General features: G+C 42.6%; 1 long non-coding RNA gene across 2 annotated transcripts; it reads left to right on the top strand.

Moving 5' to 3' along the window:
* Window positions 1–16,702: 16,702 nt before the first annotated feature.
* On the top strand, window positions 16,703–69,006 carry LOC116599331. 2 transcript variants are annotated; one of them, XR_004289311.1, is made up of 5 exons: window positions 16,709–20,390; window positions 20,498–20,622; window positions 63,346–63,433; window positions 63,875–63,960; window positions 66,708–69,006. It is a non-coding gene; the product is annotated as an uncharacterized LOC116599331 (long non-coding RNA). The 2 variants fall into 2 exon arrangements; XR_004289310.1 differs by having other exon boundaries at window positions 16,703–20,622.
* Window positions 69,007–72,089: the final 3,083 nt, after the last annotated feature.

The raw sequence follows: 72,089 nt of genomic DNA, 5'->3' as shown, positions 1-72,089 counted from the left end.
TGTACATCTTACCAAGTTATAAAGATCACAAGAAAAATGAAACAACTTGGAGTTTGTCATATGTGAGCAGAGTTCCTATATGTGAGCAGGGTCAATCCAGTTTGAGTAATAAGTACTAAAACTGGATGAAACCCACAAAATGCTCCTTCCCTCCAGGACAGGGAGACAAAAAAAGGAGAATGAGGTAAATTAAACCAATGTCTTTGTTATATAAATCTCAGGGTAAATTTGGGTAAATGAGCAATCTCTGTGGCAAATGTAACTGATCTTTCTGGAGAGTTATTTGATTTAATTGGTTGATTTAATTTCCTAGCAAATGAAATCTGAAAATACTATCCTTGAGAATACTTGCTTGCTACAAATCCCTTCTCTTATCTAAACCTCATTTATTTCAATTAATTTCCCATCATTCCTTCTCTCTGTCTACAGTGTAATTTGGGTATCTCCCAGTTTTCTTTCAAGGTGACGGTTCAAAGATCAAACATAAAAAGCTGAAGACTTGCCATTCTACCATCTAAGGCAATTTCAAAATCAGTGGTTGCCCTCATGGGTTGTGGGTGGGAATGTAAAACAGAACAGCCACTTTGGAAAACAGTGTGGTAGTTTCTTAACATGTTATATGAAAACTTAGTATATGACTTTAATCAATTTCATGCCTAGGAATTTACCCAAGAGAAATGTATATCCATGTCCACATAAGGACTTATGCATGAATGTTCACAGCAGCATTATTCACAATAGCCAAAAAGTGGAAACCACCCAAAGGCCCATGAACTGGTGAATGGGTAGACAAAATGGGGGTGTATCCGTACAATCAGATACTACTCAACAACACAGAGAAATGGAATATTGGTATATGCTATAACACAGAACCTCAGGAACATGCTAAGTGGAAGAAGACAGACATGAAAGTACTCATATTGTATGATTCCATTTATATGAAACGTATGAGAAGGTAGATTTATAGATATTAGGCAGAATAGCAGTTGCCTGGGTTTGGGGGTGGGGAGGAGCCAACAATGAATACAGACAGGCTTGAGGGAATTTTGGGAAGTGAGTGAAATGTTTTAGGACTGGATTGGAGTGAGAGTTGCCCAATTCTATACATTTACAGATCACCATTGAATTTTAGTTATAATGAGTGAGTGCCATTTCATGTAAATTATACCTCAACAGACCTATAAAAATGGTTGACATTGGCATCCTGTAATCTTCCTACTTTTATTTTAGTGATATTACAGTTTAAAAAATCTTTCCCACATAGTGTTTTTTTAAAAAAGTGTTTAATCACAGAATCTAGATTTTAAGTTGGTTTCTTTCCTCTTCTACAACCCCCTGAGACCCTTCACCTTTATACCAACAGAGATATATTCAGACTATAAAAACTTTTTCTCCTTCAAACTAATTAAGCTCTGGTGACATCAGCTGTATTTGGAGTGCACCTGATTAAGGCCATGATGCTAATTAAATTCCTGAATGATTAGAAATGCAAATTACCAGACTTGGTTCTACAACAGGCATTGCTTGTAGGCTCCAGAACAGTAGAGGAAGTAGCCCACCTCATGTCAGGTAATGGAATGCTTTTGAGTCGAATCTGAGTCTAATGGGAAAATAATATAAACTATGATAATATAAACTATAATAATATAAACTATGGGGCAGTATGTCATTGATAGAGGCTGCATGTTTCTAGGTGGCTCATAACCATGTGAGCTCACTGAGAAGTACTATAGTGGGATAGAAGGACCCCCCCCACCAAGTTTTGGAGTTATATGGAACAGAGCTCAAATCCTTTCTCTGACACTGCCAGTGGTGTGGTCTTTGGCTAATTATCTAACTTCTCTGAGCCTGTGTATCTTCATCTATAATAAGGGATTCAGTTATCTATCTCAGAGGATTTGAGGGCTAATTCAATAAGATCACTTACATCTCTGGGCCTAGCATACAGGAGGCATGTGATAAGTGGAATATATTCATGGAATAAAACTGACTCTTCATTTATTTGACAAATAACTGAGTGCCAACCATAACATTTACTCCTTCCATGCAGCAAATATTTACCACATTCAACTTACTGTATTTCTGGTAATACTTTTAGTGTGCAGGATACATCAGTGAATTTAAAAAGACAAAAATCCATACCATAGCAAAGCCAACTTAGATAATATCTGTACACATAATAAATAACTAGATTTTATGATCGACTACAAAGAGGAATATCCTATGGAAAAAACCAAGGTGGGGGCAACGAGGATCTAGAAAGATGGAGGTGGGGGAGAGGATAGGTTGAAATTTAAGGCAGTGAGGGAGGGGGTCACTGAGTAGGTAAAGAATGAGCAGAGCCTTAGAGGAGATGTAGGGAGCCTGTACTGAGCAGCAGATATCTGGGGAAGAGCCTAGGAGGCCCGGTAAACAGCGTGTACAAAGGTCCCCAGGAAGAACAAACCAGATACCTTCAAGAAGTACCAAGGGGGCCTGTTACCATGGCAGACACTAGTTGTACAGTGATAAATGGAGCAGTCAGAACCAAGTTCAAGTTCTGCCTCTGCCACTTACCAACTCTGTGATCTTTAGGTAATTATTTAACGTCCCTGAGCTTATAGCTCTCCATTTATAAAATGAGATTGGAATATCTAAAATCTATTTCAAACGATTATCTGTCCCCAAATATTGAAACATTTACTGTAAATCATTTCTGAAGCTAGAATCTGCAGATTTTGCTCTAGCAGAACAGGAACTTCTGTTTGATTTCTGTCTGGTTCTGATCCATTTCATTGCATAGGGCCATCCTCTTGTCCTGAGCCTATTCCAGAACTCCAGCATGGTTGGTGGGGTATTGAGGAGGTGGGACTGGCAGGGATAGAAGTCCTGTTTGGAGACATAAAAAGGGATGAGAGAGATAAGCCTTAATTTATTCACTCAGCCAATAGATACTGAGTTTCTGCTCTGTGATAGGCATGGAGAAGAACCATGTGGAATGTGTTAAGGTGTTAGAAATACCAGCCCGGCTATAGGTTTTATACATATGTAAATATGTGTCTGCATTTGCATGTATGCATGTAGTTTATCAACTGTGCACCAAAGGTGATTCAGATGTTTCTGAAATGTTCATCAGAGACTTCAGGTGAATAATGTATTGGAGGTCAAGATAACAGAGAAGGGAGATGGTGACTCCTTCAGTGTTGGTCCTCTTGAACTTGTCTCTCGTTGTCTTTAGCTGGCTATGAATGGTGTCACGGAAAGAATTCTGGATTCAGAGTTGGAAGACATTGCTTAGATAGCCATTCCTTTACTTTTTAGCTGTTTTTGTCTTGGGCTTGTCATTTTTTAACTCCCCTGAGCTTTATTTTTTTCATTTACATAATGGAAATAAAACTTATGCATCATGTGCCTCCTAAAATGTCAAAGGTCCAATGAGGAAATGGATTTGAAATCATCTGATAAACTGTAGAATGACAAGGTAAGGCAAGGTATAGGCCTTCACTAAAGAGAGAGGCTGATGGGTTACTAAATGTGGGAAAGAGCAGTTTTGGCATTTCTCCACAGAATAGACATTTGGTGCTAATTTATGCACATTAGTGAATTTTGTGCTGCAGGGGGCCCCACTCCCTGGTGGGTGTGCCATCCGTGACAAAAATCAAGAAAACCACGTACCTTAATACTGTGATCCTTCCAGGCAGGGATGAGCCTGAAGGAGACAGGCTCTTGAGGGCCACCTACTTGGCTGACAGTTCTGCTTGAGAACACCCTACGGAAGCCTAGAAAGTTAGATGAATAGAAAAAAACCTTACCCCCCCCCCCACCAATAGTTAAGTTCATTTTTCACCCCAGCTTTCTAGTCCTCCGGGTTCTATATCTTGGGCATGTTGGAATATTGTCACTCCACGGTGAGTGGTGGTGTTGGGCCCTTCTTCCCCGCCATCTGGGGTGGCTGAGAGTGAGAAGGGGAGAGTGGCATACTTTCAGTGGGAGAGAAACACTTTCACGAGTCAAACCTAAGGCACGTTCTTGGAGAAAAGAGAATGATTCAGGAGAAAGGCAGCCAGATGCTCTGTAGAAGCACATGTCTGATCGTAGCATACGTTGAGGGCGGGCAGGAAAGAATCACCAAATCTGAAGAATTACGGAACCCTCGTTGTGGATAGGACTCAAGTAAACCGTAGATTCCTGTGCACCTCTGGTCCCACCCTCCGGATTGCAAGCCATTCCTCAGGAGGGGCAAGGATTTTGCATTTTGCTCTGTCTCCGACATTTAACCCTGGGGCTTGGTCTCCACAGTGTCTCCAGATATGTTCTTGAATGGAATGGTGACACTGGCCCTTTCCACACACCAAGGTTGGCCAGGGAAGGAGGGGAGTCCTGAGTCTTCTGTGGGTAATTTACCTCAGTGTTCCATAGTTCTTGACATTTGGGGAAGATTTTCATTTAATTAAGAGATAAAAATATTCCTCTTCTTTGGTACCCATTAATTTTGAGTGTGCTTGTTGCATCAATAGTGGGCTAGAAGTAGACCAGAAGGCAGAGCTTTTCAGGGCTCTGTGACAGGCCTGGGGTGCCTAGAGTAATTTACAAGGTGTTTTCTGAGATATGGATGGTTATAACTTTCTTGTCATGGTAAAATATGAGAAAACAATTTTGATAACTTTTAGACATTTTCAGTTCTATTTGAGCTTCAGTGTATGGCTTCATCTATAATCTTCTTGACTTTGGTAAGGAGTTTTTGAGTCCTGAAAGTCTTTGAATGGTCTCCATCACCAGAGTGTTCAGGGACAGCTACAAACAATCCACTTCCCCCTATTTACCTGTGAATATGTGCTGGTGTCTTAAAAACAAAAACAAAAAAGGGTCCTGGTCTTAGTTCATTTATGTTTTGGTCATGATTTGTCATAAGTGGTGCTCTTTGGCCTACAGTGTAAAACGTTAGGGATTTCTTTTTTCTGATTTAATTTGTTCTTGTATTTTATATTTTTTCTAATAACGTAAGAAGCATATGTGATTTTAATCTTTACATCTTAAAAATCAGGTATCAGGTATTCCTAAATAGAAAATGATTTATTTTACTGGAAGAAGTTTTAGAAAATCCATGTTTTTTGTCTTCCATAACATTTTATCACTATAAAAGTAATGAATAAAATTTAATTATTTGTATGCCTAAGTCTCAAATAGAATCTCCCAAATTCTTCCTAACTTACCCCAGTTACACAGTTATAATTTACTGTGTGTGTCATGACGTGAAAAAGGTAGACAACACAAATGTAAATGATCGTTTTTAGCAATTTTTCGCCCACTCTTTTGGACTGGATAGAAGGGGGAAGAAAGCTAATCTTGGAGGAAAGGATTTGGTAGAAGACTCCGAGATGTTATGTTCACTTTTAAAGTTCCATTTGCTACAATAGTGAAATAAAGAGGGTAAGTTAAATATCAGGATGTTTCACAATGGTGGACGCAGTCTGATGAGATTGCATGTGTTTTTGCAGATTCCTGTCTTGCCAGCTGGATCTCCCTTGCTTCCTCCAGGAGAGAGGGGGTTGAAAGAGCCAGCAGGAACTGAGAAGGTAAATGTCACTGCTTCTAGACTGCCGTATTTTGAAGTTAAACACGGATTTAACAGATTTCAATGTGGCATAGTCATACAATTCCTACAATTCATTAAGCCACGTTTAAACGAAAAGTAAGTGACAACCCTCCCATTTAAAAATAATTGAGCAAGTGTTTTTATATTGAATTGAAACACTCCATCTATTGAATAATACACCCAGTATGGGAGTAAAAGCACAACATGGATCTGAAACTGACCTTAGATTACTCTTCCAGCTTGTTAGAAGTGTGGGCAAGGGATGCCCCCTTTTCTTCTTGGAGGGCTGGGGAGAGAGGTCAGGGCTGAGAAGGTGCACCTGCAGCTTTGAATGGCCCTCTTGGGGCGGGGTGGGGGCGGGGTCAGGGACAAGGCGTGAAGTCTGTGCTCCCAGGGGTCAGGTTGCCATATTGAGTATATAAAAATACAACCCATTCAATGTTGGGGCTATACTTCCAGTAAAAAAAAAAAAAAAAAAAAAAAAGTTCTGTTGTTTACCTAAAATTCTAATTTAAGCGGGCATTCTGTCTTTAACTGGCAACTCTGTGTGGGAAGGAGTTGCACGGAGAGGGATCTGGCAAGAATATCAAGAAAAGAGGGAGTCTACAGAGTGATGGGTAAATATTAGGATAGGGGGTGGAGATAGTATTATTTCTAGGTCATGTACGTAGAACGAGATTTGTACAGAATTTCTAAGAAAGCACAGGAGCAAGGTCCTGGTCAGGGAGGCCTTCAGATGATATCAGTACTGATGCTTGAAGAACAGAAATTACTCACAGAAGGAAAATGCTGGGGGTTGAGGAAGGGTTTTCCAGGCGGAACAAAGCATGCGCAAAGGCACAGAGAGATAAAACAACACCAGTATCCACCTCTGGGAAGTCCTTCTTGTCCCACTTGGCGGGGGAGGGGTGGCAGTCGTCCTTCCTTGCTTTGTGCTCTCCTAGCCCTTTATTGGAGACTGAACCCCCTTTTGCTTTCTGCTGTTCAGATGTCTATGATGAGGGTCTCATGGAGTTGGAGGGGGGAGGTTATGGGACAGACCCCAGACCCATCCTGGGCCGTGCAGCCAACAGTGAACCTTAGTTGAGCAGACCTCACTTTTTGCAGAAAATTTGAGAACGAGCACATGAAATGTTCCAACAATTTTCCAACCAGTGCCGGATTTGGGTGTATGTATATGTACTTAAGCAAACATAGAGAATTGATTTATAGGACATCATAGCTGAAGTTCCTAGGAGTGTTTCCCCACCAGAGAAGTAAAAATATGAAAACAAGCCAATTGGAAATGGAAATCAAATTGGTTATATTCTCTAGGCTTTATCCGCAAGCCTACCCACACTGCCTAAGTGAACGAAGTGATTTCTCTCTTGCACCACTCAGCAGGTAACTGCCTTTGAATGTTATTTTTCAGAGAAGAGGTTGTCCTGCATCTTGCGTGTGATGCTTTTATCCCTGTGCTTAGAAGCCTCACCTGCTTAAAGTTCTTCAGCTTAGGGTGCTGAGTACTCAGATAAATAGGACCGTGCTTTCTGCCCTTGGGGGCACAGAGGCTGAGGAGTTCCGGTGTGTGTGGAAAGGAAAACTTGCTGGCCGCCCTCTTCCCACGTGTGGGTGTGATTCAGAGGCGAGCTCACCCAGAGATAAGAACATCAAAAAGGTGGTTTCCCCTAATAGCTTTGAGATGTAAATAAATTTATTTTTATTTAAAAATGCTGTTTTCCAGGGGTACCTGGGTGGCTTTGTCGGTTAAGTATCTGCCTCATAATTTCAGCTCAGATCATGATCTCAGGGTTGTGGAATCAAGCCCCAAGTTGGACTCCATGCTCAGTGCGGTCCACTTGAAGATTCTCTCTCCCTCTCCCTCTGCTTCCTCCACCAACCTCACCCCCCCTTTTTCTCTCTTAAATACATTAAAAAAAAAAATTTTTTTTTTTAAAAATCCCATTTTCCAGAGCTGTTCGAGACAGAATAAGTGGTTTTTGTTGTTGCTTTCATTTTGTTGGTGGTGAGGAAGGCTATGTGGGGAATTTTACTTCACCAGCAGCTAAGGGTTCTGAGTGGTGGGAGTCTTTCAAGTCTAGGAGGGTTTATCTTGCCTCTGCACATTCTTTTTCTCTTTCCTTCTCTTTGTGCATTTCCTCCAAGTGCTGGCCATCCAAGAATTGGACTCAGACTTCTGAGGACCTACCTTGGCTTTTCCTTATTTGTGAAAGAGCCCGTATCTGGCTCTACGCTCCATCTGGGAGCATAGAGAGCCTTGCAGAGAGCCTGGTCTCCTTTGCCTTTCCTGGCCCTAATGCCTCCCTTCCGGGAGGAGTGAAAACCATGCTTGCTTTCTCGGGGCCCACTGAGGGTTGGTTTCTGCTCTCCTGCGCCACCTGCTGTAACCAGCTCCAAACGCAGCCTTCCTGGTCCCAGCCCCAGGCCCCCAGCAGGAGCCAGAGCCAAAATTTCAGACCAAGCAGATGTTACTGAGACTGCCAGCTTTCTGTCCTGGTCTTATCTGGGCTCCCTCCACTGGCTCTCTAGATCAGAATCCCAAATGTCCCCAGATGACTTGCCTCAAGTCACGCAGACCCTGAGCTCCTTGGCCAGAAGGAGGGAGCCTGCCAGTTTGGGGGTTGGTGACCAGCAGCTCCTGCCAGGTTCCTGAATATGTGGTCAGGAGAGGCCAGCCTCTGCCCGGCAGTGAAAATGCAAATGAATTTTTTGCACAATGTCAATATACACATGGCACTTGTCCTTGAATGGGCTCTCCAAAACGTCTCCAACATGTTCCCTGATTGGGCCACTAGTTTTTTCACAATTTGCTCAGGAATTAGAAACTTTGCTTTGTTTTTTAAGCACCCTGGACTTTTCTGTGTTCTCAAAACTTGGTGATTCTAACCAAGGGACCAAAAAAAAAGTAGGGTGCTGCTTTTTATTAGCTAAACTGAGTACCCTTCCCCTTATTTCCTGTTCTAGGTTGAAAAGCTCTTGATATGGGACTTAAGCATTTGTTTATTGACCGTCATTACAGAGTCTGGAACACAGTAGGTTTTCACGACAGCTTTTTGGAAGTCCTTTTCTATTTGTCTATTAAGTGTAAGACCTGACAGGCCTGAGACTCAGATAGTTCATTCCTGATTTAAGCCTGAAAAAGTAAAGCTGGCTTGGTAGAAAGAAATGATGAGGGATAGTAGTGATTTCTACTATTACTCTGATAAGAACAAGGATATAAGCAGCTGCTGTCTCCTGAAGTTAGAAAAAGTAGCAAGGTATGTGTGCAGGAGACAGTCAGGTTAGATCTGAGATAGAACTTCCTGAGAAGTTACAGTACACTCTTATAAAAATACAAAGGAGAGTTTATTCCAGCAACTAGTCTAGAGATAGATACATACCTGTTTAGTTCAGTAAACTCTTACTGAATTCCTAATTATGCCAGCACCATACTGGAAGCTGGAGTTAGAAAGATTATAATAAAGTCCAGTCCCTGACCAGTGGGGAGAATGAGACAAATAGATAGCTTCAATGTCATTTCTTCAATCCTAGGGAAGACGCGTACCTGGGCTGCTGTGGGTGCATGATGAAGGGGCACTAATTCAAGCTATGTAGTCAGGGAAGGCTTCCTGGAAGAGGTAATATTTATACCAAGTTTTACCATCGGGTGAGAGATATCTAGATGAATAAATGCAGTCAGTGCATTCTAGGAAAGGTGGGTAGCTAGATTAATAGATGTAGAAACATCTTTAGATCATAGAAAATCCTTTCAGTTGTTCCGAGTTGAGTCATCTGGGAAATGCTGTTGTCCCATAAGAAATGTCTTATAATCCTGATGGCAAAAGGGGGGCTTGGTTTTCTGTTCCATGTTTGACTTGTCACCTTATTGGGACAGCATTTCATGGATTTAGGAGGTTGGAAAAGGTAAAGGAGGGAATCTTATTTTCCTCTGGCTCCAAGGGTCGTGATTCTTCAAGCAGCCTCTCTGTTCCAGGGCACATTCAGAGCTGATATGTCCATGATTCTTCAGATCCGATGTGTTTGGGGGCTGCCTGCAAAAACATGGGATCCAGGAGGCCACACGGAGGAAGGCTAGGGCTGAGGCCTGTCTGCAGGGTCAGAGAAAAGAAACAAATTGCGACCTAGAAACTCTCTCAGCACCTACTTTCTGAATCACCAGGCCCCATTGTACAGATCGGAAAACTGAGGCCGACGTCCCCTGGAGCTGCCTCCCAGGTCCTAGGGAATTAGAGGCAGCTCCTGTGTATTCATTTAGCTTCTTGTTTCTTACTAATGTGCCGCAGCAAATATCTCCGGGTGGGAACCTGTGAGAGGCCTTTTTCCCAGAAAGAAGTGCTTTTGAAATGGCAGGCCAGTCAGTACTGGCCTGTTTCCAGTGGATACCCTGCGTATTGGGCCGGCATCGTGGGGTGGGGGTTCCCAGCCTCCTCCAGGGAGGTCATTCAATCCCAGCCATGGCAGCTGGTGTCCTCCATGCCCTGGACCACCATCAGAGAAAGGAATTCGAGGGAACACAAAGAGTGCTGCCCGTGGCTGCAGACCTGAGCCCTCCACGCCCACTTGCCCGAGGCGGGCCCCAGTGGGGCTGGTGCCAGGCGCTGTGCCACTTCCCGCCCCTTCCTGGGCCCCTCGGCTCATCTGCTGGCTTTCAGAACTGCAGCTCTCCTGAATGGGTCTTTGTGTGCGCCCCAGGAGCTGGCTCCGAAGAGCCCTGATCGAAATGCTGGACAGAGATGTCTCCTCTGGATCCAGGCGTAGCTCGGCGCAGTGCCCGTCTTGTGGGAGGCAGGCCTTTCTTATGCCGCCGTGTTGCTCCAGATCGGGACTAAGCCGGGACCCTGACAAGGAGGGGAAATGTTCTGCACCCCTGTACAGAGAGGTCATCGGCAGGGCCACAGGGATGCCAGGGGATGCCAGCGCCTTGGTTGGCTCCCCCGAGCTCTTTCCCATTCGCTCTCTTTGCTCTGTCGCCCCCAGAGATGACTCTGGTGATAGGAGTTCCAAGAGCCTCCATTAAGTGAACCCTCTTTATGTGCCAGTCATTGTGCAGAGGGTTTTATCCCATTGAATCAACCCTTCCCTGCAATCCTGTGACATACATCATCTTACTACCCCATTTTACAGGTGAGGAAACCAAGCTTGGAGACATGAACCTACACTGGAAATTCTTTTTTTTTTTTTTTTTTTTTTTTTTTTAAGATTTTATTTATTTATTTGAGAGAGAGAGAGCATGAGTCAGGGTTGGGGGGAACAGAGAGGGAGGGAGAAGCAGACTCCCTGCTGAGCAGGAAGCTGGACACAGGGCTCCATCCTAGGACTCAGAGAACGTGACCTGAGCCGAAGGTGGAGGCTTAACCATCTGAGTCACCCAGGCGGCCCTGCACTGGAAATTCTGAACACAGATTGGGTGGGCCTCTCCCGAGGAGGATAGCTCACTCCTTTGAGCCCTCAAGGTATTTCCTCCAGTCGGGAGTCCCTAAGGCCTCTCCTTGCTTGGCTACCTGAGAAGGCACCCTTCTTCAGGGCACTGGCAGACTCAGGAGACCCTCAGGAAAGCAGATTCTGGTTCTGGCAAAATGCAGACAGCCTCCTGGCCTTCCAGAAGGCGCACTGTGTTTACACTGTCAATCCTTTGTGCTTTTTTTTTTTTTTTTTAAAACCAAGAATAACATTATGTTTTATAAGATAAGAGAAGCTGGAAAAACTTGGGGGTACAGTTACATCCAGAAAATTTTGCTGAAGGTCCCTACCCTCCCGCCCAGGAGATAACATGGTGCATGGGGGCCAGAGCATGGAATTCCTTTCAGGAGCTGGTGCTTCCAGCTGGTCTACCAACTGCACTGCTCTGGTCTTGCGTCCTGCGGTGGTGATGGAGATAAGAATTAACTCCAGGTGTTGGGCTCTGTGGCATTCTGGTCAGGTGGAAATGTAGGCACAAGTTTTGGTTTTATTTTTTTCTCTGGAGATAGTTATGATGCTAATGATAACCTTTAAATTGACCTACCTCACCTCTCATACATCTGTGGCAGGGCTGACTACCCTGAGAGGTGTGATCTATACCTTTCTTATGGAGCCAAATTCCATGACCCTTTTGAGGGATGGAGATGTTAACCATGGTTTTAAGAACCGCTCTGTTACCTAAGCCAAATGACCAAGTGGGAAGGGCTGTGTTATTCCATTTGCATAGAAGCTATGACAATCGATAGTAAAACAAACACACAAAAACAGCAGGAGAAGCACAGGTTAGGTCTTAAGAAGAAATTCCCAACTGCGCAATGTGTTGAGATAATCAGGCAAGATTATAAAATGGCCTCTAGAGTTTGTGGGTTTTGTTTTGTTTTGCTTTGCTTTCTAGGCTAGAATGATTGTAGTCTATACAACTTCCGGGGACTGGGGAAAGAGTCTCATAGGCCTTACGTAAAGAGAGCCCCCTTTGGGTTGATCTTCCCCACATGACAAGAAACTCTAGAACTGGGATCCTCAGAATTGTGTGTGATATGCTGTGTTCCACCCCTCCCTGTGAAGAGTTAATTAAGTCCGCGGCCAGCCACTAGTGCACCAGCCCCAGAAAGGGCCATGTTGTAAGGATGGACAATGTGACGGATTCACTGTTCCATGCATTGTTCTCCAAGTTGCTTTTTTTGACCCTTTATGCATTGCTCTGATATCCACTCTATTTCCTTGAACATGTTCCTCCATTAAACCATTGCTATCATCATGGATTATTATTAGAGTCTAATGGTGGTGATATATGATAAATACTTATGGTTCAAGTAACTGATCTGTAAGGGCAGCAGAGGAATACCCATCACAGTCAAGATAATAGTCTGTAGATGATGAAGTCCCTAAGATGTAGGGTGTTGCACACGCGAGTCATAAACGTCCCTTTGTATGTCACCGTTCTTTGGTGTTTTCCTTGGGAGCCCCTTGTTTCTTCTTGACTTTGTTAATCTCATTTCTGAGAGTGGAACTCACTATTTAAACAACAGTTAGAGGTAGCAGATTCAAGAGCCTGAGAGATAACTTGGGGGAGATGTCGGAAAGGACTCCCTCGTTGTGACAAGGAACATATATAGGAAAGAAACCCATGTGGGTAGCACAGGTACAGTCCACCTCAGGTGCATGGGCTCCATGAAGGGGAGGAGTTTTCTGGATCTTGGTCCTTTATTCACAGGGTAACATGGGAGTGACTAGACAACTTAATCTTTATGAACAAAGCTGGCCATTCATTTGCTGGACTTTGGTCAGTAGGCAGTGCAGAGTCACTGTGTTTGGACTCTGACCAGTGGGCAACAGATCTTCACCAAGAGTGTTTGAACAGAAGAGTGACAGGATCAGGGGCATTCATTGGGAAGGCTAAACTCTAAGTCGCACGTAAAATGGATTACGGTGGTTAGATACAATTACTGGGAAACCAGTGGCAAGAGATAGCAAAAGCCCAGCAGAGAAAATATGAGAACTTCACCAAGGACAATTGCAGCAGGAATAAAAGAAAGGGATTAATGCAAGAAGACGTGGAGGAAGAGTGGTCAGAGCTTGGCAACTCAGCAGCCACAAAGGAGGGCTCAGCCAAGGGAAGAATGAACTCTGCCACGGTCACTAGCCGTGTCCCCAGGGAGCCACTGGGCGCTTGTCCAATGGTGGGGGGTGGAGGGAATAATTGGAAATTCTGTGGGGGTTTTTTGCTGAGAAAAAAGGAGGGATCAGCAGTGGCCTGTTAGCAGTGCATACTTACCCCCATAACCTATTATAATGGGTGGAATGGGTCCTTGATAAAGGGTGAGTCAAGATCAGAAATAGCGTGTTGGACACAGGTTTGCATTTGCACGATGGGCAAAGCCATTGTGTGGATCCCATTGCTGCTGCTATGCCCCCCCCCACCTTAATGGGGATGATATCTAATACTTCACTTGCTTTTTGTTAGTGGGGATCTCTGCACACAGAAGTGGAGAGAATTCCACAAAGAACTGAGAGGAAAACATTTAACAGATAATGCCATGGCAACATCCCGCACGAGCAACAATATCAGGTGACTTGCAGTGTTTTAAATTCCTCCCCCTTTCACTTTTCTCGTCACCATTTCCCGACTCATAAATCCAGGGTTCTGATGCCAGATTTCCTTGGCTTTAACAGTGAAGTGAGGAATGACTTGCAATTAAGTTCTGTGTTCACTTCTGTTCTGCCACCTGAAGACAGAAGGCCTTGGGAGGTGGAGTGAATGTGGCATCTTACTGGGCTCCACAGTTAGAGATTGTAGCATGGGAACAGTGGGCATGTCCCCAGGGCCTCTCAGATAACCTGGCGGCACATTCTTTTATGCTAACTTCAGGACAAGAAAGAATATTCTTTGGATAGACAAAACCCAGATGACTAAAGCTCTTTCTTTAAAAGAAAATCCTTTAAAGGGGAGGGGAGGTTGCTCTTTCTATGACCCAGATTGATTTCTGGCCAGGGACCTATGAAATCCCCTGAAAATGAACAGCTTGTGAGGGTCTAGCTATCTTTTTCTTTTTCTTTTTTTTTAATTTAATTTTATTTTTTCAGTATTCCAAGATTCATTGTTTAGCTGTCTTCTTAATTAAAGACAAGAGATCTGATACTTCTCATACCCCGTTTGGTTTTCCATCTTGAAAGCTGCCTTTAGCCCAAGATGGTCTTTCTTTCCTTGGTTGAAAAAGCTCAGATCTATAGTTCAATAACTGATACAGGAAAACTAAGCATCCCTATAGTTAAGTCAGGCGAAGTTCAGTCTGTGAAAGTTCCTACAAAGCACAGGATTGTGGTTACTTCCCATTGCCAGTCCCCAGGGGGCCTGGAGCTTCTGGATGAAACAGAGCTGGGCTCCCAGGGAAGCCCACTCCTATCAGGGGAGCCAGCATTAACCCTCTTGCTCATAATGCCAGGCTCTTGAATAAGGGCGCTGAAGTCAGCTCAGGGTCCTCCAACGTATTTACCCATCTGAGAGTGAGCTTTGCCCTGATTCTTTGTCTTCTAAATTAAAAATGGCGGGTTTGATCTCAGAACCCTTTTGTTTGGGTAAGAAGGTTCAGTACTGGGTGCCTACTCTAGGTATCTCTGGACATGTGCAAGTCATCTTGGCAGTTCAGATTTTCCTTTCCAAGAGACTCTGTTTCTCCAGTTTGAGAATACCTTCGGACCCAGAGCGTGAACCTACAGTGCTCTTGCCTTCATTAACTGTGAATTGATGCCAAGAATTGAGGATGCACTTCTGTAATCATTCTGTTGTTGTTCCTGTTGTTGGAAGGCTGCTTGGCTGATCTTGCAGGCACCTCTCAGAAGCAGTCAGTTCTCAATGATCTGCACATGGATTACATGCTTTGTGAATTATTCATGGATAATTTTAAATTCCAAACGGGCTGTGGCACTGCTTGACATGCTTCCATTAAGAGATTCCTCCATGTCCTCCTTTGAGCTAGAGATACCTAGGGAATGTGATGCGTTCTGATATTAGCATAATACAAAATAAACCAGGACCTAAACTTATTGAAAAAGCCATCCTATAAAAATTTGCAAATCAGAAAAAAAAAAAAAAAGCTACTTTGGAGCAATCCCCTTGTGGAACTGGATTACTTCTGCCTAAACACATCCCTCCATGATTACATATGGCCCGTCATTTCGATACTGACTCCGTCTTCCTTCCCAAACCAGAACTTACAAAAATGTAATTGTAATGTTATGAGAGGGTATTGACACATATAAATTCTTCTGCCAACTCTAGATCCCATGAGGCTTGCACTAAAAGCTTCCCTAGCCCTTTCTCAAAACAGTCTTCAAGGGAGCTGACTCTGAGCCATCTTGTCCATCTTTGATAGCATGAAACCCAATCAAGCAATGTAAATCCAAAGTGAAAATTGTTCGTGCCTCCTCCCCTCTTTGGTAAAAGCATCCCATGCTTACTCCACCTTAAAAGTGGAACGTGCCCTTTTTGTGTGCAGAGACTGCCCAAAGTGGGCCCCCTGATCTTTCCAGGGAGGGAATGTAAGCAGATCCCTGAAGAAACCACTCGGCTCAGCAATTTTAGGCCTTGTTGTAATTGGCCTGGCCTAAAAGAACTCAGCAAACTGCATGTGTGCCAAGGAAAATGCAAATGCTTCCCTGAAACAGGCGTTTAGGGTGGGTGAGAGAAGGCTCATCTGTGAACCCATGAGAAAAGCAAGACAGACAGAAAATTCAGGAAATCAGAGAGGCTCCTTAGGGACCATTTCTTTGACTTAGCCATGGGTGGTGGCCACACCAACAGAACTGGTCAGACCAGGCAGGGCGAGAGGGGTCGAGTGGGGAAGATCTTGAGTAGGAGGCGCTCTTCTTCCATCATGAGTCTCGCTTGTTTCCCTCAAGAGGTGGAGCTAGTCTTCTTGCCCAGTCTGGCTCCCCATGGGTTGCCTCCATGGTCCCTTGCTGGGCTCAGCATCCACCACCATCCTCTGGAGCCTGGGAAGTTAATGGGGGTACTGCTTACTCCTGATTCTCTCTGGCTTTTCATGTCTCTTTTCTGTAAAAACTAGAAACCCAGTTTTGTATGTCTGCTATTTTTCTCCACAGCGCCCTGGAATTCTCTCCAGTTTCTTTCATGCTTGGCTGCCCTCTCCTCATTCCTCTTTATTTGTGACCTCCATGAGAGCGGGCCCCCGTCGTCCCAACTGCATTCCTAGTGCTTACCATGGCCGTTGACCCATAGTAGTTACTAGGCAAATGACTGTTAATTGACTAACAGTAATACAGATTACTATGGGATATTTGACAACGTGATTTCTTAGTAGTGTTTTGTTTCTATTTCTGTGACGTAGCTGAACATATGGGAGGTGTTTAGTCAACACTGGACGGATTCAGATTTTTCTGATGAATGAACAGTCTTCCACAGCCAAAAAGGTACTCTTGACTCCTCTCCTCTGAAAAATGAGCTAGTCAGGGTCAGCTGGGTGGCTTAGTTGGTTAAGCATCTGATTCTTGATTTCAGCTCAGGTCCTGTTCTCCCGGGGTCATGGGATCAAGCCCCCAGTCGGGCTCTACTCTCATTCTCCCGCTCCCTCTGCCCTTCCCCCTGCTTGCTCGCTCTCTCAAATAAATAAATAAAATAAATATTATTTAATAAAAGGAAAATGAGCTAGTCAGAGAAATGGAGAAACCAAGTCCTGTGATGAGTCCAGCTTCCTTGCTGCCTCATGCACTCACATCTTTTCTGGGCCTAGGTCTCCCTTCCCCTCATCATGCAGCCTTATCCCCACCTCTCACCATCTCTTGAGATCCAACATGGTCTTGGAAGCAGCTCTCAGACCTCCCTGGAAGCTCTCTCTTCACTTCAAATTTCCTTTAAATTTAAATTTTAATTTTAATTTACCTTTAAATTTCCCTTACCGATCTCCTGTTTCTCTTTCCCCCTCCATCCCTAACCTCCATGTCCTTTCCTCAGCCATTTCATACCCTCTGTCCCCTCTACTCAAACACAGGTGCATTCTTGAACGCACTGTTTTTCTCATCTGCCACCCTCACCAGCTTTCCACTTGAATTTACAGCCCTGTCCTGGGTCCCCACATGCAGGCTGTTCCAGACACAGGCTGCCTGCCAGGACCTCAGAGCTCATGGTACTTCTTCCTCACCCACAGTTTTTACCTTGTTTAGTTATCTTGCCTCTAGTCTTCCGTCTCCCACCATGCACTGGAAGGCTTGCACACACATGCAAAAGACAGTATAACACACAACAATTTCACCTGCGCTTTTACCAGTAATGTGTAGAATTAGAGGTGATATTTTAACTAGAGATGATATTTTTAAAATTTACTCTAATTCTGACTTTTAAAAATCCTGATTCACTTAGGTTCTGTATTTGTACTAATGGTACCATTTTTCTTTTTCTGTGTTTCCTTTACTTGTTGGTGCATTCGGAATGTGTACCTTTTGCTTACTCCACATTAGAATGGCCTGTGGTGAAATTAGCTTTGGAGGTGGCTTTCAAACTGAGATCAGGTGGTATTCAGTTGGGGAAGATATGGAATGAATTCAAACAGGAGGGGTGCGGGCGTCCAACAAGAAGACTTCTAAATCTCTTTTTTAAAACCTGAGATTCTCCTTAAACTGAACAGAACGTAGGAGTTTTACTTTTTCCTTTGTGTTGTTCCCTCTACAGAAGGGCATTTGCCCCACCTAGGAGGTGCTTAAATACTGGAATTAGCTGAGACAGTGAAAATAAATAGTGCTGTTCGAGGGAGAAAGAGGACAAGGCAGCAAGGCTACTCTGGATGGAGGTGATCTTATTAGGTTGTGAGATCCCTCTGTAGGAGTCGAATGCTTTGTGTGCAGATCGCACACAATCGTGTTTCTTTTGTCCAGCTTTTCCTTTCAGGCCTCAGGTTGATCATAGAAACAGAGGGATCCCCACGGGTGGTTGCAGTCCCATAGGTCTGTGTGCATGGCCCCCTCTCCTTGACCAAAAAACTTGCTCTTCTAGCCTTCTCCAGACAGAAAGTGATCTTTCCAGTCTAGGGTTGAGCTAGCAGAATGTTTTCCTTCTAGTGAGTCAGATAGCATCCTCTTAGAAATTTCTCCCCATTGGCTGCAGTCTATTCCCTGATGCTCAGCAGAGCAAAATCCCATCCCTTTTCTGAGAGCCCTTTGGACAGTGGAGGACAGCCATTATTTCTGATCGGGAGTTTTACCTTCATCTGCCGGAACACTTACAGTGTTCCCAGTTCCTCATCAAGTGATTTCCGGTCTTTTCTATGCTCTGGTTCCTCTCCTTTCAGTGGACTCCATTTTGTCTAGCACAGGGTTGGAATGGGGTGCTCTGGCCAGCTTTCTCACCCCATCTGTCCTCCTGTTTGTTCTCTGGCCCCTGACATGGTGCCCGTCACGTGCCCGACCTCGTGGTACATTCTCCTTGAACAGAATCTCCGGGCTTCTACTCCATCCTTCACACCATTCCTATCCCCCAAAGCCCTCAGTTCTAGATCCATCTTCATGAAAGGGGGTTTTGTTTGTTTGTTTTTGCAGCTTTCCTTGAATTCTCCAAATCCTCATTGCTGTTTTATACTTGACTTGAGTTGATAACGAAGTTTAAGTGTCTCCGGGGCTGGTTGCTTTTTTTCCTATTTAGCCCAGAGCCCAATATAGGTCTGAGAAACAGATCTTGAGTCTGTGATCAGGAACCATATCACGAATCAACTGATCATCCTCCTCCTTTTGGTGGCACATAACTCCTGTTGTCTCGGGTGTTTGTTTTGTCTTTATGCCTTCAGTGTCTGCATTGCTTATGGAAAAAGAGCCCGTGAGGAAGGTTTTTAATACATGGAGTTTTATGGTTTTATTCCAAGCTCAGTCTTCCCACGTGATTCAGTATAGAGCTGCCACCAACATCAAGGAGTGAGTGGAATTTAGTAGGGATCAGTGGGAAGCAGCTTGAGATTGGTTTGCTGAAACTAATATGGGATGCTTTCGGTTGACCCCCTGGCCAGAGTTCCCTTGCCAGGACAGCTAGAAGAGTCGATGAGGCAATGTGATATGGTGAGAAGAGCTCTCGGCTTAAACAGATTTAGGCTTGATCCCTATCTCTGCCACTTATTTCATGGCCTGTTAACCACTGTGACCTCAGTTTCTCCGTCCATAAAATGGAGTTAACCTAACGTCACAACCAAGGTCTTAGAACTGGCATGATGGTGTAATGATGTCACAGGTCACAACCCACATGGCGAGCTCTGGCCAGGGCACTGCTGTCCTTCTGCACAGTGTCTTTATTCCATCCCCACTGCCAGCCCTGGTTCTGGGAAAATAAGGAGCCCAGTAACAACCCCAATAGGCCATTGGTTGTTTTGACATTTTACACGATGACGAATTCTCTCCTGCAGGCTGTCTGGGACTTTCTATCTATGTCATACGCAGCACACCGTCCTCATGGCTGGGGAGTCCGTCAGTGCTCCTAATCGTGCCGCTCATGGCCCTGCACTGGGGAAGGGCAGTGAGCATCATTTCCTGTTCTCTCCAGAGACAGAGCATATAGTCTAGACACACTGGGCAGGGGGAAGGCAGGAAAGCTAAGCCCTTAGCTCCACTGACAGTTTTCCTAGTGCCTTGGACACCTTACTTGGCTATGTGAGCCTCTGGTTCTGTTTGCAGAAAAGAGTAATTAATATATTTGATTTCCTACCTGACTGCCAGGGTAGGAGAGAATGAATGAGACTGTATCTCTCTGGAGAAAGTTACTGTTTGGACATACATTGTTTCCATCAAGGTGGGGAGCGGTAAATTGCCAGGTTCCAAAAGGCGGTGCACCTACACTGGGGAGAGTCCTGGAGGCTGGACCTTAACTCTGCTCAGAGGACGGAGACCACGCCTATCTCTGCAGAACAGCCCCGTGTGAATGTCTGACTTTATGATGCATTTGTGCGGGTGAGGGAATTGGGCATGAGGCGGAGGCAAATGGTTGCCAATCACGGCTTCCCATACAGAGCCTATGTGCAAGCCCATGACTCACGCCGCACTCACCTGGGCTCAGAGACCTCCAGGCACGGAGAGCTCTGTCTCCCCCAGAATATTCCCCTGATGAATGACGGAGGGTTTCAGCTCTGTGTCACACAGAGACACAGAGGCGCTTCTTCCTGGTGGAGCCTGACTCCCCCCCCACCCCCCCACCCCCAGGCGTGCACTCTGCTCTTGGCCCTCCTCCCTCCAAGGCTCCGGCCCAGCTGTGTCCTTCCTTGCCATGCCCCGCATCTCCCACAAGGGGGAGCCCCCGGAGGGCAGTGGAATTTTGGAAGCTGAAGTTTTCTCCTCCTGTCCTCTGATTTTCGCGCTTGACCCAACTGTGAGATTTCTTTGTTGCAATGTTGGGGTCTGAAATAACACTTCTGGAGGCTGCAGCCGAGCACCACAGCTGATGCCATCTTGTATTGTTTGTTATTAATTACCTAGCATGATCCACAAAGAAGGAAAAGTAACAAAGAGCTTGAAGACTTTACTGGCTCCCAGGCCCTGGATGGAGGCAGGCGGCCTCAGACAGGCAGAACCAAGGAGGTGCCCGTGACTGCACAGCCCAGGTAGGTGCCCGGGAGAGGACGATGGAGGGGCTCACGGGAGTTGGGGGGCGGGGGTGTCGAAAGGCACAGAGTTCCCTGATGGTGGGAGGGTGGGTGGAGTAGACCAGGGAGAGTCAGGAGAGATTAAGGGGGGAAAGGCAGTGCAGAGAGACTGAGGGAAAGCAGAGGGAGGTGCCCCCAAAAGGAGTGCAAAAGAACAAAAATGTTCCTAGGATGTGATGTGGAAGGCTGACTGCGGAGCCGGAGCGGAGAGGGAGGGTGTGTGAACTGACTCAGAGACTTAAACTAGCTTGAAGTTGGCTCCAACTCTGCCGCCCAGAAACTTCAGAGGACAGGAGAGGCCGAGTCTGAGAGCGGGTGCTCAGCTGCCCAAGAAGATTCAGAGCGAGTCGGTATATGCCTGAAAGTCTGTCTAAGCCTGGGCCTTGTATGTCATGTAGCCACACCCACTCCGGACTCTGGACTTTCTAAACTGGAAGGAATTCTGGTCTGATGGCCTTTTCAGGTTCTCTCTGCTCCCAGCTACTGTCTCAGATGGTCCCCTTCTTCCCTCCAGGCTCCCGCAGTCGCTCTGGGTAATGGACCAGGAGTCAGAAGTGCTCACTCTGCTACTTAGCCAGATTAGCTTAAGCAAGGAGACGTCGGAATCCCCTTTTTCTTTGTCTATAAAAGGGAGATAATAATACATTACTGATGAGCCTTATAGGATTTTTCTGAGGATTGAATAAGTAAGATAATGTGAATAAATGCTCCTAATAGATTATAATTGCTAGCTAAATAAAAGATGGCATTAATAATAATTAATCAGTTAATATACCCTTACGCTTCTCAGTGGGGTATTTTTCTACTGAGCTTTGGAGGAACATGCGTGTACTATTTGTGGGAAAATTTAAGTACATGATCTCTAATTGTCACATCCCTTTTTAGAGCAACCTCTTTGGCAGTTAAGTGGGAAACTTTGTGTTCTTTCCCTTTTAGCCACCTTCATACATTCTCTTTCCCTAGTCTGAGCTCCAATTTCCTAGTTCACAAACATGCAGATGATGATTGATGGTGTCTGCTTGGCTATCTGGACGAGGGATTTGTCTGTGTCCTCGACACTGTGCTGCTGGCATACATGTCACAATGTGTCTCAGGCACCTGATCAGACTTGACTTGGAAGAAGCAAATAAGAGGCTGTGTTTATAATCCCATTGCCATATTCCTTGCCTGGAATGTTCTTTCCGGACTACTTGTTACTTACTCATTAAAATATCTCAGATGGGGTTTATGCTCAGGATCAGACTCTTTCAGTCAACCCACGAAGGATGGAGTTGGCTTTGGTACCTGTGGACACATTCACCCTTTCTTTGGGTTCCAGAGGCAGCGTGGTGTATGAGGAAGGTAGTGTGGACCGTGGATGAATCCCTTGACCCCCCTGAGCCTTCTCTTTCCATCTCAGATGAAGTTGCTACTACCCTTTCTTACTGCATCCAACTATACCTGTGAAGCACACATGAGATTACACCAGAACACTCCAGAAGTCTGTAACTCTACAGCGTTATATAATTATATATAAGGCATTGTCAGTGTTCTGCTGCATCCCTTACTAGTGACCTCCCCATATTTCACAACTGTAATTATTTTAAGAGCTGCCTGTCCCTGATGTTCATATATTCTCCTATTTCTTTTCTTGTCCCCCAACTGACTAATAAATTAAATATCGATAGAGAGTGTTAAGTTTAAGTCATACACCTACTCTCCTTCAAAAAGTTTGTATGCTCTCTAAAGCATGTGCCTAGCTGCATCATAGGTCCACAGACTGTATTTTTCTAAAGCCACTGTAAACATATATAGACGTTCCTTCTTTCCAGCAGGTACTTATTCCCCTTTTAATACAAAATACATGCAAATGTAGATTTGAGAAAACACATGGGCTGACATTCATGCAGCATACTCACTCAGAGAGCACAGTTAATGGGGAAGAGGAATGAGCACAGCACCGTATCAGCATTTCAGCAATTCTGGAGTCCAGCAGTGACCGCAATACACACTTCATGTGGTTAAAAAAAAATCATGGATCAATTTCTTCTCTGTTCCTAGTAATGAATATCAATACTGCCTCTTCCAGACAGATGCTCAGCAGCTCCAGATATTTTTAAATGAGTTTTTTTCAAATACATTTGCAAAGTCAATTATTTTGAATCTCATCTGAAGCAATTAAAAAAAAAAAAACATCCTGACATTTCAGGTGATATTTTTTCCCAAGCAAAATAATTATAAATAATACTAATTATGAACAGATCATTCAGTTACTCTCAGCCTGGTTCAACCTTTAGGTTAATAAACCAATCCATTAAAATTCATCTTGCTCAAAGGACCAATTTGTTAAAAAATGTAGTGACCTTTCACCACAAGTATGATGGATATTTTCTTTAACAATAATCAGAGCTGTCTTTCCCAGAAGAGAGTGTGGCCAAGTGGTAGACGTGGTCAACTAGGGGTCTGGTAATACTTCTAGATTAGGTACAAAGTGATGTTTATGATGACGAAGATGAATGGACAAAATGGAAATTCTGTTTTAAAAACTACCTTAAAGAGAAGTCTGAAAATCTCAGGACGATTGCTCAGAAAAACTGACAATATCATTCTTCACAGCAGGAAGGGTTTTAGATATGGCCCTCTGTCTTCCTCTGGTGTTCATTCTGTCCAAAGATGTAGGGCAGAGATTTGCAAATAGGGCTCATGGGCCAAATCCAGTCTGCTACCTCTTTCTGCGAATAAAGTTTTATCAGAACAAAGCACAGCTCTCCATTCCCATATTGTCAGTGGCTGCTTGCCTACTCCAAAGACAGTCCAGTAGCCACAAAGGGTCCTAAAATATTTATTATTTGGCCCTTTACAGAAAAACTTTGCCAACCCCAGTGGTAGGATGATGAAAAACAAGTTATCTTTGAATTTCACAACACCAACTAATATTTGAACAGCACCTTACAGTTTATCAAGTCTGTTATTTTGTAACAGTATTATTATCCTCCTGTCACTGATGAAGACATTGCAAACTTTCCCATGGCCATACGGCCATTAACTGGTGTAGGTAGACCTTGAGCTTCCAAAGACGGAAGGGTGCTGCCCTAAGGGCCGCCATTGGAGCAGCAGTGGAGGTGGCTCTCAAGCCACAGTCATGCTTGCCTGTCTCTTTCAGCCACCCAGATGTGGTCATTACCATAGGATAGGAGAGGAAGCGATACTCCTGACATTCCGTTCCCTCTTATCTGACCTTGGCCTGGGTGATTTTACGCTCCTTCTGCGTCTGCGTCCCTCTTCTCATCATCAGAGCAATACTAATAAACAGAAAGGAGGGAAAAAAATGCTTTGCAGTCAAACAAAGCTAAGCTTTATTGCCTCAACTCTCACTTATCCATACTGAAGGAATGTATCCGCCCCAAAATTGGCACCGTGGCATGGATATTCTGTAACAAGAGGAAACAGAGACGTCTTTGTTTTTGGAATATGCTATCTTTTTTTTTTTTCTTTTAAGTTTGCTTTTTGAAATGGCAAATCCCCTCTTAATTACACACTGCTTTTACTCGGTTTATTATCAAAATTATACTCCCCCCACCCCGCCCTGAGCTCTTTTCATCTACTAGCAAGGTGAGCCATGAGGTGCTAGATACTAGGAACAAGGAAACCTGGAAGGAAGACCTTGCCTTTGAGATCCATAGACCTAAAGCACGTTGTTTACAGAGACCAAAGGTTTTGTTAACCTTAATGCTTTCTTGGAATGGAAGTAAGGGAGACAATAAGAGAGATGGCAATAAGACACTCCTATGTCAAACCTTCCCTGTAGGTTCCAAGCCAAAGATGAGGATTGAAACAACTTCACTTTTTCCACCCAACCAACCTTCATCTGGAGTGCCCACTGTGGTAGGTGCTACAAGGAGTGGAAGGAGTATCACGTTGACTAAGCTCCAGATACTCTACTAACTGATTTATTGGAGAAACAAGCGTGTACATTTGTGTTTATAGTACAAATTAGAAATAAGTAACAGAATGGAAGTACAAACAAAATCCGAGCGTGCTCGAAGGAGAAGTTGTTTCTTATTAGACAGTCACTGAAGATCTTGTGGAAGAAGTTTGCATTTTCTGAGACCTGAGCATGTATGGGTTTTAGGCATTTGGGAATGGAAGTAGGTGGGCGTTCTAGGAGCAAGCAGAGAGAACAAAGTCATAGAGCAAAGCAGAGGACTTTTGTGTGATCAGAAAACCATTCACTGCATTTCAAGCATCTTGTTACACAGGAGTGGAGGAAGATAAGGTCAGCAAAATAGGTCAGAGTCAGATTCTAGAGGGCCTTGAAGTGTAGGTTAAGAAGTTTGGTTCTTACTATGTGAATGATGAGAATCAGTCCATGTTTTTCTGCAGGAAAATTGCATGATCATACCTGTGATCTGAGAAAAGATGTAGCAGATGTTTGGAAAGGTCTTGGAGGCCAGGTCACCAGTGAGCAGCTAAAGCAGTGGGCCAGGTAGGATGAGAAGTTTACACCTTCATCTTCTGCTCTCCTCAAGAGACAGCTCCTCTATAACCTGATTATAATAAGGTTATAGCCCTGGCTGAGGGCTTTCTGAGGCCACTTAATTTAATGGCATGCCAATGGCATTTACTCATAAAACCAAAAAGCCATTGGGGCCAGAAATAGGGGTTTTGGTTACTTCCCCAGACAGGATGCAGTTGGGGTGATTATACATGTGATTCATTGAGGTCGGGAAACAAGCCCTCCACAAACAAACACCCCTCCCCTCTAAGCCCAGTGACTCACAGCTTCTTCAGCTTGGAAAGCTCTGGAGTCCAGGCAAAATTTGAGGTATGATGTTAAATCACAATTCTTCAGTATTCATTGTTATAAGAGAAATATTTTTACTCATTCTTTCAATTGTTCAAGCCAGGAACATTGATTGAACTCTTACTGTTTTAGGCACAGAGAATGTGGAGTTGCAAAACATGGTTCCTGACCTAAAATCTTCCCCAGTTTATCTGGGAAAACAGCGTCAAAAAGAGGTAGAGGGGCGCCTGGGTGGCTCAGTGGGTTAAGCCTCTACCTTCAGCTCAGGTCATGTTCTCAGGGTCCTGGGATCAAGCCCCACATCAGGCTCTTTGCTCAGCAGGGAGCCTCCTTCCCTCTCTCTCTCTGTCTGCCTCTCTACCTACTTGTGATCTCTCTCTCTCTGGCAAATAAATAAAATAATTTTTTTTTAAAAAAAGAAGAGGTAGAGTATCCAACAAATGCTATAATAAAGAAATGGAAACAGTACCAGAGGGTCAGAAGAAGGAGCCGTAATTGCTTTGAGAGTGGAAGCGTGGCTTTGACAACAGGTCTGAAACTGTTTATCATGTATTCATCCTTTCATTCATTCAACAAATAATTATCAGGCACTTCCTGTTTGCCCGGCATTGTTCTAGATGTGAGATTTCATAGTTTTGGGGAGTTTTTATCCTAGAAAGAAGATCCAAATATTAAATACACTTGAGAACCAAACAAGCAAATCTCTACCCTCAGGCAGTTTACATTCTTGAAGAAGAACATTTCAGAGAGTAGCAACTAGCACTTTGTTCCAAAAAAAAAAAGAACATAGACAGAAGGAAGCATGAATCCAGCCCTCGGGGAAAGAATGGAGAAAGATGCCTCAGGTTTGGGGGTACTCAATATGACAAGAACGCTTATATATAGACCCAAATTAAGATGTACAAGTTGCCTTGACATTCTTTGGCTGGAGTTAACAGGCAGAAGATGGATACTGTTCTCACATAGAGATACCGAGAACTGAGTTCCCAGACATTCTGATTTTTCAGCGTCCATCAGGAAACTGTGAGTGTTGTGGTTCGGACTCTGACGATTTTTCCGTACCTTCTGTCTGAGTGTTCTGCGATGGCCCAGTGCCATGAACATAAAAACTCAATATACTGGCTCCCTCCTTGCTTAAATAATATTCAGGTCAAATTCTGTAACAGCCAACTCTGACTTGGAGGTCATGCTTGATTCTCATTTTATCAGGTTGTCTGAAGTAACCAGGCCATGAGGTGGTTATTGTTATGGTACTCGATGGAATGGGATTTGACCTATATAAGGAAAAGAACTAGGACAGGAATAGCTCTTCAGCCCATCACAGACTTGGAGAGATCCAGTATAAGCAACTGCAGAATCACAGAGCTGGAAGGGACTCAAGGTGACTTAAGGTGATCCTGGCACCTGCCTCTGGGCACATATGTGCCTGTCTGGAAATTTAATATAAATTCTAGAACTCATTATTTTAACAATACATAAAAGTTTACCCATCCTGAATATAGTTTCCTTTTGGGTAGTGATGCTGCCTAGCCTCGGACACGACATCTTTAAGAAGACCTCAGAACCTATAGCATATTCTTTTGGATATATTTAGTAGAGGAAAATCCTTGTCTTTGCATGATGTTTTGCATTTTCAAAAAACCAAATGCCATATCTAATTGGTCCTGCTGAATGATACCATTTTTGATTAAAAGTGAATTTAAATGCAGCTATGAAATTATGAGGTGACATTTTTGTTTGGCTCATAACTGGTCAAAAAGACCTTAGTGGCAATTGCAAAAGTCATAAGCTTATATTCCTGCAGATGGCTAACTTGAGGGCACATGAGCTCTGGTAAGCCGGACTGTTTCTCACTCTCCTTGGTGAGCTACTTGAGGTCGAGGAACATGCCTTGTTTGTTTCAAAATACCAGCCTACCACAGAAACAGGTGTATGTCAGGGGCGATTTGTTGAATGAATTAAAAAACAATAATGTCATCACCTCATATTCACATCATGAATTCTTTGTCCATTTTTATTTATTCATTTTTTTTTTTTTTTACCACAGCTGAATCCCAAGATCACCTCTTACCTTAAGGCTAATTAGCCAGCAAATGGCAAGGCAGTGCTCTGTTGTAAACAGAACACTGTTCTGAGAAGAGAGTTCAGGTTCTGGTGTAGACTCTGTTTTGAGTGGCCGGGGGAGTGGCTTTGGAGAGGTGCCTAAGCCTCTGTCTCCAACTTATTCCATCCTTTATTAAGGGATGGAACTAGATGATGGAATGTTCCATCTGAGGAATAAAATATAGAGGAGTTACTCTGTGCCTATCTCTGTATTTGTTGTGGGAGAGTCCCTTTTTAAGGTCTTGGTGTTGATCAGGATTCTGTGTTCACAAGTGACAGAAACCCATCCTGACTTAGTTGAGGTATAAAACCACATTCTGGAAGGGCAGGGGTATACCAACCTCCAGAAATTACCAAAATCGGGGACTCAGGTGCTAGTTACCATGACACACTTTCTCCAACTTTGTCTTCAGCTTCCCTCTCTGGGTCAGTTTTATTCTCTCCCATCTGCTTTCTCCATGAGCCTGGAGAAATTTGTACAACTTCTGGAAAGTTCCCTGTGCAAAGGAAAACAAGATTCCGTGGCTGGTGGGTCCTCTTAGCACCAGGAGGCTAGCCGGAGAGAAGGGCAGCTCATCCAGAGAAGGGGTTGCTGTAGAGCCAACAAAACAGAGCCCCGCTAAAGCCTGCCGTCCCCATTTGTCTCCCAGTCCCAGCCGCCTCCTCTCGTTCCATACACATCGGCTGGTGACCTTCTACTCTTCTTGGAGGCTCTACTCAGCTTCACTGTCTCCGAGGGCAGCCTGCTTGGGCAGCACAATTCCTTCCTGTCTGTGCTCCCACAGCACCTGGAACCCATCTGTACCGGGAAATAGAGCTCCTCATGACGCTGGCCCTGGTCTATTTACAGACCTCTCTTCCCCGGGAGATTGGAAGCTCCTCAAAGACACTAACTGCCTTAATTGGCTTGGTGTCAATTTATCAGATCTATTTATCAGATTATTTATTTATTAATTATCAACAGCCTACTGTGTACTAGGCTCTGAGGATTGAAAGACAAGTAGCCCAAGATCCCTGTTCTCAAGATGGTCAAGGTCAAGAGGGAAACATGATGAATACAATAAACAGACACTTGCAGGGTAGTGGGTGGGATGAAAACACCACCGGCATCTGTGCTGGTGCTACGGGAGCCCCAAGCACAGAGTGTAGTCCCCTCCCTAAACAAGGATGGGGAGAGGGAGAAGGCCAGAGGACGTTTCTAAGAGGTAGAAGGAGGCTGCGCCTGGTAGGTTCTGGGTCCTGCTGAATAGGAAGATTGAACCTGTTCCTGTGGGGGTTGGGGGTAGGGAGTATTCTTTGCCATAGGAACAGCCTATGCAAAGCTCAGGGATGCCTGAAAGTAGGATGTAATCAAAGGCTTCTGTTTGAATGGCAGAGGTAAGACAGAAATACGTGAAATAATTGGGAAATAACTTTCCAATGACGTCTTAATTTTACAGTACAGTCCACTAGGGGTATGGAAAGATTGAGATCACCAGGGACTGACAAAGGAAATCCTTCAAAAAAAATGTGGGTATTGATTCACCTCACGGGGAGTTAGTACTAAATCTGAAATTAGAGAGTCTGAGTTTGAATCTCACTCTGCCAGGTATTAACCTGGTGATACTTTCTCAATCTCTACTTTATCATTCTGAAGACTCTCAGATTTATACTGATAAAATAAGACACGTAAATGAAAGTACTTAGAAAACTGTAAGGCCCATTTATAAACTTGCTATTCTTTAAATCTGATTATCTTTAAGACAGAGAGTTCTTAATTGACAAGAGTATTTGGAAGATATGAAAAGATGCATAAATATAGTTACATAGAAAGATATGATATTCATGCTAAGTGTTGCGTTAATTTTACTTACTGGCTCAAAATTTTGGTTAATGCTATTGCAGAATGCATGTTAATGAGTGGATGTTGGCTTCTTATTCATTGCTGATTCTGAGGATCTGGTAGAGAAACACTGCCTCAGGGTATGTGGTCGGACTCAGCTGGACATGTGACCTGTGGGGGATTAAGTCATTTAGATGTTGTGACTATCAGGTGTTCTCTCTGCTAAGGGAACTGCATTTTTTGTAGGCAGGTTTGCCTAAGGATTTCCTTCTAGCAATAGAACCTTATGAGGTAAAAGTTCTCCTTCAATGCCATGATTTCCTTCTTTTAAATGGTCATAAATAATCATGGCATTTTAAAGAGTTGTGCTGGTACAAAGGACCTGAAGAAATGTAATCCCTATGTGGCCTGTGTGAGCCCATCTTACCTCTGGTCAGGTGTGGGAGAAGGCGGCTAAGTCCATCCAACAGATACAGAATGAAGGGATCTGAACTCTTCGGGTGTATCTCAATGATTATTGATGAAAAACTAAAATTTAGTTGATTCAGTATGTTCAGGAAAATCAGTGAATAATCTTTATGCCATGCACTCCTTCGGTTCTCCAGAGCTCTTGCCTAGTGTGTGGAAAGAAACGCTTGCCTTGTTGTCCACGTCTACCACCAGTGCTAACTCTGAGCTGATCCTTACTGGAGAGGATGACTCTAATGCTTTACTATGTTTCTGTGAAGGCCGCCCTGAGAAGCATGGGATAAGGCGTTGGAGATTTGTCACTCATTCTCATTCAGTGAATAGCACACAGAACCTGGATGTGGAGACTCATGGGTTTGAAGACATGGCGAGTTGGTAGTCCTCTCTCTGCACCCAGGGTTTGATCTACCTGGACCTCACTCTTGTGATGGCTGCCTTTCTAAAACTTACCTGAGGAAGGAGAACCTGGCTCCTTCCTTGGAACACTAGGTCCATGAGATGTTAACACAAGTTCCACCAAATAACAAGGTAGTTCTTCAGTCAAACAAGTTGAGAAATTTTGACTATATCCCCACTGGAGATACAAAATGCATATTAACATACCGAAGGCTGCAAAAAAAAGTTGAACTCTGCTTCCCAGAGTTATTTAGCTATAAGATTGTTTTACTTAGTAATACTCATTAGCTTCTTGAGTACCTCTTGTTCCTCCACAGTACAGTTTGGAAAATGCTGTTCTTAGAGAAGTTTCAATCCCAATGGTTCTCTTAAATATCCCATTCTTTATTAAATTAGAGGTTTCCAGGAAGGGAGGCTACAATAAGCGGTCTTCTAGTGCATTCATCCAGTAAAGCCCCATTTCCAAGTTTAATTCAGGAAAAAAAAAAAGTTTTTCTTCTTTTCCATTAGATTGGATAGTGCTCATGGAAAATCCATTGAAAATGTTGAGGTTGATGCTGCTTCTTCCTCCTCTCTGCTCTGTTTCTTTCCTTTGTAAAGAATGAGTCTGGGTGTGATTTGGTAACTATTATAGTTTGTATTAGATGGGACCCAATAGAAACCTACTCGCCAGAGACAGAGTAATAGCCAGTAGTTTTAGCCATAATCACAGAAAAATCATTTCCTCTCCTTCAGTCTGTCCGTTGCTCTGTGACTGTGAATGGTATCTTTATTTTTTAAATCTTTATTTATTTTTTTAAAGATTTTCTTTATTTATTTGATGGGTGGGCGGAGAGCACGAGCAGGAGGATCAGCAGGTAGAGGGAGAAGCAGGCTCCCCACTGAGCAGGGAGCCTGATGTGGAACTCGATCCTAAGACCCTAGGATCATGACCTGAGCCAAAGGCAGATGTCTAACAACTGAGCCACACAAGTGTCCCGTGAGCCGTATCTTTAAAAAACTGTTTCTAAAAAGTGCTAAGACTGTGTTTTCTTTCCGTAACCTCTCCAAAGCATCCCTTTTTTTCCTACCCACAAAACAGGAAGATACTAGACAGTGGGATTCACTCCCCTCAACACATGTTTTGTTTTATTCATTCTCTCAGAGGTTTTTATGCTAGCTTTCTTCTCTTATCACTGATTTCCCCTGCATCTCTTCAGATTTATTCAGTTCATAGGACTTGATTTTACCTATGATGACACAGGGCTTTGGAGCTGACCTCATTCCATTCATCTGTGTATCTTTTCTGCCAGCTAGAATTTAAAGTTTATCAGAGGTAGGGACAATATATTTAAATATTTCATATTGTCTTCAAAATCTCACGTGCAGTGCTCTGTACAGAGTTGACACTTATGTATTTGAATGGGTTTAAGAGTACTTTGCATGGAGTGAATGTGGGTTTAATGTCTGTATATCTAGAACGTGGATGTTTTGAGTCCAACTGACCCGAGTCCAGTCCCAGACCAAAGAAGTATGAACAGTATGTGTGTTCTTTACCAAGTTACTTATCTTCTCTGAGATTCCATTTTCTGTTTTTTTCCCTTAAAGATTTTAGTTATTTATTTTAGAGAGAGAGACAAATAGCATGTGAACAAGGGGAAGAGCGGGGGAGGGGAGGGTAAGGGAGGGGGGGAAAGAATCTCAAGCAGACTCTGCGCTGAGTGTGGAGACTGACACAGGGCTCGATCTCACAACCCTGAGATTATGACCTGAGCCGAAACCAAGAGTTGGATACTTTATCACTTGAGCCAACCAGGCACCCTGAGGTTCCATTTTCTTTTACATAATGGAGATACTATATCTTTTTCAAGGAATACATGATGCGAGTAATCACTAGTTTATGTTCTGGTGTCCTACAGGTCTGGGTTTGAATATCATCTCTGCATTGCGCCATCATCTTGAGCAAGTTAACCTCTTTAAGACTCATTTCCCTATCTGTGAAGCAGGGTCTGTCATAGGATTTCTCTCCTGAAGTAGTTTGAATTAAATGGATTCAATGAAAAAATGCATGTGAAACTTAGAATGAGACTCCATACCTAGTAAGAATTCAATTACTGTCAACTGTTACTTTAGAAACGTGCCTAGTATACCCAACACCAGTGGGCCGCCATTGGCAGACACTCTCTAGACCTATTAGAAGATAAAGGAAATTATTGTGCAAATTTCTCATGTGAATGACGTTCTGACTCTTTTAGCTATCTGAAATGGCACCAAGTTCTTCTGAAGAAAAGGCTTTCTTGGAAGGATCATGAACATCTGGATTAAAAAGAGCTTACATTCTCAAAGTGTAGGGGTTGGAGATATTTTTTATTGAACATAGCCATCTTGTGATCTGATTTCCTCAGGATATGAATCAGAGAGAAAAAACTGAATTTTTGTCTCAGAAAAAGAAGGAGGACAGGCAGAGGATTTTTCACTGGTAAGGCAATTTACATACTTGTCCCTTTCATAGTTAGTCATGGTCTATGATACATTTCATAGCAATGCCTATGAGTTTCCAAATCTGGAACAAGACTTATCAGCCAAATAAGGGATAAAGAAGAAAAGTCTTTTAATCCACCTAGTTACCATTCACAGAATTCTAGAAGTGGAACTTCAGAAAAATGACTGTGCTACACCCCACTTGTATTTGTTTCTTTAAACCCATTGAGAAAGAATTAGCTAATCACTTTCCAAATACCTTTAGCAGAATAGCAGAAGAATTCCATCACCAGCCCTACTGTTTTGTAAAAAGTTCTTTCTTCCTAATCTTTCCCCCAAACCATTTTTCTTTCCTTCTATATAACTTGAAGCTCACTCTTCTTTTTTTGCTTTCATATTGGCTGACCTAAGTTCACCTTAAAGTGACATTGTAAACTTTTTAAAAAAGTTATTAGAGCTTATCCCTTAGTCCTTTTATTTTTCTAATCAAGCAAATTCATTTGAAAAGCTCCCTTAAGTCCGGTTTTTGCATACATCAGGTCATTTGAGGTTACTCTTCTGAGGGTGTTCCCCAGATATTCTAATAATAGAATAAAAAACACCAAACACTTTGTTATATTCACTAGGGTACCCTAGGACCTATTGCCACTCAAAATTCATTATAGGTGCTTAAATAAAATGTCAACTGAATAGATTAATATGGCCTCAGGTTTATAAAGCTTCTTTATGAAAAAGCTTTAACTTTCTCAAGAAACTCTAAGGTTCTCTTATTTGCTCAGCGCTACCCCTCCCCCCAGATCTTTTTCCCTCGATCCCCAAATCTTGCTTTTAGTTGTAGACATAGAAAGTGGCAAAATGGAGGTCTGAGCTTCGGTCTCCAAATCACGTGAGTTTATCGACTTAGTCTGAGCATTTATTTATCAAAGCAGAGGTGCTAGGGTTTTGAACAATATAGACCCTCAAACTTAACCTCATACTCAGAAAATGAAGAGAAAAATGGAAAGAGTGCATATCCACTCTAACAGGTCTTTGTCTGGAACATCTGAACATCATGATTTTTTTAATTGCAGAATGTGATTTGTTCATAGAGACCTTTTAGTCTTCTCTGACCGACCGTGATCTCCAGTTTTCACTTCCTTTCTGCAAGCTTATCTTTTTTTTCATGTGGCATCTCCGCCTTTTGTTCTGGGTATGAAGTATTAACAAGACGTGACAGGGCACTTTTAAGCTCTTCATCACCAAGATGTCTCATGGCGCCTCAAATGAGTGTTGCGTGATCAGTGCGAGGACCTTGGGACACCTTGTGATGAAAAACTTGCTGCTTCTACAGGTTGTGTGTGTGTGTGTGTGTGTGTGTGCACGTGCTAAAATCATCCATCTTTACCACGTATTTCATTGACTTTTCTAGAACTTACAAAGGTGAGTATTATATGATCAGGGAGACAAGGCCTTTCATATTGAGCTCTTCAAAGGCAGGACCTGTGTCAGAAATTTTTGTATCCCCATCTCCTAATCCATGTCGTGGCACAGAGCAGGCACTTCATCCATAGTTCTTAACCGAAATCCGAAACTCAGTCTAGACTTTGTCCATAACAGTATGTCCTCAGATAGGTCACTGAGCTTATTACATACTCTATAAAATGGGATTTCTGTCTACTTCTGAAAGACCAATGGGAATGTGAGAGTTCCAGGAAATTGGGTCTTACACAATATTTGTGTTAAACTTCACAGACCAGATGGAGTTTAATGCTTAAGTAAGTAACTTACAAACTGATGGCCCTTGTGTGTATACTCAAACCAAAGGGTTCTTGGTGACTTACTTGGGGATCAGTATTTTAAATGAGTATGTCACTTTTGGATAAATCCCTACGACCCTCCAAATCTGTTTTTTTCCTTAATTCACAATCTGCTTGGATCATCTTTATTGTTGGAATGGAATTGTCAACTTGAAGATATGCTGAGATGTGGCTTGCTACAATTTGGGTTCATAAATCTTAACAGGAAGAGCCAGGAATCCAGTGGCTCAGAGCATTGTGAAATCATTAAATCAGGTTTCTGGAATATGTGAGCAGCCTACTACTTTCTCATTAATCTGAGGCAGAATGCCCAGAAAGAGTATTTCATAAAGGTTAGTGCAAGAGGAAAGTCCACTGACTCATTGTTGGGTGCTGGATGACCTAGGAATTTATTGCATTTATCAATGAAAGAGATCTGTATTCTAATGTTCTTTTACTGGGGGAGTCATCATCAACTTGTAAAGGAACAATTCTGATGATTTATCTCATGTCGTTTTCTCAGTGGTTCTCAAACTTGAGTAGGCATCATCATTACTTGGAGGACTTATTTTTTCTTTTTAAGGGATTTTATTTATTTTAGTGAAAGAAAGAGCACGAGTGAGCAGGGGAGGAGCAGAGGATGAGGGAGAAGAGGGGGAAAGAATCTTAAGCAGACTCCTTGCTGACTGTTGAGCCTGACCCAGAGCTCCGTCTCATGACCCTGAGATCATGACCTGAGCCAAAACCAAGAATTGGACACTTTACCAACTGAGCCATCTAGGCACACCTAACCTCCTGGAGGACTTATTAAATCACAGATAGCAGGATGTGCCTCTCAAATTTCTAAATAAGTAGGGCTGGGGTGGGGTGGGTTTCCACAGTTTGCAATTCTAAAAAGCTCCCAGGTGGTGCTGATGCTGAAGGTCCAGGGACCACGTGCTGAGAACACTGTGCTACCTGAAGATTGTCGAGACTGGTAAAAATAAATATTCCTTGGACCGCTGCTCTTCTCTGAGACTACTTTCATAAAATGGGACCTAGATAACCATCAGTAGCACAAACCACAGGCAGATATCGATAGGTCAGAGTGTCTATATAGAACTACAATAAATATTGGAGAAAGAAACCCAGAATTGTCTTGTTGTTGTTTCATGTTGAATATTCAGCCCCTTCATGATTTTGTAGAACCCACTGTTGTGGTCTTTTCCAAACTTCTTGAGTCATCTGAAAATACTGCCTGAATCTTCAAAAGCAAAAGAGGGAAAATTTGTCTGCATTTTCCCCCATATTGTCATTTTTGGTTCCATATTCTTTCCGAAGAAATGGACCATGTTATCCCAGTGTCCTTGCCTCTTGCTTTATGATCTAATTAGATACTAGCCAATAATCCTCTATCAAGTGATTTTAAGTCATGTACTTATTTCAGACAGGCATAATGTCATCAATTCAGATTATTTTCCTAGAGCCTATTTCATTCAATTCAGTTCAGTGCAATTTAACACCCATTGACTGACTATATGCCAACCACTATTCTGGATGCCTAGGAACAGGCATGACCAAGACCACCTACAGATTTCTGCCCTTGCAGAGCCTACAGTCTAGCAGAGACAGACAGATAGAAAACATAATACATAAACCAATACATTATATTTCTGGTGGTAGACCCTATGGAAAAGAGGAAATGAAAGCAGGGCAACGAGGTTTAGGACTTCAGGGGCTATCAGGAGAGGGCTGTGTGTACACTTGAGCAAAGGTCCTCCAGGTAACACTACAAGCACGTATATATCTGGGTAACAGTGTGACAGACAAAGAGAATTGCCGATTCAAAGGCCAAAAGGCAGAAGCTTGCCTGACATACTTACAGAATAGCAAAGAAGCCAGTGGGGCTGAAGCAAAATGTGTGAAGGGAAAGTAGTAGTAGATCTGAGAGGTAACAGAAGCAAAGTCAAGACCATATAAGCAAGGCTTTGTAGGTCACTGGAAAAGACATTGGCTTTCATCTGAGTGAAATGGGAATCACTGCGAGGTATTGACTTTCAATGAAGGATCTGTCTGAATGTTGTATTTAGAATAGACTGAGCAAGGCAAGGATAGACACGAAGAGAATGAGACAATGCCAGTAACCCAAGCAGAAATAATGTGGCTTGAGCCATGGATTGGTCAGTAGAGGTGATGCGTAGTTCAATTCTGCATATATTTCTGAAAGTAGAGTTCAGCAGGACTTCGTGACAGATTGGATATGGAGTGTTAGAGAGAAAGTAATCAAGGTTTTGGCCTAAGGGACAAGAAAGATGAAATTGCTATCAATTGAGATGTAAAAGGCTGCAAAAAAACAGGCCTTCGGGGAATACTGGGATTTGGGTTTTGGATGTAGTGAGTGTGCCAAGTCAAAATGGTTGTTGATCATGTGTATGTGGGGCTTGTGAGAATATACTGGGTACATCTGGGCTACAGATGGAGTTGTCAGCATGTTGGTATTAAAAGCTGTGAGGCTCCATGAGATTATCAGTGAATGGGTATGGATAAAATAGTGAAGGCCAGGACTGAAGAGCCTGGGGGTCTCCAGCATTAAGAGATCAAAAAAGGAGTCACGAGGAGAGATGGAGACAGAATGGCCATCAAAGTAGGAGGAAAAGTAGGGGGTATAATGTTCTAAAAACCAAAAGAAAGAAGTGTACCAAGTAGAGGAGAATGAAAAATAGTGTCTGTCGAATGCTGATAATCCATCGAGTAAGAGGAAGATTGAAAATCTACCACTGAATTTCACAACTAGAGATTATCAGTGACCTTAATGAGAACATACCTGGTACAGCGGTAATGGTTAAAGCCTGGTTTAAAAGACAATGCTAGAAGAAGAATTGGGGAAATAGTGAGGAAAGTTGGCTCTTGAAGTTCCTGCTAAGGGAAGCAGAGAAATGGAGCAGAAACAGGTGGAGAAAGTGAGGTCAAGCTGAGGGTTTGGTTGTGGTGGTGGTGTTTGTGTTGGTTTGGAGTTGGGAGAAATAACAATATGGCGCACTGCTGGAAATGATCCAGTAGACAGGGACAGATTCATGTTTCAGGAAATACAGGAAGAATTCCTTGAGCAATTTTGTTGGGCTGGCAAATGGCCATAACATCTAGTATCCAAGCAGAAGATTTGGTCTCAGAGAGAAATCAGATACTTTCATCCACAGGATTGGGGATGTTGAGGGACACTAATGCTGGTGGGAGAGGAAGGTGGAGTGTTGAGACCCTATGCAGAATCCCTTTCCACTGCCTCAGTTTTCTCCCAAGAAGTAATAAAATTATTCAAAAGAAAGTAAGGCCCAAATATATGCTTCTACAAATATTTATTCAAAAAATAAAACAAAGCCAAACACAGTATAAGAAGTATGCAATAAATGTTTCATTTTAGGAGTTTTCCTAAATGAACTGAACTGACCGAGGTTTGAAAATAGAAATGTAATGTCTGTTCTACGAGGGAACCCTTCTTTTCTAAATGTCTCAGTATCAAGCAGGCATTTTTCATTGCCTCGTTAATCTTCAAAATTGTTCAAAATTAGGGGTGTTTGTATAGAACATTTTTTATTTGACAGTTCATTGTGCATAAATGTCCCTAATATTTTTTTTGATGGTGGATGTGCGTGGAGTGATTTCCGTGGGAATTCTACGGTGATCTCTTGCTCTTCATTTCAACAAGATGGCTGACCTCTACCATCTTATCAGTTACCATTTGGCACTTTGAAGACATTGGCTGCAGTTCTTAAACAGATATTAATAGGAGTTTTGGCCATACTTATATAAGATAAGGTCTTAAACTTAATCAGAGATAGGAAGAACACATATGATTAAAAGTATTAGACCCTTTAATCTAAATTATGTTTCCTCTCTGGGGTAAAAAAAAAAAAAAAAAAAAATATATATATATATATATATATATATATATATATATATATATAAAAAACACTTTCTGAAGGATTGAAATTATATCTTACTGCTTTGCTTGAACAAAATTTACAAAACTCAATTCAGAAGGCATTGTATAAATGTTTTGCAATTATAATAAAACACGTTTAAAAAATACTTAGTGGGGGTTCTTCATTGCTGAACCAAGTATGTTTGAAAAAAACAAGAATAACCATAGCATTGAACTCATAGGATTGTAGGGGAAGTGAAATGAGATTACCCATGTAAAGTGTTTCTTACAGCACACTGTTCATGGTAAGGGCCCAATAAATTATGTAGTAGGTATAAGGTGATGTGGTTCCTTAACAAATGTAAAATAAATTGTCAAAATTAGGGGAATATTCCCAGTTAGTGGTGTATTTTTTAGGGAAAGGTGGTGGCAGAAGGTTCCTATAGCCCCGCATTACTTTATTGAGGACCGGTGTTTAGCCGCGGAAGCATATAAGGACCCAATCACAAGAAACAATCACTGAGCATTATGTGCAAGGCACAATAGTAAGCATCTGAAATATACATTGTATTTGATCTTTATGATAGACCTGCACAGTAAGTTGTGCTAATTGTGTAGAGGAGGAAATTGAATTGGGGAGACATGAAATGCTACAATAGGCAAATCTGCAAATTGCCAAGTGAATTAAAATACCAAGCTGCCCACGAAAGAGCAAAATCCTCACCAAGATCACAATGTGATTTGACTTCTAAGTCCACAGTCTTCTTTCTACTACTATTCTACCATCAGCTTGCTCATCTAAATCCAACTCAAATTCAAGTGCATGTTACTGGCTTGGTCAGAATCAAGGAATCCTCTCACTTTGCTGTCTATCATGGGATTCAGCTTACAGTTCTGGACATGTATGTGGAAAGGACTTAAACCTTGATATTAACAGAGCTTGAAGACAATAGGAAAAAAATCTCACCTTTTGCCCCATGAGAGAAAAAGCTCTTCCCATTCCTGAAAGCTATAATATAGTTTCTTTAGAACCTGGCTGTGCTTCAAACTAGTATTGTTCTGGTTGATGAAAAAAAGAACGACCCCTCTCTCTTCCTACAGGAATGCCACAATGAAAAAAACAAAAAAGCAACAACAAAAAGGAAAACCCAACCTAATTTTAAAGATTTTCTATTCAGAACAAAGAAAAATCAAGAACAATAACTTTCTATTTTTAAGAAGGAAACCAAATGGTAGTATCTTGGTTTTAACAGCTTTTGGGAGAATTCTAAAGATGTAACACTCCCCTCATTCATGATAATCAGTTTCGAAAACTGAGAAGCTCCATTTATGAATGAAGGAGAACAGTTTGGCCGGCAGAACAACTTACAAATATAATATTTAGTTCATGAATATTATGTAAATTCAATAAATTCATTAAATAATGAATATATACAACATAACATTTTACACTTGAATTTATTCCAGAACAAAAAAGAAATCAGTGTAAGCGTTTTGGAAAAAAGTGAATGTAGAAGTATCAACTCTCCACTTCTCAACCCTTTAACATTTTTTTCTTAGTGTGTGAAAATGTAAGATCTCTGCTTTACCTATAGTTAGCCACCTAAAATAGGAAAAATGATGCCAGAGCATCAAAAAAAAAATTTTTTTTTCCTTTCTATAACCTAGGTGGGAGATGCAAAGTTCTCATCTGGGAAGGGGTGGGAGAAATGCCTGGGTTTCCAACATGAGTTTAGTAAGAGAGTAACTATGTATAACCATATGACAGATTTATACTTTCAGTAGGAAAAGAAAATGCTCATTCATGTCTGCAAAGACCAGTTGAGGACAGTTGAGAACAGGAGAAGATGCTGTTAACTAAAGCACAGAGCTTAATGGCCAAAAGGGTTGATAAAGATAGAAATTACTTACTAAGAGGAACTGTGACTTTCTTTTCCTCCGAAGAATCTAAAAAATCTGCTTAGCCTGCTTCTCTGATAAACTAGGGGCTCTTCCCCTGGGGGAGACAGGCGTCTGCACCGCTTTTTCTCTTGAGCACATCAGAGTCCCACGAAAGACTTCCCACCTCCCCATCCCCATCTCAGGACTTGCTTATATGGCATATGGCATGTGAGGCTTGCTTGGCTGTTTCTCATGCCCAAGGGCCAGCTCTCTTGCCCCCTTTGGCTGATTGCAGAAGGCCTGAAATCTCTCAAGAGAGAGGAAGAGAAAGAGGAAGAGAGCAGAGACCTAACTCAGCTTCCTCCAGCTTTCATCCATTTCATCTGAGCACTCCGTGACTCATCCCTGAGTTCTCCACCCCCAAGCAAGGTCCACCAAATCCCAGCCCCCCACCCCATTCATTGTGGAACATTTTCTTTAGCAGTGTCATCTTGCTCTGAGATGACCAGGAATGCTGATTGTATTCGAGTTCTTTCCACCAACTCTTTGAATTGTTGTTGCCCTTTGGCAAGCGCCCTGTCACCCTCCAGGCTCGGAGGCATTCTATGAACACCTCATTCCATGTTACTTTCCTTGTTTCTTTTTTTGTAAATCCTCATTTAGTTTAGAGCAAGTTCTCTCTCTCTCTTTTTTTTTTTTTCCTCCAACAGACTTGTCTTGGTAAAGATGGAGAAGAGCCAGTAAACTTGGCTTCCTCGCTTCTGCTCACGTGAGTATCATTTATATTTCTAACTATTATGCAATTGTCATTCAAGCCCTGTGTTTCCCCAGGTTTCTGTGGAGAAACTGTCTTGTTTGATCTTTGTGATGCTGGTACCATTTTAGAATTACCCATAGAAAAACTTGATGACACTTCCGTGGTTCTTGTAAAATTCATCTTTGGGGTAATTTTACGGTGTGTGTTTTCCCCCTTGAATGTTTAGAAGAGCTGGATTTCTGTCTCTTTGCAGAGCTTTCTAGCAGCTGTGTCTCATTTGCTTTGCAAGGGCATTGGAAGAAATTGCTATTTTGGAAGCTTCTCAACATATGGTATAATTGTATAAAGCACTTTACAGTTTGCATAGTGCGTTCCCATTATTTTACCCAGTTCATTTCTCAAAGAAGCCCAGGCCGTGTTGATTATATTTTTCAGAGAGAGAGAAATAGAGGTACTGAAGAAGTAACAGAAGCTTGGCAGGTCAATTTGGCTCACTCTGGAATTAATCAACAGATTAAAATCTCTTCTTTCAGATCCTTTAATACCCATGATCAGAAAGCCTCAGGCTTGAGACACCTGGTGGTTCAGTTAAGCATCCAACTCTTGATTCTGGCTCAGGTCATGATCTCAGGGTTGTGAGATCGAGCCCCAGGTCAGGCTCTGCACTCAGCGCAGAGTCTGCTTGTCCCCCTCTCTCTGCGCCTCCTTCTGCTCACTTTCTCCTTCTCCCTCAAGCAAATAAATAAAATCTTAAAACAAACAAACAAACAAGTATGTGCTTGGGTGGCTCAGTCTGTTGAGTGTCTGACTCTTGATTTTAGCTCAGATCATGATTTTAGGGTCTTGGGATTGAGCCCCATGTCAGGCTCTGCGTTCAGTGAGGAATCTGCTTGTCTCTTTCCCACTGCTCCTCTCCCCACTCAAGAACTCTCTCTCTGGAATAAATTTAAAAAATCTTTAAAAATCCCTCATGCCCTTTGACCTAAATAGGCAGACAGACATACTTTCTGTGCATCTGCAGAATGGGTAGCTAGGCTAGTGTTAGGTCTGCCCTAGCCAAGCACTATCTGAGGGACTGAACGTCGGCAACTGGGCTGTTCAGCTCTGGTATTCAAAGTGGTAAGTGGATGGCTCAAAGCATCAGATTTAGGATCAGACTGCCTGGGTGGAAATCCAACTTCCAACCTTCATCAGCTGTGTGACATTGGATGAGTTACTTAAACTTTCTCAGACTCATTTTTCTTATCTGTCCAATGGGGACGTTCATCACTACAGCGTGGAATTGGTGTAAGGCTGAATGGATCACATCCAGGCAAGGCTTTAAGCACAGCACCCAGCGCACACTGTGAGCCCTCAGTAAATGGTAGCTAGTACCATGTTGTGGGCCCAAAGGGGCCACTGGGCCATTCTTTCCTAAGATTTACTGAAGCGGATTTGTCTCATGAAATTACACATATGGCCCCGTCAGGACCAGAGAGAGTTGGTGGTCCTAAAGAGGAGGCTTATGGGGCAGACAGAACTCACCAGTATTTGCTCTTCCCTTAAGAATTGTGATATTTATAACTTCTGACTCTCTGTCATTCTCTTCAAGACACAAATGACGATGTTGCTCCTCTTGAATAATGTGGGAAATTCACAAAGGGCCCGGTACGCTGGTACCCTCAGCATCTTAACCTAGGATATTTGGGATGGTAGTGCACACAAAACAGGCAAAAGATGACCTTGGTTTAATAGGATGTAGAGGAGACAGCAGAGACATGTCTGCTTGTGAATGTGTTCTCGCCGAAATACAGAGGACTGAGTCCTGCATCTCTGCAGTTGTCTGGGTAGACTGAGCAAAGCGCTTTGCTCTTCTGTGCCTCAGTTTCCCCAATTACAAATGATGATTATAACATCCACAGAATGACCAGTTTGTATGCTATTTGCAGGGGTTTTCCCATGGCAAGTGCCATGTCCTGGGAAGCTTTTAGTCCTATGAAAACTGGGATGGTTCATGCCCTAAATATTTGCCTCCCGGCTCATCATGTTCACCGTAAGAACAGTGGATATAAAGGTGCTTTGGCATTTCATGGACAGAAGAGTATAATCGACTCAATTCTGAACACCTGGGGTCCCGAAGTAGTGCTTTGGGTTATTGAAAGAAAAACATGGCAATAATATAGTATGTCACTTCTCAAGTAAGAGTATCACACTTTCATTCTTGGTGCATAATTGTATAAACTGCTTAGATGTATGTAATGTGGCCGGCAATATCCATTCATGGACTCTTGTATGTTTAAATCCATGCAACTAAAGGCACACACAAGCATACCCATACGGGAACAGTTAAGACAAATACTCTCAGGTCATGTCAAGGATGATTTGCATCCGAAAGACCTCATATGAAATATTTTTACTTGCTGAAAAGTTCTGTTTTGCACTGAAGGCGTATTTTTGAAATACAGTGATTAGTGATTTGTCTTAGAAAACTTCAAAGAAAAACAAAATAGTCTGGGAAAAATGGTATAAGGGACCGTCTACCTGGTATCTGCAAAATGAAGTATTCACCAAAGGATAACACTCTATTGCCAGGAATCAGCCTGAGGGGCACCGTGTTCAACAGATGTGAAAAAATATTACCTAGTGTGCACACAGGGGAATTAGTCTCCAAAAAAATGATTCATTTCGGTATTTTTCATAACATACACATTGCACTCGAGTGGAACTTGAAAATGTACAAGTGTGCATTTGCTTGAAAATTCAAATGTTTTCATTGACTTTTTTCTAAAGATCATTTATTTATTCTTAGTGTTCCAGCATTCATTGTTTATGCGCCACACCCAGTGCTCCATGCAGTCCGTGCCCTCCGTGATACCCACCACCAGGCTCACCCAACCTCCCACGCCCCCACCTCTCCACTGACTTTTGTGTTTTACCTAGAGGCATCCAGCCAGAATTCAAGCCGGTATAAGACCTAGAAATGCCAAAGTGAGGCTTCTTGTAGACATGCATAACAAGATAACTAATGCATAAATAGTACGTATTAATTAGTAAAGGCATAAAAAAGAGTAAGTCTGGTCCAACTCAGTTGCCTCTATTAAAAAAGAGAAGTGGTATTTATTTTAAAAATTAGACTTTAGGGGCACGTGGGTGACTCAGTGGGTTAAGCCTCTGCTTTCGGCTCAGGTCATGATCTCAGGGTCCTGGAATCAAGCCCTGCATCAGACTCTCTGCTCAGCGGGGAGCCTGCTTCCTTTCCTCTCTCTCTGCCTGCCTCTCTGCCTACTTATGATCTCTGTCAGATAAATAAATAAAATCTTTTAAAAAATAAGACTTTAAAAATAGAACACCTTTTTTTCTGCTTGCCTTAAAATAGGACATGTGACCCTCTGAGAAAATCTTCAGACACTCCAAAGACCCTGAACGGGCCACTCGATTTTTCTCTATCCCCGAGGACTGAACTGCAGCCTTGGGTTCAAGGAGGACACTCAGTAAAACCTTGTTAACTTATACTGAATGTTCCATGTGTTCGTCCTAATTCAGAATTACATAATGAAACCGGAGTGAAAAGGGCATGGTCCACCATACCACATTCAACTTTTCCCCAAGGAATGAACTACTTTACCTCTCAGACAGCAAAGAACTCATTCAAAAGCAGGGCTGAAGGCTGTTGGAGTTATTGTTGTTTACATTGCCCTGGACAGAGGAGGAATTATGTTGGCTTCAAAGGCCTTTTCTTCTACCTCAAATCATGGCAGGCGAGTGCAGGAAGAAGCCTTCATTCCGCTCCTCCGTTTCACAAATGGAAACCCAGAGGAGGGACCGATTTGCCCAGGGTCACAGATTCAAACCTTCCCACGATATTTCTTAGTCTGAATTTAATTTTTTCACATCTCACCAAATAGAGCTGTAGGTAATTTTCCTGGCTTTTTTTTTTTTAATAGTTTAGGAGACACCCTCGGCCCGAGGTCCCGCCCTCTCCGGCATTGCTACATCCTGCAGTCCCAGCCCCACTACTCTTTAAACAACTCTGCTTCCTTCTGTCACTTTCAAATGGCATTTTCTTTGCCCTCTGACAATACACTTGAAGCTCCCCTGCAAGGCCTCAGGCTAAAGGAATCTTCTAGATTCCCCAAGTGCTGTATAAATATGAGGGCCATTCCCGTACTTCTTCCTAGGCCAACGGCCTCTGTTCCAGTGATGTGTAGCTTCGTGCTTCTACTGATGTCTTTCAGGCCTCTGAAATGTGAGGCAGGTCTTTGCTTTATGGTTAGTTTAGCTGATGATGAGGGCAGGCTGAAACTCGCGAGGCTAGACAGAAGCTGAAGCAAACTGAGGTCAGAACTTGAAGAGAACCTCTAAGAAGACAGATTGCCAGTGGCTCTTAGAGCGTCCTTCCCCTGACAGTAGCGATGAGGCCTGAAAGTAGAAAAATGACGGTCTCCTATGAAGGGCACATGAGGGCAGAAAGATTTTTCAAAATTTGGCCCCAGAGAGAGGAAATCTGGTTGATATTTATTCAGCCCCTTCCTTTTAAGTCTTGATTACCCTTGGCTCAGTTGGTGCTGAAACTTACACACGAGCGACAGGTGATTCTTATGTAAGAATGGAATCTCGGGCGTGATAAATTTGGTCTCGAGAAATCACAGCTCAGTCGCTGCAGATGGCAGTGTCATGATGGCAGAGTTAGAGAGAGACATCCTGCCGGGCTACGGGCTGCCTGTGAGATGGCTACTCAGTTCAGAACTGTCTGAGCCAATTCCTTGAGCCTCAAGGTCATGACCAAGGGGTCCAGCCCAGCTGCAGGGTTGACATTCATTCTAGCAACTTTCTCCCCTACTCCCTTGGACGCTGCTCCTGACTCATTCCCACTCACAGGTCCAGCAAGAATCAGGTTATGTGTTCTTTGTGAATATCTTTATAATTTGGGGTCTTGATCTATCGTTAATTCGCCTCCTTTGGGGGTGAATTTTGTGCTTGTAAAGAATTGCTTACACTATAGAGTTCATACAACCTGGTTGGTTTGGCCAAGGAGACATTTCTACCCACTCCATCCCTGTCAGGTCCTGCAACTTTCAGGGCACAGTTTAGATGTAGTTTTGAGGAGCCTGGAAATCCCCCAGAATGGCATATACACACAAAAACTGTGAACATATTTAACCCCTTTCTAGGGAAAGCATCAACAGTGCTCATAAAATTGTTCTGGAGAAGTCTGAGATCCATCCAACAAGTTGCAAGAGTCACTAGTGTAGATGAAAGCAATATCCTGAAGGCATTACTTATTCTCTTCAAACTAGATTTCCCACTTTGAATTTTAGATTGAACTTGACCAGAGATTAGAAACTTAAGATAAGCTTTGGAGTCAGACTCTTGATTCTGTCTTAGACCCTTGCTCTACATTTCCTCACTATGCGACCTCAGACATGCCCCTCCTCTGTGCATCACATCTTTATTTAGACAATGGATAAAATATCGCCTACCTCATACTGTTGTAGGTATTAAATGGGAAGATATGTATACGTCTTGTGATATACCTGGCCTTTGTTTACTGTTCCATAAACAGTGGCTAGTAGTGGTGGGAGTCACACAGAGCTCATATCTCTGAAGCATGTGGGAAACGTGAATTATTTTACTAGGCATTCTCTTGTCCATTCCCACTCTCCATTCTTTTTTCTTTAAAGATCACCACAAACATGACCTACTTTGAAAACTATCGACAAGAATGGCTTTATGTGAGGACGTTTGTCATCCTGGTATTATGTGCTGCTTTTCTACTTGGGATTTGTGGCCGACAGTGTCCTATCTCAGTCTCTTGTTTTAGAATCAATACTTCTGTAGCAAGTGTAATTTTATTTTGAGATTGTCCAAAAAAATTTCTGAAGAGAGAACATACCAAGAGTGAAAAAGCTATGTTTATGAAAATATCACAAGGGTTCAATGTGATGTACTAGGAAAACATGCCAGCAGATTTCACTGTTTACCCATGAGATATATATCCTGACTGTATTGATAGATACTATTCAAGGGAATGTGGAAAATTCCTTCTATATGTGCACTTCTCTTGCTCTAGCTCATTGCCTAATCCACAGAAGGTACTTAATAAATATTTGTTGGATGGTTGGATGTACATTATATTTTCATTATAACACAAATACCATACTACTTACATCATACTTACATTGAGCCAATAAGGAAAATGCAATCCTCCCTCATGAATACTTTTATGAACATATTTCTGAAGCTTAGCTGACTGATAGGCAACTAGAAGAAAGTGCCTTCTACATCTGTTTTCTATGCCAAAAAGGAATTTTAGAGAATATGGGTGTAAGTCTTTCGAGCAAGCCTTTATAAGTGTATGTGAGTTGCCATTTAGTTTGTTAGCTGTTGAGTTTTGCAATTACACCCATTCAGGTAGAACAGTACAATAAGAGCCCATGAGAATCTTGTGGATGTGCCCCCTTCTCTCCTCTCCACCTTACTGTTTATAGAAGAAATACTAAGCAAGAATCACAGTGACATTGGCTTGCTGGACTTAGGGCTGAGACCAAATAAGGGCCGGCATGTTCTGCATGAAATTTCTAGAGCCTTTCCTCCCAGTGGGAAGACTCATCTGAGGAGTTAGGGGAGAGATAGCTGTGTTGCTAGAAGAGCTGCCAGCAGCAGCTTGGCTTCTTCATGAGGATGATTGAACCTAGAGCGTTGGCATCCAGAAGCAAGTCATCATGAGGGAGAACCATAGAAATGGGGAGGTCACGGGAGCAAAAAAGAATGAAACAAAGAAATGATCCCCCAAGAGGACAGTCTTTCTTCTTTCCTTTATTGCAACTCAGAGCCCTGTATTTACCTTTGATTACTCAGAACTGTATCTCAGGTGTGTCTCCCATGTCACCACATATGCAGCCCTTCAGTCGTCCCTGTCTTAAAAGAACATAGAAGCAAACACAAGGGGTTGGTTCTTACCTTGTATTTCCATTTGGGAATGTGGAAAAGTAATCAACATATACTGGGCATGTACAGGTACCAAGTAATTTTACTTATTCTCCAACTCAGCATGTTTTAGGTGGGAAAATTGAGTATGCACAGGTTAAGTAACTTATCCAGAACGGCCACCTAAGTGATGGGACTGGGTTTGAAACCTTTGGCTGTCAGCCCCTGCTTTTCTGCATGGACCACCTCAAGGCAGATAGGAAATCCTGGAAAATGAAACAAAAAGACATTCTTGGTGATAAGAAGTATTTGGTTTGAAGATGTATTTTCTTACTTCTTGCACTCCTTTTCAGTACAGACCAACACTGAGAGACAATCATTCATATATCTACACTTGAAAGCCCAGGTCCTCTTCCATTTTACCTACTCAACAACAGTGAAGTTTCCATTTCACAGATATGGAGGTCAGGCTCTATGACTGCACGTTTGATATTAAGCAGACCACGAGGCCTCACAGGAGAAATGCCTCTCTAAGTGCCAGATCAAAGAATTGTTGTGGCCAAAACCAGGGCACATTGGTTTTCCTCGTACCCATCTTGACGTTGGAAGGAATTGCACTTGAGCTTGAATTCATTCTAAGTCAATATTATAACTCATTTCTGGGTCTCTTTTTCAAGTAGCTTTGTTTAGTGTTTGAGTGTTTGTCCTTCTCTCTGGATAATTTCTCAAATGCCTTCCATCCTCATCCTTTATCACTGCCACTTTTCCCTACTGAGATTGAATCCCTGGTACAAAAATCATATATTGAAGGTCAGGTACAAGTCATTAGCTGTCTCTGTGAAAACCAAGAGAAACACAAGCATACCACTTCGCAGTATTTGTTAAAACATACTGACACAGCTCCTGGGTTGGTGTCAAGGTCAAGGAGGTCAGCCCACACTTGAGCTCAGGCATTTGAGTTTGTCCAATGAGTCAGCCAAATGGGAATGTTGGGGTTTCTTGGCTGGATGTGTGTCAATATTTCTGTGTATAAAAGATGTCTATTTGCTATACCAGCTTTTGTCATCAAGCTAAACCATCAGCTTAACATGACTAATGCCCTGAGTACACTTATCTTTTCAAGAAGTTCCTTGCTTGCAGGGGCAGATAAATTTTGTTGAATATTTTTTCATCTTCTCTTTTCTTTCCTTGTCACTCCCTGATTATCCACGGTTTCCTTCATGCCTCCTCCGCAACCCCTACAAGAGGCAATATACTCTTTCTTGCCGAGTGCCAGTGCCAGCACACGTGCAGTTATTTCCACACATCTGCCTTCCCCACTAGAGTAGACATTCCATGCACACCCATTTTTCCCTCTTCTGTATAATTCATCTTCAGGTCGCTGGTGCCATACAATGGCTGGCACAAACTAGGCCCTCAACAAATATTTGTTGAATGAATGTAATATAGAATGAATAGAAAAGCATGTTAGTTTATTTTGCCACACATTTGGCTTCACTGAAACATTTGGATTTTTTTTTTTCTTTTGGGTATTTTTCATTCTAACTGCCTCCTTCCTTCCTCAGTCAGTATTTATGGAGCATGTTTGATGTGTCAGGCACTCGAGAATATGCCAGTGTGAGTGAGACATGATCCCTACTGCCTTGGAAGGTCCAGAGTGGGTTGTACAGATTATGTTGGTTCTGAGTCAGGTAGCCATTTTGTACAGATCATGTTGGTTCTGAGTCAGGTAGCCATTTTGTACAGATCATGTTGGTTCTGAGTCAGGTAGCCATTCTGTATGGATCATGTTGGTTCTGAGTCAGGTAGCCATTTTGTATGGATTGGATCATGTTGGTTCTGAGTCAGGTAGCCATTTTGTATAGATCATGTTGGTTCTGAGTCAGATAGCCATTTTGTACGGATAATGTTGGTTCTGAGTTAGGTAGCCATTTTTGGTGAATCACCAATCACTGTGGGTGGAGCCTGGAAGTGGCTCTTTGTGAGAGGATGTAGAGGAGGAAGACATTACCCTGATCTTGAGACGCTCACAGCTTCTGGGGTAGTGAATGAGTACATACATGAAATATGTAAGAGATGCCTATCCTCTTAGTAGTGAGGTATGTTAGAAGTGGCTAAGTATAAAGCAATGACGTCTTTCCCCAATATGAAACCTCCCTGATAGTTCCATCTAGTATATAATTTATATGCAAATAGTTCTTCTGTACTACTATGTGCTCAACACTAAGCCGGGGCTGCACACATGGCAGTGAAGACGAAAAATGTGAGACTTGCTTCTAGGAAGGTGTAGGCCAAGACACAAGTGTCTGACTCATACCTGAAAACGAGAGTGAATATGAGTGAGCAGGAGTGAGTGTACCAGAGAGGAAGTGAAGGGAGGGGCTGGTAAGAAAGACAGAGACTTTCTTCTTCATTCCCCTGGGTCTAGGTTCAAAGAATTCCGAAGATGATGACTTTAAATCCAGGAGTTTTAGCTCTCTTCCTTAGATTTTTTTTTTTTTTTCCAGAAAGAGGTTGATATTGTTGCAGTGACAGAAGGTAAGTTTAGTAGAAATATAAGAAATGTCTAAATAACTCCAGTAATCTAGGTTATTGGAGAATTAGCCTATCTTCAGGTGTCTTGTTTCATTGTGAACTAAGACTTCCAATGAATTTTCATTTAGCCCCTCCAGCCTACTAACCATGCATTATCAACATTTATAAAAAAAATTTTAGGGGCACCTGGGTGGCTCAGTTAAGTGTCTGCCTTTGGCTTGGGTCATGATCCCAGCATCCTGGGATCAAGTCCCGTATCAGACTCTTTACTCGGCAGGGAGCTGCTTCTCCCTCTGCCTGCCACTCTACCTGCCTGTGTGCGCTCTCTCTCTCACTGACAAATAAATAAATAAAATCTTAAAAAAATTTTTTTAAAAGTCTCTTCCTACTTTTACAATGGCTAGAAGTGTTAGGTCTTGGGTTCATTTAGTGCATATTTTCTTGGTATTTATTATATGCCAGCCAGCATCCCAGGCCCTAGAATTCATCACCCTTAAGTCACTGACCCTGTGCTGCCATTGATAATACTGGTTTCTCTTCTGTAAGATATATTTCAGGGGCACCTGGGTGGCTCAGTGGGATGAGCCTCTGCCTTTGGCTCGAGTCATGATCTCAGGGTCCCGGAATCGAGCCCCGCATTGGGCTCTCTGCTCAGCGGGGAGCCTGCCTCCCACTCCTCTCTGCCTGCCTGTGATCTCTCTGTGTGTCAAATAAATAAATGAAATCTTTAAAAAAAAAAAAATACTGACCTAATGCTTAAGGTGCCTGGGGCACAGGCTGGGCATGTTCACATGCATCATTTCATTCCCTTCTCCCAATAACCATGGGAAATAGAGCCCATTATTCTGATTGTATATATCAGAAAATGGGGGCTCTGAGTGACTAAGAAGTCACCCAAATATTTAAATAGTGTACAGAACACTTCAGTACAGATCATTTGACTTTAAAGACAGTACCTTAAGGAGAAATCTCAGAGTATTCTTATTAAGACTTAGAGCCATGTCTTGGTCACTCTAAGAAAGTCTCTTCCTACTTTTACACTCTGAACACTAAAGGAGGGGTTAATTTGGTTTTGAATTTTGTCCTCTAACCCTCTGGGATTTACTAGTGGATGCTATCACTTGCCATTTTTTTGGCCTGCTACACTTTGAACATGCTAGAGAGTCCCTCTTCAACTCAGCCATCTGTGCTCTTGGCTTTTAAATTCCATGAAAATGACTGGACACATTCTTCTTATTTCATCCATACCCATGGCCAGAGGGAGACATTCTATTGGCTCTTTCTGGTAATCTTTCCTAACACTGTTTGCACTATCTGTTCCAAGGTCTTCATACCCTTCCCTTTCCTGTGTGTGTGTATTCTCTATATGTATTTTCTGTATTTTCTCATAATCATTACATTGTATTAATGTAATTATAACACAAATGTATTAAAATATTAAAACCGCATTTTTTAATCACTAACAACCATCACCCAGAGAATGTCCTTAACTGTTGATTTTAGTAATTAAAGGATATTATAAAGAGCAAGCAAATAACAAGAAGCTTCTGAATTTGAAAAGTATCCAATAAATAGAGCAAAGACCTACCAGCTGAAACGGGGTTTGGATTGTCCATCTCGTATGGCTGACATAGCGGCCTACCTAAACACAATGGATTGGATTAGTCCCGGGCATAGAATTTCGCAATTTAAGGAGCATTCAAGAGCCAACCCTTACACCAGAGAGAAGGAACTAAACTCTGAAAAGGTTAGTGATTTGCCCAAAGTCAAACAGGAAGGCAGCATGGGATCTAAAGCAGTGAATCTCAAAACTTTTATCTAACCAGATTGTTCCAACGCAGATTTCCTAAATCCCAGTCCCGGTTACTCAGATTCAGATCAGGAGTGGGACCCAGGAGTCTGCATAATTAACAAGCTTCCAGGATGATTTGGCAGCTGGTGGTCCTGAGGCCACGCTTTCAGGAACACTAATCTAGACTCTCTGGCCTCGAGACAGTTTCTTCCCAAAGGACTGTGTTGCCTCCCTACATTAGAAAACATTGCAAGCGGCACAGAAGACTCTCTGATTTCCATTAACGCTCTTATTTCCTGCCTCAACAGTTAATTCCTGATTGCGTCGTTTCACTGAGTAGGGTTCCTTCCCTCACACAGCCCCCATCATGTGCCAGATGCTGTGCTAGGAGCTAAAGATATACAGATTTGAACCCAGCTCTGCTTCCAAGGAGCTCAGACTTAGCAAGAGGAGTAGCTACCGCGTCTTGAGGCCTTGCTTTGGATGTGCTTCTCACGCAACCATCTCTTGTCTCACCTTTAAGCAAGGCTGTACATAATAGCACAATGGTTTGGGAGCCTCTCATATGATAGAATCATACATATTCTCTGCAACTTGTTGAGAAACGGCTCGGAGAGCGTTTCTCAATACCGATGGACCATCCTGCCTTGAACCACTGCCGTCTTGATGAGTCTCCAATTGTTTCTGTTTTCTCTGACTACAAATATTCCCACAATGGATTCTGGAGTAAATATCGTTATCCTCATTTTACCGTGTCCAGCGTCACGCATTGGCAGAATTAGGATTCCAGTGGAGGCCTGTGTACCTCAAAGAACACACAGTTCTTTCTTTTCACTATTATGCCTTTTAGTAATTGCAGTAGAATGGCTTTGGTGCTGGTTGAAGTGGGTACCATGGGATCCCCAGAAACCTAGCTGCTGATGGAACCTCGGGCAGGGTCATCTGGGGAATTGATATTTGAGCAGAATCTAGAAGTCTTATGAGTGGAGAGGAAGAAAGCCATCAATCATACCTATTGATCACCTACTAGGGAAAACCTGTAATACACACTCTGGGAGAGGTTCATAGAAAAAAAAAAAAGACATGCTATTTGCACACCCAGATCTAACAGTGGATTTGTGGGTGCGGGTGTGCCTACACGTGTGAAAAGTACTAGAGTAATAAGCGAGTGAGAACAGTATGAATAAATACCTACCTCATTTGGCAGCCGTGGCAGACAGCTGGCCATGAGTAGGCCATGGGGTCCTGTCTATGTGGCATGCCAAAGAAATTTGCCCTCTTAGTGGCTCAGTTTCTCCTTCTGGAATGAAGAAAGTACCATCTAGTCCCTGCGTACTTGACAGGGATGTGACAAGGCTTGGTTAATATCTGTAAATGTTTTGAGCTCCTCTGAGGTGTGTGTTCTGTAAATAGGAGATATTAATAGCCGCCGTCAGAACTGAAACAAAAGTGAACCGGGCTACAGCCATTTTCTAAGAAAGAAACACAAATGGCCACAAAACATGAAGCCCACACCGGGTCCATCACATTGACCCTTCTTTAAAAGGCAGCCTGGATCTCATAGTAGACATCCCTACGGCTCAGGCCCTGATCGCAAGTGGGAAAATTCAGGAGACTGGCTGGATTTTCCGACATTTAATTTCCCAGCTGATTACTATGATTAAGAGCCCATCTGGCACAGCCCGTTTGCAAGGTATGTGTGAGCAGGGAAGTGGGACTCCAGTAAAGGCGGAGATCCAACAGAAAAAAAAAAAAAAGAAAGGCAAGGCATGGTGGAGCCAGTGCCATTTTGGAGCTCTCTGCTAAGATGTTTAAAGAGGAAATTTCATTGTATTAGCATCAGTGAGGCTGGTAGGCCATATGCTGTAAGAAAGGCAGTTAGGGAACAAGGGTTTCTCTTTCTCAGGGTTTTTATGTTAGCTTAGTGTGGATTTTGTGGTGCCTTTGTCTGCTACAGGTCTGGAGGCTGTGAACCTGTTAAGAAGAAAATCCAGCTCTGGGTTTCAGTGGCAACATACCAACATCTGTGCCTGCAAGTTCATGGCCGCTAAGTAGGCAGTGGCTGGGGAGACACACACTTACACTCACGTATTGTGGTGGCGGTGAAATTTAGGACAAGGGGTTCCTTGCTCCTAGACCTCCAAAGGAAGCTCTGGGCAGGGCGTGGAGGAAGCCATATGTTAGCTCTCCCATCTTCGTGGCCCCCTCAGCATAACTACGCTTTCAGATCAATTCACAGGCAAGTCAGTCTGGTAAACACTAATCGGACTTACAGATGTGCAGAAAAACCAAGGTTAGGACTCTCAGCTGAACTCCCGGATGGAGTTTCTTTTAATTCTCTCTTACCCAGGGGATTCTGTGTAAACCCATTCCAGACAGATTTTTTATTGTACTTTATTTCTGAGCTCTAACGAGGCCTTCCCTTTGGGGGTCAAGCCTCCAAGTCTCGCTGAAAATTCCTACCTCAGAGGTAGAGGCTTCTGAGTCCTATGGTCACCACTTCTGCCGGAGACTGAGGTCCACAAGGAAAACTCATCAGTGACTTGATCTTAATCCCTCACTGTGTGTGCACAGGTCACTGAGGAACATCTGGTGGGCTCGACCTTTCATGTCCGTTTGCCAAATGGATTCAAGTGGGGGTTACTGGAGGACCCATCTGTAGGCCTCTGTGGTGATGGAGGGATAGGCTAGCTAGTGGTCTGACTTGTAAGGAGAAGGATCTGTAAGCCTTATCTATTTCACTCAGTCTAGAAAGGATTGATGACCTCGCCTCCCCCCTTTAATGGTTGGAAGATGTCCAGCTTTACAGGCTATCATGCTGAGTTTCTTTGGGTTGGGGCTAGGAAGGTGTCCTCCACCTCCCCTCAGAAATGTGAAAATAAGTTGGCTTTTCCACAGGTTGGAATCAATACCTCATTGCCCTTGGGGAGGTTCCCACCCTCTCTCTCAGGAAGGTGGATTTCACAGCCCATAATGTGGAGTTCAGCAGAGAAAGCTAGATCAATAGGAGTGAGAAAGTCTCTGATGTGGTCCCCTTAGGCTTCCGTTTCTGAAAAGGGACTTTTACTTTAATTTACTTAGACCATAGACTTAACTTCTACCTTCTTGCGGAGCAGAAGTCCATTAGCAAACTTCTAAATTACAGTGAGATCTTATTTACAATGATAAGGCTTCCTCAGGGCCCAGGTATTTCTGGTGGGCTCTGTCTGTTGCTCAGTATCCTGGATAAAGGGTTGGTCTGCTGATTTTAGGCCCTGTTCAGCCAGAGCTGTCTAACCTCCTCAAAGGAGGGAGCCAGACTAAGTCAGTGAGGCAGGATGGCAAGTTCCTGTATCTCATCACGGTGTCTTCTCCTTGCCCCTGCTTGCCCTCACCTGGGACCAAGAACCTTCCAAGCTTCCCAGGATAAGTAGCAGTGCTGGTCTGGATCAGGTATATTGTCTGGGGAGAAGTCTTTGTTCTAAAAGGTGTTGTCTCACATAGAGATTCTGAGGAGAACCGAGGAGAACCAGATGAGGATAAATGGATTTTGCATCCCAGGCTACACAGAAACTACTCTTGTTCATGATCTTTCTTGCCTTCAACAGAGACTTAGCCATCAGATTTGCATCTCTCAGTGACTAGGAGAAGAGGATGGCAGTTGTTTTCGTTAATTTTTTTTTCTTGGACCTTTCTCCAGTAATTTGGAGTGTTATCTAAAGATTGTGTGAATAAGTTATAGGAGATAAAAATCTAACCAGACTCTTTTATGATTAGCTAGAATGTCCAGAAATTATATAATAATAACAATAATACTTTCTGGGAATCCCAGAATTTATCACACAGAGGCTCCTGAATAGCACCTTCCCACTGTCATGAAGAAGTCAAGGAAATGTTGCTCCAAGAGGAGTTTGGGGTGAGGCGGGACTGGCAGATATTAGTGTATGTGCCATCAAACTCTTTCCCTCTTGGCAGTGATAACTTACTAAATGCTCATAAAACTCTTTCCTACTGAGGTCAGATAGGATTTCAGAATCTTTTCAAGTTTGTACTCCAGACAGCCCCTATGAGTCGGTCAGAGTTGGCATAAAGGACTCAATTATTAAAAAAATAAAAATATGAACTAAGTGACATCTTGCATTCTTCCTGGCATAATTAACATGTTTCAAGAAGGAATTTTGGACTCGTTCTGTGGCTTTGCCAGCCTTGTCTGCTTACAGATGGTTTAGATGGGATTCAAGATTCAGCTTTCCACTTACCCCACCCATCCCTGTCCACCACCCCAAAAGCATCACACCAAAAAAATGGGAAATATGATCTTGCTTTTATGAGCCATGAGGTGATGTCTGGTCCATATTAAATGTCAGAAATAAATTATTTATGGGAGATGAAAATACAGAGACGTGATTATATTATGGATATTAATCGTACCCAAGAATAGCATCTTCACCCCCTTGAATGCTCCCTGAGGGACATAATAGGTTTTCAATTATATGTTATAACCACTTGTCTTGGGAATATATAAAAAATGTGTATTGGCATTTTACATGGGACACTTAGGATGTGATGTCTTCTTCAGATCTTGGATTTATCCTCTCTTCGGTCCCACCCCGTGTGTGAAAACAAATAAAACTTAAGTGAGCAATAACGATGACCCCAGGTAATGGACAGATGGACTGTAGTCCAGGTCTAGATAGCAACCAATATTTTGCAGAATCAGGAGTCTGTGACCTCTCTGTCACTCGTGATCAGAGTTACGGCAATGCACAGTCACCGGGCCTAGTATCTTCTAGTAAGAACATACTGCTGGAGACCTTTCTCAACCTTAATTGACCTCTGATGTCAATTGAGCATTTGGCGGTTTATTCTTTGGGGGTACCCAAGATGGCAGCTGCTAGAGCACTTACGGCCGGGGTTTCCTATATCTTGGGGTTATAGGGAGCATACAATGACTCAGAGACAAGTAAGGCAGAATGAGAAAAGGGACGCCATGAAATCCCTTCAGCCCGACCTAGGACTCTCTCCCCAGTTTGGGGACGGGGCAGGCGGCAGTCTTCATTGTGATGCTGCCATTACAGGAACCCATGAGCTTTAGGAAGACACTTAACTGTCCTCTGTGCCGGTCCTCTGTCCCAGTGTGAAGCAGGAATGCCAGTGGGCTGAGGAGACACAGACTGGGTGATGTGTAAAGCATTTTGCAATCTGAAGCATTAGCTCATAAAAGATGGAGAGGCAAAACATTCTGTTCCTTACCCTGTGCGTGGGGCATCAGACTGAATTTCAGGGTGGAGTAAGGGAAGGTCACTTTACAAAATGTGAAAAAGATGTGGTTTTTGAACTCAAGGCTGGAGATGAGAGATTCAGATGGTACACACACACACACACCCCTATACTCGTGTTAAAAATATCAGTTATATCACTTTATACTTTGAGATGGGTCTGGGTGGCATTATAATTCGCCAGCCAGTGTTAATAGGGCTATTTTTCTTCCTGCATCTCAGGGAACAGACTCATTAGAGATCTTTAAATACGATGTGAAAAGCCATATTTTTTTTAATCTGAAAGTTATCTGAATGAACTCGTTCTGCCTCTGATGCAGGCTTTCTTCCAGGCCAGCCTAGCCACGTCGATCGTGGTTTACTGGTACCCTTCTCTTTCCACAAAGAATTGGCAGGGTTGGAGGGAGGGCAGGTGGTGCTGTAATGAAAGGTCTCTAATATGTTTTCTGTTCTTTGGGGACTTTGAAAAAGCAGCAAGCCACCCTTACGAAGGAAAGCGTGTTTTTGGCAATCTAGACAGAGAAGGGCCCTCCACTGCAGGACCAGTGTGGTTGCACTGATCCTGTAAATTGGTTCTTCTTCTCTTCGATAACGGAGGAACGTGGAGCATCCCAGCAAACATGTCTTCATATTAGAATGAGATAACCTTCTCATTCCCAGCAGGCAGGACACATAGGCCAGCAGGCGATGAGGCAGGATTTCTTGGGCTTCCTGAGCAAATGAAGAAAATGCAGGTGTCCCTCCACTGCCCCCAGGTCAGCCAGGTCACAGGGTAATTGCCCCGTTGCCTGCTGGGAGAGGCCCACCAGGCCCTCCTCCCTCCAGGTTCATTTTTCATTTTGATTGAGTTATGAGGCTTCACGCCACAAAACATCAGAGGTCGTCAAGAACACCAATGATCCCCTCTTCCCTAAAATCCAGGCCTCGGTTTCCTGGAGTTGTTTGGAAGGGGTGGGCAAGCAGAGCTGGTGGCTGGGTTATGTTTTTCTCTGCGAGTGGCAGGAGCGAAATCTCCATCTTGCTAGTTTAAGAGTCGCCTGGCTGGCTGATTTCAACTGAGGCAGAACAGCTTGCTGTAGCTTTGACGTGTGAAGACCAGATAAATGTTGGCAAGAGGAAGAGACGGGAGCTGCGTAGCCTTCTTGGAGCCCGCCGAAGGGACACACCCAGCCCTGCACACTGAATGCAGGTGCTTTTCCCATCCCTTTGCTGATCCTTGTCCCACGTCCACCCCTGAGGATTATGGCTAAAACAGCTGTGGGCTTGGCTGTATGACCCTCACTGGAGCTTTTCTGTTGTGGCTGGTGGACAGACGTTACGAACTTCTCTAATCTGGGAAGGGACCAAACAGATGCTCGTCCTCCAGCTGTCTTGGTGTGTGTCTTATTAATCTGCCCGTGACAGTGACACAGGGACACATGCACCCATACATAAACACACACACGCAGTCACACACACACACGCACAAACACATACAGGCACACACACACTCAGACCTGACTTTGGTTTGCCCCAGCACCCTGAGTAATGACTTGGGCTATGTATTGTCTACTCTCTCTGTGTCCTAGGGAAGATTTTAGAAATTCTAATACAGGAGGCTGAGAAAGGAAAATATTGGCTTCTGCAGTACAAACATCTCTGTCCTGAAAAGAAATGTTAATTTTTCCTTAAATCAAATGTTGACATATATCAGCCGCTGCGAAAGATGTGTCTCTATGGGAGGAAGGCCCCTGCTCCGGGGCAAGGATATCGGGCTGGAGTGTCTCCTCTGAAAGGCTAACCAGTTCAGAATCTGAACAGGTTTGCTTTAGAGGTTTGAGGAATCATTGCAGTTTGCTTTCAAAAGCTGATCTCTCTGGGACCCACTCCTGAGCAGGGGAGCCGGAACAGGGTTCCACTTTGTGGAACCCCTACACTGGCCTTTGTAATGATTCAGGTACTGCTTACCTCTGCAGGGAATACAGGATTTTACCTGGAGGGGCTGGTGGGGGGAGGCAAAGGGCACAGAGAAAGGATGTCATGCCCAGGCGAAGAGGAATTTCAAGTGCTAGGTGTCTTACCTGCTGCTTTCCTCGCTGCTCCCAAAACATGCAGTCTAAGTATTCTTTGTTCAATACCTATGTTTTAAAAATTCCAAATTAAGTCCTCCCTGCAACTAGGCGCACACGCGTGCCTGCGCGCGCGCGCGCACACACACACACACATGTGCATGAACACACACGCCCTTTTAACTCGTTAAGTTTGAAAGATGATGATATATACAAGCAGCGGGCTTTGCCAGTCTGCATGGTGAAGGCCAAGATTAATGCAGGAGGTTGGTGCAATGTTGCCGCAGAGCAGCGTGATCAGAATACAAGATGGAGCAGAGGGGGAAAGGCCAAGAAATATGTCTGTGCCTGGAGTTTACACAAGTCTCCTTAGCAACTTGTCTGAATTTATTTTTCCCTTAATGTGTGTGGGTTTCTTCCAAACGCGGAGTGAAGTGGGAGTCGGGCTTCTAACCGTCCTCGGTTTCTCTTCTCGGAGGGCGGAATTGTTGCAGTTGGTAGCAAACGCTTCTCTCCCTTCCTGGCTCCTTCCCACCACTCCCCCCACCCCAGGACCCCTCCCTCCCTGAGGTGGCTCTGCTCCTTTTGCATTGTGACTTTGTGGACTGTTGGTAGCTTTCCAGAAAGGCTCATCTCTGCGGGGGAAAGGGGGGGCCTGTTTCTGATGGCCACAGCTGTGCAGGTTTCTGCCACGGCCTGGCTGCTTCCAGGACGCACGTTCCTGCCTGTGGCATATGTGTGAACGTGCCTGTTTATATGCCCGGGGGTCACAAAATGGGGAGTAGCTATGGGGCTCCCTTCCTGTCCATGTTATCTCTTGTCATTTTTTTTTTGCCTTGTTCTGCTTTTGCAGCTCTCACCTCTTGCCCCCGCCACATGCACATGTGTGCACACACACGCACACACACACAGACATGCACACATGTGTACACACGAATAGACATGTAGACATACACAAATGCACACCCACCCACACATATACACACCTAAACACAGGCACACTTACACACATGCACACATATATACACATATACACATGCACACACATGCACACACACAGAGGGTCCTATAATTCTAATTATAATATAATATAATTAGAATATAAAGCTATTAGAAGAAAACCCAACAAACCCTGACTTTGAGGAGTCTGTATGTTGGATGTTATGTGCTTGGGCTTGCTTCGGGAAAGACAACCAGGAATACTGCCATGGTTTTACTCACACTGCTTTCTTTTGAAATTACTCTGGGGGTGTAGAGTTGCTGCTTCACTGGAGCCAGTGTCGAATGTAAATCTTAATATTTCTCCTCCTGGCCCCTTCCTCTCTTGAGAGTCAGGGGGAAAAAAAGAAAAAAGAAACCTGGCCAAAACACGTGAAGGTTTGATTTTGGCTCTTTTACAAACAGATGTTGCTTGTCATTCTGTTGTTGTTAAGCAGGCACCAGATTGGACCAAGAAGCAGTGTGTGTGTGAGTGTGTGTGTGTGTGTGTGTGTGTGCACATGAGCGTGTGTGTGCGTGTGTGAAAGAGGGGGAAAAGAAAGAGGAAAAGAGAAGAAATCGATCCTCGGAGAAGTTGAGAGCAAGAAGTAGATAATGTAGATTAATATTTTTTCTTTCCAAACTTCACGGTGGCTAGGACGATAGGCAATCGTGTTCTCCTTGGTTGGTTGTTGTTCTGAAGAAGAGGGAAAGGTGGAACTTACTCAAGGGGTGGGGAGAGCCTGGGAGGGGAAAAGCTGGCCTTTCGTGGGCTGAGAAATGGAGGCTTCTGAGGCTGTTCAGATCTTCCTCTGAGTAGATCTATGCCCTGCAGGAAGGCAGAAAGGTCTTTCTGTTGCAGCCGAACCTGGTTTCTCGTGTTTGATGGCTGTAGGCAACCTGGCAGAGGCTCTAGGCTCTCATGTACTTTTCCCCGGAACAAGCATCGCATTGTTACATGGTCAAGGTTCGAGGACACCCTGACTCTTTGCATATTGCTTATCTCTTTTCTCGCAGGGTCCAAGGGATTTAATTGTCAGTTCTTTCCCAAGCCTCTCTGGACCCCCACTTAATTCATGGCTTCTGAATCGCATTGCAGGCTGCTTTCTCATGAGCAAAACATAGCTTTGAAACTAAAAGTGTTAAAGTTGGCTGACATACAGGAAGCCTTGTGCAGTGTATAGTTCATTTATATTAAAGAAATGACAGACGTCTGATCTTTAAAAATCTGTATCTCGTATTTCCGTATCAGAACCAGGGTCTTCTGTGTTTCTGAAAATTGGGGTTCTTTGAAGAAACCCTCCTGGCTTTATTAAGCCATGTAGCTAGAAAGGAAAGTTGTAGCCTGGTGTCATTGTTCAGATTTTAAAGAGGAAGAAAAATTGTCATCCTAAGCAAACTTAACTGCTTTTAAAAGTGAAAGTCGCTTCCTTAGCCAGCTGCACACGAGACAACTTGTTACTGGCAGCCTCCTTCTCTTTTGTTTCTTCGGGTGTGTCGAAAGCAAATTTGCCTCCAGTTCCTCACTCTGAAATAGTTGATCTCTCTTACACTGCTGTTGAGGATGAGCTCTGAGTGGGTTCCAGACTGTTCGAGGAGCGGGCTGCTTTTTTTTTTTTTTGTCATTTAGAAACAAGCTGAGGGCATCCTTTGTTTTTGTCCACTCTTATTTTGTCATACCATTTTCATGTCTTTGTTCTTTAGGTGACCTTGCCACGCCTTCATTTTTCATTTTACATAAAATATTAATTTTTTTCATGCGGGTGGGCGATGATGGTGGGTGTGATAGGGAGATTATCGATATCAATTCTCATTTTCCCTTCGGCCGAAAGGAGCATGAAAACCATGGCATTGCCTGGCCAGTCTCCTCCCTCCGGCTCCCTTCTGGTCAGTTTTTCCTGGGCAGAGAAGAATTAATTCTACCTAAGCTAGCTGGCTTTGGTGACTGAGCCCCTGCAGTGCTCACACGAGAGGCGCTCCCATGCTGGGGTCTGGAGTCCCGGTGGTAGTGTCGCAGGTGGACGGCGCTCACGGTGACGCATGGCACCAGTGAATATCTCTTGGAGCAGCGATTGCGGGATGTGCCTCTTTGTTGAGGTGATTGGATCTTCCTACAAAAAGCAAGGGCTGCAGAGGGTGGGAGAAAGAAAAGACATCAGGAAAACAGAAAAGCCATAGGGAGACCAAAGACTGCCTGTCTCCCCGGCTGCATGATGAATGCCAAAGGGTAGATTTGAGTCTTTTTTGTAGTTGTTCTTTTTGTTTTTCTTTCCTTTTCTTTTCTTCATCCTCCCTCCCTCTCCTTTTCTCTCTGTTTCTCTTTTTCTTTCTCTTTCTTTCTGCCTCCTTTTCTCTTTTCTTTCCTTTCTTCCCACTTTTCTTTCTTCCTTTCTCTCCCCACCCCCCATCTTCTTTCTTTCGCTTCTCTCTTGCCTTCCTTTTTAAAAAGTTCCCTTGAATTGCTCTGTCCCCTCGGGACAAAGGAGGTCTGCTGAGATCCGGGACAAGAGGTACATCTTTAAAAAAGAAGGAGGGTGGAGGGCAGGAAATCTTTCTGTTGGTGTCGTTCTACTGACATCACCATGGATTTGGTGTTCAAGTCCACAAGCCAGGCAAAACTCAAATACATTTTCCCTTTTGCAAGCAGCTGCACAGTGAGTTTGCCTTCCATTAGTAAAGGAACAATGAAGGAAAAGCAAACCCTGCGTCTAAAACATGGCCAATGAAAGAAGGTTGGAATGGAAGCCAAGAATCCTGCTGCGGTGGAAGGGGGATAGACTCATGAATTCTCCACAATAAGTTACTTTACTTCTTTTAACAGCCCCATCAGCAGAGACAAATAATGACTCCTGAAACATTTCAGAATCAAAAAGTTAAAACGGTGTTTCAGTGATGCTACATCTTGCCAGGTAATGATTGCCCAACTTGATTGTACCTTAACCGTTCTTAATTATTGATAGCCTGTCTCTTTCTCATATTTAGCAGATGAGCGGTTTGGTATAAAACATTGGAATTTGTGAATATTCTGAGACCTCACATTCCTGTTTGATCATTTTTCCGGTAAAATCGTTCTCAGCGTTTGTCGATAGCCAGGGAAATTCCAGGAAAAAATGTGAAAGTGACTTATTTGCAGAACCTTTATAGCATGTGTAGTTTTGGAAATTGAGTAAATATAATGTTGCCCAGTGATTTTCTAGACTTATATTTATTTCAGTGTTTGGTGTTCCGTTTTTACCTCATTCCTTAATTAATTCTAATTTAGCTTTATCCAAGAATTGGGTGACAAAAAGAAACCAACCGATGAACAAACAAAAGAGTCTTGATCCACTTAAAATAATTTTATTTTCCAGACGCGGGCTAATGGTTTGAAGATATTGGCCTAGCAAGATGGCAACGAGCTTAAAAAATAGGATTCCCAAGAAGTTACTTTTCTCAGGTAATAGTGTTTTCCCTTAACTTCCCCAAACCTTCCGTTTCCTCAAGCACTGCAAATTTTTAGGGCACGCCTGAGTGCTTTAGTTCTAAAGAATAACTGCATTTTGAACTTGATTTTTTTAAAGTAGCAAATAGCTTTATAATATTCATAGCAGAGCAGTCATGGCATTCAATTCTATGGAATTCAGGAAAAAAAAAATTGAAGTTATTACTTAACAGTGCTTACTTCTTTTGACAATGATTTAGCCAGAACTCATTTGAAACCGTCAAGCACTTTCCTTAAACTCTGTGGCTATCTTGGGTAATTGAATTGAAAAATGTAAATATTAGAGGATTGTCTCTAAAAAACCTACCGTGTGCTCTGAATTCCTGGAATATAGGGCTTGTATAACGAGCATAATAACAATATTGACATTTTAACTTCAGTCCTAGATTGGTAATACAGCATGGCGTTTAATGCAGCTATCCCCATCCGCTGTCCAGTGGCTAAGATTGGAGCTCAGCTAGCAGGATACAGGCAGTTTCCTTTTAGTGGTATTGAAGGACTTCATGCCACTTAAAAATGTTTAATAGCACAAATAATATATTTGCTTGAGAAATTACCTTACTCTGCTTTGCCATTGTTCATAAGCATTCAGCTTGCATTTTCCAACTTAATTATGAGTATTACTATCTAACAGAGCCACAGAATCTTGCTTCATAAAGCAAGCCAAAATTTCCTCTGAAAAGAACTTTTCTTTTCCTCCTTAACACAGAAGGTTCTTGAAGGAGGTAGTCAATTAATACTTTGGAGAAAATACCTCCTTCCGAACAAACCATTCTTCTATGAGTCAGGATTTGACCTATTTTTTCCCCTGCAATCCAGACATCTTCCGATTTTTTCTTTACTTTCTATAATTAAAATGGTGGATTGTTTGGAAGTTAACACTACAAACCATTTGGAATGAGTAGCTTTTCTCTGTCCTATATTTACCAAAAAAAAAAAAAATTTAAATTTAAATTTAAAAAAGAGATGCCCCCAGTTAAAACATAGCATCACACTCCTTTCTTTGAGGTTTGACTATGCAAATTAGAGATGGCTCTAATTGAATGACTAAGTATAAAACTTGGACAGATTTTATTTCGTTCATTGCAAACAAATACTGCATTCCGTCTTTTTAATAAACCTGATAATAGTAGCTAGTCCTCATCACTTTGGAAGCCTGGAATGGTTATTTTCCACCCGAATGGGAGTTCCTCTGTCCCACATGCTCCTACAACCCTTCACAGTGTGCAGAGTGCCCATCCTCAAATGCTTCTGGACCTGTGCCTTTGTCAGAAAGATCAAAGGAAAAGAAGAGGCTTGGGGTTCTTTTTAAGATCTTTCCTTTTAGAAAGGAAATCAGCATTTTAGAATGAAGCCAAGACCACTTGGAGGTGATTGGTTTGGACCTTACTTAATTCCACTTGCTATCATTGTTGCTTTGGATCTGAAAGTCAAGCCACAGAGTTGCACGAAATTCTCAGTTTGGGGAACCTTCACCGCATGAATAGGCTTCCAGGAATCCTACCCAAGGCTCAGTCCTAGTGAAGTAGGCAGATGATGGGGTATCTGAGAAGGGTCACGTCTCAGGTCCTGTTGGTCCCTGCTGTTGGTTGGTTTTGTGTTCTCTTGCTTCCACCTTTCAGTATGTGTGCATAAGGGCCCGCTCTTTTCTCTAAATAATCCCCAAATTCAGCTTTTTTGTACTTAGTAGAGCCTCCCAGAATCTTGAGGAAGTCTCATGCTTATGTCACGGCAAAGGAAGAGAATTTTTGTGAAAGCCAGGATCTATAGACATCGCTTAACAAAAATTTAAAAGTTTCTTCTTAGGTTGGGTGAAGGATGGAGGCATATGTTTTTCCCAATATCTAGGGAGGGCGATTATTTTGCTTTTTATCATGTGTCCTAGAAGTGCTTATGATTCAGACTGTGCCTTTAAGAAAATTCACAAAAGGAGCTGTTAATAAAGCTCCGTGGTCTTGGATGTCCCATTTTTATGTGTAGAATATTGGCTTGGGAGAAAGAATGCTCTATTGACAAATGTAATCATTTCATAAGGCTTCAGAAACAGATCCATCTTCATATCCTTGAATAGTTTGGGGGGACAATTACACAACTTCTTTTCCAGTTCAGATTTTATAATATATGCCCAAACTTGTTCTGTGTTAGTGTTGGGACCAATAATGGGGGTGGGGTAGAAACAAAAACACAAACTTCTCCTGAAGATGAGTCTTCTCATTTAATATAGCTAGAAATCTCCTCTAGAAGACTTTTCAGAAAATACTTATCAGCCTGTTGGTGATGCTTGTCAGTTTATTCCGCCTGTTTTCCAAAATGCAAATAGAAGGGAGAAATTCACCATCATTTTTCATGTAATTACAGGCATTTAAAGGAAAGAACTTGCACTTGGGATTTCATGTCTTTCTCAATCTCTGTCTCTTTTCTCTCTCTCTTACAATCTGATACCGCTTTGGCCATATCGTGTGCTAAGGTCTGACTAAAAGAGCCTTTGGTAATATTAAACAGTCACCTGATGAGATTTACCTAAAGCCAAGTGTATCTGTGGAATAAGTGAAAACAGAGGGACCTGTGTCGGGGCGAACACAGATGCTGCTGCTTAACCTTTGCCCTTCTAAGAGCAGGATGAAGTCTTTCCATTTTGGACATAAAACACTAGAATGGCAGAATCTTTGATTGGACTAATGGCTTTAACGTTTTATTTTCAGACATCTCAAACCCCCAAACGAGAGAAGATACTGAGGCCTGTTGCCACAAACCCGTAGATCCGAACTTGTGGTGATAGTCCACACAAGCTTGTGTCTATAGGTATGTGTCTGTTAGGCAATCTCACAGACCGCGGGTTTTGCCTGTATGCCTACCCAATCCCCCTTCCCATCCCTTTCATGTCCTGTCTTCCCCTTAGAGTCCTTTAAGAGTGGTAGAAATGGAAGGAAGGGCTGGTACGGGAGAAAGGATTCCTTTTGCTCTGAGATGGCTGGGACTCTCCAGTCATTAATTTATAAGCTCGCCCTCAATTCCCTTCGCTCTTCAACTATTCTCAGCTCTCAGATTGAGAGATGGGGCTCACGGGTGAGGCAGCAAGGACTTTGGGGGCCTCGGCTTACTATTGAGGGATGAATAAATAGATACCTAACCAAGGGTCTGTTTTGTTTCCTGTGGGCCTAATTGTTTTGAAAGTTACTGTGATCGTTTTTGGAAAACGAAGCTCCCGCCCTAGACCCATCTCACCCTGGCTTGACTCGTACCTTGCGGCCATTCTTTCTCCCTCATTGTTCTCGAATCCATCCTTATCTTTTAAAATAAAATGAACCAGGGGAATGGATGCGCTGAAGTCTTTATACTTCTGTGCATAGCCAGCACTGTAAGAAAAAGAACTTTTTTATAAAAAAGAGATAGCCTGTTGAGGTCTAACTTCATAGTTGGCTAGAGTTGTAAGTCTTCACATGTTTAAGAGGCTGGAATGAAAATAATTTTATCCCCTTGCCTCTTAAATGTCACCATTGTGCCAGGATTGGAAAGCCAAACTGACTGCAGATCAAAGCAAAAGTGGCTATATTTGTCTCATTCCAACAATGTGAGCTGAGGAGTCTGTAAACAGAACCCAGGGTGAAAAGTTGATCAGATTTGGATGACTCTTAAACTCTTGCATTCCCTTCTGGTCAAACATGGTGCCAGGAATTCCCTTTTAGATTGTTTTATTTTGTTTTGTTTTGTTTTTGTGTGTGTATGTGCAGACTCTTGTAACCAGAAGGGTCAATATAAAGCAGTTACTGAGTTACCAGTGGCAAAAAGTTTGAAATGCGCATGATAACATTTTATTTCATTAAAAGCTCTTTTCTCTTCAGAGCCACACTACTCTGGGATGGGAGAATTCTTTTCTTCTATTACGTACATAAAAATGAAATGTTGTCTGTTGAAATTGGGAAGGTGTAGGTACAGATCCCATATGTTTAAGGAGGAGAATGGAATGTTCTGCAAACGCTCCACATGGAGGATATGGTGTACATACATTTCCTTTGTGTTTGCTTGGCATAGCATCGAGGAAGGCTGTAGACCTCAGCTGCCAGCTTGCCGAGAAGTCATTACTTCATTATGGAATGATAGAACATGACATCCAGAAGAGAAAGATTGTCCTCATTGGCATGTATCATGTATAATTGTTTGCCCAAGGCCTTGATCCACCCACTAAGCCAACAATCTGCTTGGTTGGTTTTACCTGCCTCTTTGATGTGGTGAACTTAGAATGGATAAGCTGCTAGCAAATTAAACTTGTACTTTCCCTGGATAAACACTTATCTTTGATAAAGGCAAAATCTTGTCTCTACTCATCATCCCTTTAACCTGCCATTAAAATGTATTACCAGTGGGACCAATGGAGTTCATGAATCCAAGGAGACGTTGGGTTGCCTATAGTCCCCATACAAAGACACCAGAAAGACTACAGGTTGGCCGTGAGGTGGCTGCCAGGTTGTTTTTTTGAAGGAGGTTTTTAAGACCCATTACCCCAAGAAAAAAAGATTATGGGGAGCAATCTTTTCAAGGTTTCTAAAAGACCTAAGATATTATTATTTGATTCATCTGACTAGAAAATATTCTAGTGGAAAACCCAAAGCCCCTGGGCCCTGGCCACAAGAAACAGGATATTAAATATTTTACATGATGATGCAATTCAGTATTTTTCCCCTCCTTCCAGGTCCATGAATGAATGCTTCTGTAGATATTAATTATTCCTTTGGGGCTCCCTCAGAGTGGACCAAATATTCTACAGGAAGCTGCAGAAAGTAAAATAATTTCAGGTCTTCCCCAGAAAGACTCTAAAAATATATTTCAGTAGTCTGTGTTGCATGGAGGTATACAGAGAATGAGTATAAAACAAAGTAGTTTTATTAAAATCCTCAAATTATCAGTACCAAAATACATTTATGAAGCTATAGCACCAGGATATTGTGTGTGTGTGTGCGTGTGCGTGTGCGTGTGTGTGTATATCTGTGTGTGTGTGTATGTGTGTATGTATATATATATATATATATAGAGAGAGAGAGAGAGAGAGACAGGAAATTATGATTCTTATTCCAAGCATTTGATAAAGGAATTCAACCCTCATCACCAGAGCAGTGGGAGGTGCTGATACTTTGTTTTAAAAGAGTTTCTTGTTTTTATTCCAAAATAAATAAATGGATTTTTCTATGTGGGAAGAAAATGGTAGGTATGGGAAATAACTAACTTGAATTTAAATTTAATATAATTCCTTCTTTTTCAATGTGCTTACTAATAACTCCCTAGTACCTGTTTGGTCCTATGAATCTTTGTTGGCTGTGTATGGTATTTAACCTCATCTGATGTACCCTAGCCTCTCTAATTAAGATTTTTTAAGCTTTTATGCCTGAAATAGTGTTGAAATTTTACAGAGAAGTCAATATGAATGACTCTAAAAATTTCAAAGTTTTATCAACATCTAACACGGTGCTCAATAAAGTAAGGTTAGAAGGAAGTTTCTTGTTTCTTTTGGGATAGCCATATGGCAAGAAAAATTACGAGATTCAATCACTCATTCACCCAGCAGAGTTTTATGAATGCTGACAGTATTCAGTACTTTGTAAAATGGCAAAGATATGACTGTGACTTCAAAAAAATGGTTATTTGGTGAGGAGCCCCTTTGTAGAATTTCATGTCAGTTACCAGAGGACTTTTAATGAGTCACGCTTTACTCCTAACAGTTGCCCAGCTTCCAAATACCTAATCAGGTACAGAATGTGTTTACTCATGGGGAGTCCCCCCCCTCCATTATCTCAGACATCTGTAGCATTGTTTGAGACTCACCCTCATTTCCTTTATGGGGAGTGCTGCTGCTAGCACTTCAGACCTCCATGTTCAACAGACGGAGAGTCTGTAATATATGGATTCCGAATTATCTTTGGAATCTGGTTTTGAAAGTTAAAGTGTTTAATAGATTGTCTCTACCTAAAGATATATAACTACTGTTCTATAAATGCTACTTATTTTATTTTTTACTTCCTTCCTTCAATAAGACTTTTTATGACATCATTCCATATCATAATTGCATGTTGTTATTGCATGCCTACAAATATTTACACTAATTATGTAAAGAGCCATAATTGCACTAATACATGATAATGGGCTAAAATCAGTGTAAATAAACAAGGAAATTCACACAACCAAAAGAGCAGGGTATTGAAAACCATTAGTATTCTAGCAGCAACATCTTTCTGTCTTTGACCCCTAGAAGAAAATGAATTTTTCCACTTCTGGATATTTAAAAGCTCTGTAAGCTATACATTTAGGCCAATATACTGGCACTCTAGCACATCAAAACCTATACTGTCTTTGTTCTGTTTTCTTGGTTAACTCTTACGGGCTCTTTTATTGCCTTGTTTTCTGTTCTTAAAGGTTAGGCCTTCACAGTATTTACAGAATCAAACAAATGGTCAGTGCAAGGAAAATGAAAGAAATTCAAATGCAGAGGAAAGACAATGACTTACATTTTCTTCTAGTGTCCTAGTGAATGTTTAATCTTAAATGTAATTGAGTGTCAGGAGGCAGAGGACTCACAGTTATTCTTGAATTTCCATATGAGATCCAGGACTTAAGAGAAACTTGTCAAATTGAATTCAGCCATTCTGCGATTTCTTTTCTTTCTTTTTGTTTTGTTTTGTTTTGTTTTTAACACCATACTGTGAAGTTACAATATAAGTAGCAGGACAAGAGATTTGACATAAAAATAAAAATCACCTGGCCTTTATCTTTAGGTTCATTTATACTTGCACTTTACCCATTCATTCATATGCTTTTGCTTTCATACAACAAACATATTTTTAAGTCTCTTCTTTGTGCCAGGTCGTCAGCATTCAAGTAGGGTTAGATTTGCAACGGTGAGTAGCACAGCCCCATCTTTGAATAGCTCAAGGGATAATAAAAGAGGCAGATAGATAAATTATAATGCAATAGTGTTAGGGTTAAGTTAGAAATGTGCATATAAAATTATGAATGATCAGAGGAAGAACTCTTTGAATGGAACCTTGAAGGATGAATGGGCGTTTGCTTGGTAAAACTAACTTACCAGTCTTTCCCCAGAACCACTGATCCAAGAGAGGCAGTCTCCTCAAAAAAGGTAGCCCCATTCCTTGATATCTGCATCAGGGAACAGGGTTGGAAAAATTGGGCAAATGGTCCCTCTCCAGGTTAGTAGAGCAGAATGATGAAACACCAACTCTACAGCATTTGGGTATTTTTTTTTTTTAAACATAATCAGCACCATAGAACTATCACTCATTTATTTACCATGTGCTTAGACACTCCTCCATCTCTGTATACCTGGTCCCAGCTTCTCTATGGAACAACCTTTACCAGGCAAAACCAGAGTCCAGCTAAGCTATGAGGAGATCTACAGGGCCACCTGTAGATCAGAGAGCCTTCCTCATTGGGAAGTGCAACCCTGATCCAATACCAATTCACATGGAAATGGGAAACCACCATCAAGCTGTTAAGAAGGAATCTGTCTGCTGCCCCAGCATCAAACTGAGACTGATGATAAAGGGAAGACCCAGTTTAAAAATCAAAAGCCAATAGGGAAATATACTCTATTCCTTTAAAAAGGGGGGTGGGGGGGAGTCAACATTTTACACATTGCTAAATTATTGGGGAAAGAATTTATACCAAAAAAAGTGCTGAAACAGTCAACTCTGGAAGGAGGGGCACTTGATAAATATGAGAATTATGTAATATTATGGTAAATACTGTTGAGTGAATGTTCAGCATAGCTTCTATGTTGTTTACCTCTGCTTTGCTCATAGTCCTAGTTCCTATAACTTTTCACCATGTTTTGGCTGAAGCTCTTTCCCTTTGGGTACTGACGCTTTGGAGATTACAGTTGTTCAGTTTCACAGTAGAAACAGTTATTTTCCTAATTATTTTTTCAATTGTTCGAGTTTAAATATTGGTCAACTTTTATATTCTGTTAACAGATGCCAGAGGGCATTAGTTTGATCAGAATAAACACCACTATATAACATTACCATAATTCTGATGCACCAATAATATCAAGAAAAACAACCCTTAGTATTTCCTCC

The sequence above is a fragment of the Mustela erminea genome, chromosome 9, assembly GCF_009829155.1.
Source record: "Mustela erminea isolate mMusErm1 chromosome 9, mMusErm1.Pri, whole genome shotgun sequence".
Classification (NCBI taxonomy): domain Eukaryota; kingdom Metazoa; phylum Chordata; class Mammalia; order Carnivora; family Mustelidae; genus Mustela; species Mustela erminea.
This window is presented reverse-complemented; position numbering and strand designations above follow the sequence as displayed.